This window comes from Falco punctatus (assembly GCF_963210335.1).
Source record: "Falco punctatus genome assembly, chromosome: 12".
NCBI classification, from domain to species: domain Eukaryota; kingdom Metazoa; phylum Chordata; class Aves; order Falconiformes; family Falconidae; genus Falco; species Falco punctatus.
In genome coordinates, this window is record NC_137592.1 from 13,346,926 (window position 1) to 13,418,127 (window position 71,202).

The following is a 71,202-nucleotide window of genomic DNA, read 5'->3' on the forward strand; positions in this document are numbered from 1 at the left end:
AGCAAGCAGCTCTCTGGCTCCCTGAGCTGATGCTGGACCAGAGACACTTGGTGCTTTGTGGTTATGAGCTGCTGTTTACAGAGGGCAGGATACAGGAATGGATCTCCAGCAGCTGTGATGACAGTGGCAAATTGATGGGCTCACAGGAGCCACCAGCTGCGTGCCCGCTGCCCACCTGCAACACAACAAGTAGCTGCAACCACTTCAGCCCGTGGAAAAACAAGCTTTTTCATTCCCCAGCAACTTCCAGATGGGATTTTTTCAAGAGGATATTCAGGACAATCTCCATTAAAAATAGATAGGATAGCACAAAACAGATTTTTGTTCCAAGTCTTTAGTTCTCTGGTTTTCCTGTTCTAAAACATTGTCCTTAGTATTTAGATGGTTATTGCACCTCCTGTAAGTTGTTAGATTTAGGCAAGTCACAGGTGCAAGTGAGTATAAACACAGAGATAATCTGATTGAGTCCTTCTTATGGGTCCATGGAATTGAGTAGCCAGTCATTAGCAGCATCAGTTCTTACAGAAATCCTAAAGTTTAGTTCTTACACCTTATTAAAACTAACTTGCATCCTAAAATGGGAGATCTATGCCCCTTTCAGACAATTGCCTGGTAGCTAAGTGACCACATTCCCTACACGAGTAGAGTAGAGTTCTTATGCAAAAGAGATGGGATTGCAAGCGAGGGCTCATGATGGATTGGGTTCACTTCCTGGCCCACCCTCTCTATGACTTTGGGCAGGTTATTTGATCTCTTAATGCTCTAGTTCCTATCCATGAAAAGGAGGTGATAATGCTTTCCAGCTCTTTCTTTCATCTACTTAGACTAAAAGGGACTTTGCTTTTCCTGTGCTTCAGTGTTTTCTGTTTGTATTATTCCTAGAACAATTAGATTCTGATCCTCTGCAGAAGTTCCCTGGTACTGCAGTAAATGCAAGTAATTATCTGTTCTCATTTAGAGCCTGTGGGCACCATCAACAGCCAATAAACAAGAGGATGACTCAGATCCTTAACTGACACTGTGTGGGTCTTAGATAGAGAACTAAGGAGTGGGACAGTAATTTCAGCAGTAGATCCCACGAGTCACCATGCCATTAGTCCCTAGTCCCTTTCACCTCCTTTTCTGAATGTCCAAGCTGTTTCTTTACATTTGTTTTCCACTCTCTGGTTTGTTTCTACTACCTGCCTCTCACTTGCAGAGTGAAGACAACAGTTAATATCCATTTCCTTTCCCCTGCATCAAATAAACACTAAGTAATGTGTGTGCTTTGGAGACAGGGCAGATCCCTGCCATGAAGGACATCTCTCTTCTTCCTTGCTTTCCATTGCCATTTTTCATTTCTAAATCAGACTGACAGTTTCTTAGAGCAGGGACATTGTCTGTGTCAGGGCGTAAGCACTGCAGTATGCTTGACAGGCCGTTGGTGTAGACCGTGCTAGGAAGGGTTTCTTATGTATTAATTTCCTAGAGTAAATCAGTCACTGGAAGTTTTCTGTCAGACAGCTCCTTTGCTGAACCAGGTGTTGGGTGATGACAGGTACCAGAAGCGTGAAAGAGGATGGTGGGAACTGCAGCCTAGGGACAGTGGAAGAGCGACCAAGGATTTGGTTGGTGCAAGACCAAATGTCTCTGCTACAACTACAGCCCAAGCGCCATGCAGGGCCAGAAAGCACCTAGGCACTGCTTCAACAGCACTTGTCATCTGATCCAAACCTCAACTTGTACAAAGCAACTGTTTGATAGTAAATCATTTCAGCTATTCCTCCCCTTCGGCCATCCCTGCTCTGTGGGGCCTCTGCAAAGCCCCATAAGGAAACCCACAGCTCCGGGATGGGGTCAGTTCTTTTGTCAAGATCACTGGAGATCATGCCAAAGCCGGTGCCAAAACTGCTGTGGGCCTCCAGCACTGGCACGTCTACCAGTACAAATGAATTACAGGGAATGAACATAACAAGACACATTGATGGAGATCCAGGGGAGGGACAGAGAGAGGGGAGGGAAACACAGCAAAGGATGAAAAGAAAAAGAAGGGACATAGCAGACACAAAATGGACCTAAGGGTAAATGAGAAGGGCAAACTGGTGATACCTTTTGTTAAATATTCATTGAATAATGGTTTGCACAATTACAGCCAGAAGCAACATTAACAGCAGGCAGCGAAACTTCACTGTGCTGGCAAGCTGCATTCCTCTTCCAAAAGTCACTCATTCCAACCACTGCAACAGTATCAGTGTAGAGCTGTCAGTACATGCGATGCCAAAAATTATCCCAGGCAAGTTTTTCCTACAAACTCCTTCCAGTATAAGAACATAGAGGTGGAGAAACTACACTGTATGTCACCTATGCATGGAAGACAAAATGAAGAATCCTGTTATTTGTGGCTGGTCTCCCCACTCAATGCTGGGAAAAGCTGGATTGGATTGCACCTCTGCCTTCCATGCTTAGAAGAGTATGAGCAGTAAATAATTTATCTGGAAGCTTTTTCTGGCACAGACAGATGTGTATAGACACAGAAAGGAAACACTGCTTGTTAGAAGGTCAGCATATATTGGTTATGAGCACGGGAATGTTCTCACAGGAAACACTGAAGGCTGTGCAGAAGTAAACATACCTCCAGTGTGGAGTGGCATGGTGATCCAGCTGAGACCCTCTCTGGAGACTAGATTCCCAGGGATGATGCACAAGGCCCTTGGGGTATTTACACAGCCTGTTCTCTAAAGACCAGCTGCCACTCAGAACAGTTTATCTTCTTTTCCTGATTATTCAGTCTGTGTTTTCTTTGCTCCTCCTGGCTGCTTTTTCCTCCAGTTCCTGGAACTGTGAGGAGCTCAGCCTCTATAGCACCTGTGTGTGCACGCCAGGCACACCAGCTGCCGCATCCCCTGATGCTTAGTGCAGCCTGTCCACCACACACATTTCCACACCACTGAGAAATAGGCTACTTCCAGATCCTTCCCATGCAGGTTTGTTTCTACAACCAGAAACTTTGTATTTTCCTTGAGCATGAAAACTCTGATCTTAGCCCTAGGCACCTCCGCATTTTCTGTTTCATTAGATCAAGAGGGCACCCGAAAAGATCCACCTTCTTGCCGCCAAAATTAGGAGAGACAGTTCCAGCTTGTCACAAGCCTGGACGAACTCCAGTAGAGGCAGAGGGAATAAAAAGAGCGAGGGCCTCACTGGATTCCTGCATTTAGGTCCTGCAAAGGCTCCAAATTCCAAGAGCCTTTCAACAGAAATAGCATTTAAAGCGGACACAGCTCTAGTGCTTCTACAGAGGATCAAAGCGCTTCTTTGTCTCTGCTGGCAAAGGCTTGTGCGTCCATATCTGCTAGATCTCCCTGCAGGGACACAAAAGATGCTCAGATACTTGTTGTGGTCTCCACTTGGGCTGGAGGAGCCCTGGCTTCCACAGGATTTCCAAACACACAAAGATTAAGAAGGCCAGGCTAAACGGCTGGCATCTCTTCACATTTTGCTTACTTCTTGCAACAGCAAGGCTCAGAGGGGTGCATTATTCGTTGTGGAACAAAGAGGGCACTGTCTACCAAGCCTTTGCTGTATAAAATAGTTCAGTTCAGCGAAATTCACGTTTGCTGCTTGCGTGCTCCCTACTTCCACAGGCTTGCTGTCTCAACTGCCTTCATTAGTCCCATTATTTTTTGACCCAACTGCTGTAACAATAAAAAAATCAACATGAATTGGCCACAGAACACAATTCACATCTGTTTCTGGAACCCAGCACCTAAAAGGGAGATAGATTTCTTTATCCACCCAGGTCTTCTCTAGAGTCATAAGAAAAATGCACAGAAAGAATCCTTATAAAATATGATCTTCAAAAAGAGAAGTACTTACTAAATGTGCAAACAAAAGCTTCCCTTGCTACCTTCAAGTTCTATTAGCATCGAATATCTCCATTTAAAAACAGTGGAGGAGAGGAGAAATGATAATGTTACTATTCACGAGTTGTTCATAGCACCCAAGGATGTGCTGTTTAAACAGAAAAGAGATTTCTTGCATGCTGCCTTCTCCCGAACCAGTTCTTACAGGGTAGGAATGTGTGCCTTGATGTTCTTATTACTGAGGGACCAGGGGGGCTGCCTTGGTGGGTACGAAGTCTACGAATGTTTACAAGGTAGGATTTCTACAGCATACAAGGGAGCTAGTCATCAGCCAAGGTTACTTCTGGCTTAAGCAATCAGTTCAATGGACTTTAGCATTGTTATATAATTGTAACCAGAAGTCCTCTGGGAGTTTGAACCATGCTGTTGTGCTCTCACAACAAGTAATTTGTGAGGCATCTCTCCCCTTAGGAGTCCGTGTTAGTCAGTAATGTGAAGCAGCTGTGAGCTCTCTTTGGGAGAGAGGTACTCCCAATGACCAGAACCTAGGTCATACTCTCATCAACTCCCATGATGTTATCTCACAGCTTTTCAACAAAGCATGTAGCCACCTCTTGACCACTTTAACTTTCTCATCAAGTTCATATTGTAGATTTATAATTTTGTTTCTCCACACAAAACATCCAGCATCATACCCAACTTTACCACAACTCTTTTACTGCCATTTCTGCTACTGCCGTTCCATTGGCTCCTCATTTGCGCTCTACAGATGAAATCCTGATCCAGCAAAATCAATGAAAGCTTTGCTACTGACTTCTGCCAGACCCAGCTTTCAACCAGTAGCCTCTGGCTGTCACAAAACCTGTATCTTAACCCAGATACTGTTTCTGATTTCAGATATTTTCACAGCACAATTCTTCTAACCACTCAGCAATACACACATCTAACAGCCCACCTGAGCTCCTATTTCTGCTTACATCAAGTAGATAATGTTTTGAAATAGGCTGCAGCTTTCACCTACCCTCAGCCAAGTTCATACAGCTGTGGCCCATCAGTTCAAAGATAAATGAACTCAAGCTGCCAAGATGTGATTCTGGGTTAACAGGGGCAAAAATAAAGCTATGGCCAAATGAAAAGGAAACGTTAAGTTGTTTTGTATTTTGAAACTGATTAGGCATTTGTACAGACAGACCCACTTAAGTCCTAGAACTAGGCATCCAGATCAGTCAGTACTGACCCAAACAGCTCTGTTTCTCTCCCAAAATAATTACATCTTAACTCATCCCTGCTGGTAGTGTAAAAATAGCTGTAAAACAAAAGGTGCTTGAGGTTGCCTCGTGGTGGTTCTCTGGGGAAGGAAATTTGGTTCACAAGCACCACCATAGTCCAAGTCTGCATGTCTCAGGTGCTCAGAAGTTGGCAACTGCCCATCCCACAGCGATCCTATTGTGCCAGGTCAAGCTTTGCGATGTGTTATTAGTCTGAGGTGAACTGTAAGACACACTATGGCTGTCTAAACCAGCAGTCCGCCACAACACCCACTCCCCTGCCCTCAGTCCCAGTTTTCTTTCGAATGGAAAGCTGGAAGCATGGCAGGGGAGAGAAGGCAGACCATTACACATCCAGGCTGCATCCTGTCAAGCAACCAGGATGTGACTGCAGTGCGCATCTGGGCCTCTGAGCTGGAAAACGGACCCAGGACTCACAGTTCCGGTGTGCCTCTATGCCTCAAAGGTTGCTGTGAGCATGAAATTGCCCTGTGGCTGGCTATAAAGCCCAAACAACTGACTGTGTGAGACCCACCCCATTTTCCATTGGCATAGTGCTGTGCTGCTGCACTGACAAACTCACAGCGGGGGCTTGGGCATGTGATTTCTCCTATTGTTGTTGACGAAACTTCCCTAGTTCAGATCTACAATGACCTCCCGCCCTTGCTGGACAAGCTCAAGGTTACTGTGTTGCAGGAAATTCAGAGATAGAGGCCAGCAGAACTAAAGGCACATCTAACAGCAGGAAAGCAAACTGGTAGTCATTATTATGTGTGACACCACTTGTATTCTCATACAGACTAAAGGCCACAAGTGAGACTGGGGGGAGGATTAATTCTCCTAGGTGCTGAACAAACCCAGAGTGACCCTCCACCCTTGCAGTTTACAGGTGTAAACCAGGCTTATGTAAAGGAAAATTTCTAAAGTTGCAGCATTTACTTGCTCGCTTTTTTTGCTCTAAATACTTTCACTTACTTAAAGACCAGAAAACTTGAAAAGAGATCAAACCAAGAAAGGCTGGAGTCTGCAAGGAACTGTGTGGCTCAAGCCTACAAATTATGATTTTATAGAGATAATCTGGTTTTGGGAGTGATGCAGACAATTATAAACAAATCAAGGCAAGAAGGAGAGAGGTAGGAAATAAATGTCAAAAGATCGTAACTTGGGTTATTAAGAGAAGTCTTCATGCATGCCCATGAAACCACAGACTGCATTCTCTCTCTTTAGATCAAGTAGGAGTTTCTAAGCAGACAAGAAAGAAAAATTTCTCCTACCGGAGCTCTGTCAATAAAGAAATGTCAATAAAGGTTCAGCTGATTAAAACAATTGCCCAACACAGAGGATAAAATAAATTCGACAGGGTGGTCTATTACTTCTTTCAGTGACAACCCTTCTCCTCTCAGTTACAAATAATTACTTAGCTTTTCATTAGCTATGTTGGAGGCACGCATCCATTTAGTATTTGGAATTTTTCACATATAATTCCCTTCTGAATGAGCAGTGTGTTTAAGATTTTAATAAAGGAATAGGGACAAATTCTGCTCTTTGAAAATTTGATGTAAATCTGAAGTATCTGCCCTAATATAGACTTACGCTTGTCGTTAAATCAGAGTAAATGAAAGCACACTTTGGCCTCATGATACCTAGCACAGGGCCAGGAATATAATACAAGAAAGGGTTACTTTCTAACTGCGTGTAAGATTTAAGTCAGATAAATAAATAATAATAGTAAGTCTTTGTTTCTGAAAGGAGATATTCAGTCTACCCAAAGCACCATCCAAGTCATTAAAGGATTCCCAGGTGCCAGTATTTGGAAAGGGTATTAGCTATTCAAACAGTTTAGGCAGAGGTCTCTGCTGTTCTCTCTCCTGGGTCATCTCAGATTTCCTCAATCTCTGCCCAGAACTGAGTACAGGCAGCAAAGAAAGGCTGGAAATTTCAGAGGAGTAACATTTTCTCCAGAACTAGACAGAACATATTTTTCAGTCTTGCAGTAAAAAGGAGGAAACCCCTCCTTTTATTAGCGCTAAGCAACTGCAAGGCTGGCAGGGTGAGGACCATACAGTGCATGTGGAGGGACAGACTCTGCAGCAGATGCTGTGCAGGGAGCCCTCTTTTCCTCCCCTTTTCAGATATAATTTACCTGGTTCCACTCTATTACTGGGAAAAGAAACCACATGAAAGTATCAGCATGATGCAGCTGGGTTGTTCAAACCAAGCAATTCAGCAGCAGATTGGAAGAGTGAATCCACACAAAGGCAAAAGGCTTGCTGAGGAGATGACTGAGCTCTGCTGACAAAAGTCAGTGCCTCAGAGACAGGGATGCAAACACAGCAGAGAGGTTTCTGCGTGTTTGATGCTTGAGGGTGCAGACAGTCATCTGAAGCCACCCACCCCACCTGAGTTGGTGTCTGGCTCCTGCACATTTTTAAAGATTAATAGTTCTAAGCAGGTGCCTGAGACTGAGCAGAAATTTCAGACTGGGAACTATTTTCCTGAGGAGAGAAAAAAAAAAGGTGTTGGAAATGGCAATCACTATAGAAAGTGACATGAGAAAAGGCCAGTGGTCTCTGACTATCTGGCAAAGGGAGAGATGCAGATATCTCCAACGGGAATAACCTCTGCCTAGATAAAAGCAAAGCTAACTAGAAGGAGCATGTTTTCTGAAAACATCATCTTTAATTAATGAGATCTGCCTTGTTGATTACTCTGATCCCAGAGCTCCCCTGGATTCGCTTCCTTACTTCTGCTCTGGGCTCTCAGGCAGTAGGCCAGAAACACTTATCCCATCATCAGCTTGCTGCATGCTTTTCTCACGCATCACCCAGGTCTTTGTTGCCCCTGTGCTTAAATGGTTTACAGAGGTTCTGCCTGGAGCCATCTGCAAGCTGCAAACTTGTTGGGCTTTCTTCCAAGGACAAGTTGACTAAATGTTGTTATACCAAGACTGTGCTTACTGATGGCTGCCGATTCATTCCTCTCTGTCATATGTAATCTTGGTCATGGCTCTGAAAAACCTAAATCATTCAGGTCCCCGCCACTATAAGACATGCTCTTCCACCATTTTGCTGTAGCAACTGCAGCTTGTAGGGACAAGATGAGTGTCAGTCATAAAAACTGAACTTGCAAAGACCAGGGATCATTGTCAGCAAGCTGCTTCCAGGGAATCACTAAAACAATTTGGCAGTATTTCATGCAGTGCCTGTCCTTGCTTAGGATGTCTAAAACCCCCTTTATTATATTTGTGTATATATTTGTGTATATATTAACTGCTAGTGCCAAGACACTAGGATGATGGGCAGCCTGAAATGCGGCTAATACCTATACCAATGCATTAAATCCTCTTGAAGCCTAATCACAGTCAGGACTACACTTACGTAGCAGTTTCTCACCGTCCTGTTTTGTCTTTCCCAGGGTTCCTCAACAGCATCCTCCTACTCAGACTGTTGGTAGTTTGACTGGCAGTATGGTGGCTGCAAGGTCAGAGGGCTGCACCTCACCCCTCTGGGTACCTGAAAAACACAGACGTGTGTGTACAGCTGCCAGCTAGAAGAATCACAGCTGCTCATGTGATGCCTGGGCAAGATGATATAATCAGCACATTAGTACTTCTTACCCCAGTAAACTCTTTACCTGTCCCCTGTGCCAAGAGCAGTCAGGAAGACAGAGGCTATTAGGGGAATGATGAAAAATACGAAATGAACCTTAAAGACATAGAAAACTTCATGTCACAAAATGACAAAGCTCTTTGGCTTTTGTGCCTTCTTCCTGAGTAGGGCAGTATAACCACTTTTTTGGACATAATGTCTGCCCAGGATTACGCCAAAGAGAATCTCCAGGGAAGACTTGTCACAGTCATCCCACAGGTTTCCTCTTTATCTCAGCACAGCTGTTCCCATCCTGACCTACTAGCCTGATTTCTTGCTGCCTTCTTACTGAGAATGCTACTGCAGGGATTCCAGATGTGGAGGAACCCAGCCCACAGCACACATTGTACCTTCACCCCTTCCTTTCTGAGCCTCCCAGTGAGACAGCTAGCTCCGGTCTCAGTAATGGAGACAATGGCACTGGTCCCAGACAAGCCAAGTTTTTCTGTATTCAGTACGATCTCCAAGCCAGAGGAAAGCGTCTGTATTATACCAGGTAGGGACATCCCTGGTCCCTTCCATTCCTGTTAAACTGTTACTTGGCTCCAGTTCCTTACTTCATGCTTAGCACAGCTCAAGGCTTCATTTTGCAGCTCTTAAAGTTTGTTCAACTGTCACCCACAATCTCCTCTCCTTCTGTCAAGCAGCCACCTATCATGCCTGCCTTATTGAGAAAAACTGTACTTTTCTTTCTTGTTTCCTATCTTTTACTATCCTTACACAGTAATGACTTACACGCAGGAAAATGATTCAAAACCACACTGTTTTTGAAGCCAGACAGTCTGAACTTTTGAGATAACTGGAAGGAAAACCAGACCTTATATTCAACACACCTGGGAGGAATAACCCCAATCTATTTCTTGGTGCATCAGAACCAACTGCAGCCTGTCCCCACCACACTGAAGTGACCTGGATGATGGATAGCAGTGTAACTCGTGAGCAGTGTCAGTCTAATGGATGCCCAGGACAGTGAAACAGTTTGTCCTGCAAGAGTATTTTGAGGGTAGCCTTCTTAATCTGTACCAGCAGAAATGGTGACATGGATTAATAACTATTTTTCTTTCTCTTGAGATGAGGTATACTAAAGAATGCAAAGGAAGGTGAGCTAGCTTCCTCCTAAATCACTGAAAGTTTTTTCAAATGTTTTATAAAGTTGTGCATGCATACAGGAGTCACTGTGCACTCAGTAGTAACTTACAGGTACTTCAGGATTTTTAACTCTAATGCTGTAAACAGTTCTGTGAGCTTCAGTACCTTGCTCAAGATGAGCGGAAGGGAACCCGAGTTTGATTTCTCACCCAAAAGGATGCCAGCTCTAAAGGAGTGGAGCTGGGAGGAGCTAAAGCTGTTTGGCACACAGGTACACACATGTTCTGTGCAAAGGCAGGAGAGCTGTCCTCTGACTGGAGCTGCTGGGCACTGCTGGAGCGTGGCACCTTCCCTCCCTGAAGCAGGTGTCCATGCAAAGCCGCCTAGCCAGCAGCCGGCTGAATGATGCCTGGTGCCTCTCTCCCCTCCTGGCTGCCCGAGTGCTGCTCCAGCCTGGGATGGCAACCGATGGGAGAAACTGCTTTCAAACTGTTTAATAACAGTGATGGTAACCTTTGACCTTAGTGAATAGCAGCGCTTTTGACCTTTCATTTGTTAAATAATGCAACCACTTACTTCCCGATCCTTATCAGTGTTTAGTAATTGGGGTCAAGACAAAGCAAAGCAGAGTACAGTTACCCACCAGACTTCACTGAACCAGGAAGAATTTCCTTAAGCTATAGATTTCCTTTTTGATAATCTTCAGTCAGGACTGGCAAAAACTAGAGACTGGGTGGCTTAGAAGATCCATAACAGGCTAAAGAGCCTCTCAGCTGTTAGCATCTGGTTTGACTCCAGCTGTGGTTGACAGTGGCAGAAATTCACTAAGATCTCAGGTTGACTCTGACTGGTTTGCAGTTCTGTTTACTAGCCAGATAGCCATAGCATATTAACATGTGATTCTAGAGACATCAGTGATTAAATGAGCTCACAAAGCCTGAAAATGCCTATTCCCATAGAGAAAATCAGACTATGGCACAGTGGTAGGTGACAGCATGGACAAAAAGTTTGCAGTCACTGCTGCAAGTTCTGCCTGATTCATGTCTAAGAGAGGTGGTTAATCTTCAGGAATCTGAGTTGCTTTTTGTGTGGCATACATAAAACTAATGGGTCAGATTGTGTGCTGCACAGCTCATTAAAGATTTCACGTGACAGATCAGCAGGTGACAATTGTTACAGGCAGCAGTTCCAGGATCACTGTTTTCCTTAGAAATGAACAGGAAACATATGAAAAAGAAACCCAAGAATTTATGATGTGACAATGGATTTAAATGTAAGTGCATACACATATATTTATTTATATACTGCACACATATAAAAGCTTAAACTTCCTGAAGATGTCAAACAAATTCTGTTTAAACAGCCACACAATATCATTATTTATTGCATTTGGTATTGAGTCAGATTGCAAGGGCAGGGACTGTTTCATGGCTGTCTGTATGGGATTCAGCAAAATGAGCTCCCAAAGAGTGACTTTCACAAAGAGTGAAAGCACAGAGTGCTGTCGTTTATAAACAAGCCAATTGATTATAGATGTACACGAGCTAGATAAGAACTGTAAAAAAGACACTGCAAGTAGTGAGATTCCTCTAGAGGTTTGGATTTTTATTTTTTTTTTTGCTGCCGTTCATGTAACAAATGAGGAAGGTGGAGCCCTTTGTGGTTGTATGCCCTCCTACTTTTTGGACGTACATTTGGATTTGGGCCTCTTGCAATGGAGGCCATTGACCTAGGCAGGGCAGCCACCCCAACTGCATTCCGAGCGGGCTGCTGCCCCTCAGGGCCGGGGCTGGCTCCCCACAGGCCCGGCACAGCCTGCCCTGCCTGCCCAGGCTCGCCAGGGCCCTGCTTTCTCCGCCGTTGCCCCGAAGCCCGCGGTGCCCCAGGCCTGCGCACGGCCTCCGGGCCGCGGCCGCCCCGCTCCCCTCAGCCCCGCACCGCGCGGGAACGGCCGCCGCCTCGCGCCAGGCGCTGAGGTATACCGGCCCTCAGCCCCGCCGCACCGGCCGCCTGCGCCCACCGGCGCCACCGGGGAGGTTGGGACCCGCCGTTGACCGTGGCGGCGCCGTCCCCCCTCTCGTTACCAGGGCGCCGACATTGATTGACGCCTCGGGCCGTTCCCTCCGGCGGAAGCACGCTGTCACCTTTGACTCCAGCACCGCGGCAAGGCGCGGCGCCCGCACGCCCGACGGTTGCTTGGCAACGGCGACGCGGAGCCGCCATGGAGGCGGCGGCGCTGCCCGCCGCGCTGGAGCTGGTGGCCGGCGGCGGCGCGGGGCTGAGCCCGGAGAAGCGGGCGGTGCTGGGGGCCTCGCTGCTGCTCCTCCAGCGCGACTACCGCTTCGAGCGGGTCTGGTTCTGGGGCTGCATCCAGGGCGTGCGCGGCGCCTACTACATCGCCGAGGGGCTGGGCCCCGACCGCGCCGCGCCCCGCCGCCGCCTCTACAGGTGCGCAGGCCGGGCCTGGACGCCGCTCCCTGCGGGGGGGGGGGGGCACCGCCCCGGGGAGGTGGGACAGGGCAGGCCTGCACGGCCTCGGGGGGCCGGTGTGAGGGCTGGGGAGAGAGGACTGGGGACCCGGAGGGGGCTGCCCGGCTCTCCTGAAGGGAGCCTTGCTGCGCCCTGAGGGGCCAGGCTGGGCTGCACCGAGCCCTGTTCTTCAGCGCGCTCAGGCCTGTGTCGTGCTTGTCGCTGGCAGCTTGAACTGCGTGGAATGGAGCCTCCTGCCACCAGCGACCCAGGAGGTGGTTGCCCAGGCTGAGCAGCTGAAGGGCCGCTTCCAGGGGGATCCTTCTTTTGAGTACGAGTATACCGAGATAAATCCAGAAGATGCCGAAAGATTGTTTGGAGATAGTAAGGAGGTAAATACAGCAAAGTGCTTTTGAACTTTTTGCTACAGTTGTACACCTCAGGCTGGACAGCTGGTAGCTCCTCCTCCTTTGTAGTAAGCAGCCTGAGCCTGTGCTCGGGCAGAGTATATACAATATCCTCGTTGCTGTCATTGCATAGAGACACCTTCTTGATTGAACTCATACTTCCATTGCTCCTGAAGTGAGACATGGCTCAGAAATACTGTATCTCCCTTACGGTTTACTTTGCCCCATTGGTACAGATCCTCATTGCAGTTTCTGAGGCTTTAATGGGAACCACAGGCACGATTCTCTATAAATGAATAGACAAGTTGTAAGTAACTTAATTGAGAGGGAGGAAAGGATGGATGATGGGAGAGATTGTTAGCTCTCTGGTGAGTCTAGATTGTTTGCTCCTAGCCACTTTTTCTGTCATATCTTAGGAGAAGAATGCCCGATTTGTGGTCTTCTTAGTGCCGTTGGGCTCCAAGCTGATGAGTCCATTGTGGTTTCTACTGTCACCTCGAGTTTATTCCCAGAAATGACAAGGAAAGCCCTGCCTTTAACATTTGCTTATTTTTCTTTAAAGCCCATGATCAAGGAGGAGGCCCGCCTCGTAGCTACGATAGAACTGATAGACAGAGCAGTTGGTATCATCCCCCGGGGGGCATTTGTGAAGACTCCTCTTGGGTCTGTGCATGAAAACAGAAACTTTGAAGGTAAATTCTCATTGTCTTTATCAGGATCAACTGTACTTTGATCATAAAGGCTGTAAATTAAGATTACTTTCTCTAGCTGATGTTTTGATTTCAGGTTTATTTTTTCCTTGGCTAAGATGAACAGGGAGGAGAGAATCCAATGCCACTAATGTTCAGGTGCATGATTCAACTCCGGAAGGTGGGAGGAGAGTCAGTAATGGCTCTGAGTCATTAAACCTGTAGTTTCATTTGTCTGTGCATAGTTTATATCAGTGGTTAGCACTTACAGCTGCAGTGAGTTCTCTAGATATAGGATGTAACCAAATGGGCACAGAGGGTTGGTCTCAACTCAGTGCCCATTGCTTATCTAGGACTGCAGTTAGTATGGCCTGCAATGCACGTCATTGATGACTGATGCCACCCATTTCCGGCAAGTCTTTGGTCTTCTGTGGAGTCCACTGAAGAAAGATTGTGATTCTTTCCTATGTTGTGGGCATTAGAGAAACTATATGATACTCTGTGGTGTGACGAATGTTAGCCTAGCTCACTCTATTAATGGTCACCAATGGCTGTTTGCAGGTCTTTCTTTGATGGAGGCAAAAAAGTTAAGTTCCTATTTCCATTTCACTGAGCCTGTTAACCTGAAGAATAAAACCCTGCTGGAAAAGGCTGACCTGGACCCATCCACTGACTTTCTAGACTCTCTGGAGCATGATATCCCACAAGGTAATGGTAGAAGAATCAACAGATGCAATGAAAGGGAAGGCAGTCTTGAGTAGTCTGGGAAATGCTGAGGTGACAGGATGCAGGTTACTATGGAGTTTGGTATGCTTGTGAGGAGCTCCTGCAAATCTGTAAAGGAATTGTATCCTTTACTAAATATTGTACTTAATTCCCTTCTTAAGCAAATCTAAATGCTTACAGTGGTGAGACGTAAGTATACCAGAGCTGACACACATCAGCAGTTAACCCCTCTGCCTGAGTGGCATATTGTCTCTTGACTTCTGTAAAGCCTGTGACAGCTGGTGTCCCTATGGGGAGAGATAACTCCACCAGTGATAGAGGGAATTTATGTGGTTTGAAGTATTGAAGAGACCTCTTGTCTCACCCAGTATTGCTGCTCTTTATCTAAATGGGCTCTCATTAACACTAAGCTGGTATCTCTGAGAGGCTGAATTCAAATGTTCCTTTGATAAACTGTGTTAGAAATGCTGTAGTGTGGAATAATCTGTATTTTAGTAGGATTACACTGGAAGCAGAAAGGAAGATGTGCCTACTGGAATGTATTTTCAGTTCACATCTCTATTGTTCTGCTGGACAACTGTTAAGTATATTTAAAGCTTCTTCCTGTGGCAGGATATTTCTCTAAAGAGATGGGCATGATTTTTATTTGCTTCTAACTACCTTTTGCTGATTTGTTGCATTTTTTGGATTGGGACAAGTGTTTTCATGTCCTGCTGTCTAGAAAGAACAGAAAGAAAGATTCTTGGGTCATAGTCAGAACTTAAGTTTGCTATTCCTATCCTGGAGTAGCAGGATAGGATAGTAGGTGACCTGTGCCTGATGGATTTGGCTGGAAGGACAGTGAATTACCAGTGCTCTGACTTTCAGACTTTATGTGTATGTGATTGGACAATATCTATCTATCTATCTATCTATCTATCTATCTTGTCCAATCTTTCCTTTGACTGAGAAGGAACCTAGTGAGCTCCTTCCTGAATTCTGAACATTTCTGACTGTTCAGAGCATAAACAGTGCTAAAATGTAAACCATTGTTCAATTTACTGGGAGCGTCCTTGCTGCAGTCCTTTTACAAAGGTGTAGTCTGGAGGGACTGCACATTTTTATGTATGCTGGCCCATTGAGCTGGCCCTTTTGACTCAAAAAGGAGTATTGCAAGGGAGATTAGCTCCTAGATACCTCCTAAGAAAATTTTAGCTGCAGTTTTGTATGGTAGTTTAGGCATTGCTACTGTTTGCATTCCCTGCCCACCCTTTTTTTCCTAGGGTTTGTGGTAGGAGACTTTTTAATTTTGTGTGGCCTGAAACCATAGAGCCACTGCAACAGGCGATAAATCTGGGGTGCTTTCTATGTTTCCACTAGAAAACAGGCACCAAGGGCTAAGAGCCTGGAGGCTAATTTGCATCATAGAGCTGGTTTTAGCCACCTTCAGCTGTGATGAAGAATGGCACCTTTGAAAGATTACAGATATAATTCTGCAGTGTTTCACATCTAGTTCAAGGGACCAGGCAACTGGCAGGTCATGCTGTGTGTTAGACATGAAGATGGCGGTTTTATTGAAGTCTTTAAATCAAATTTGACTCGTAGTCAAATTTTACACAGTGGCAGACAGAAAGTGAGGCTCAGCTGTGCCACTGTCGTGTTTGTCTTCCTGTCGCAACCTGAGGTCTGAGTAAGTGTGAACCTTTGCCCCGTTCCTGGGAGGTTGTTGCTGTTAGTGCAGATCTCTGTCTCCTCAAAAAAGTTATTTCTCAAAGACTACCTGAGCTCAAGTGCAGCTGAGTGCTTCTTAATGGAAGAAAAGAAGATTCATCATGGTGCCTGTGCAGCTCTGGCTGCTCTGTTCTGCTCCTTTTTGGACTGAACCTGAGGATTGATGGAATGAGCTTGTCAGGCGAAGGAAGTAAGACAGGAACTGGTTACAGGATCAGCAAGGCATGTAGCCTCTCTAATTGCACTCTATCACATGCAGATAGGAGCTCTGACATTAAAGAAAGATCAATCCACCCCCCTTTAACAAGCATTCAGGTTGCCTGAAGTACTGGTTGCTTGTGAAAATGTAGGGGAAAAAAAAGAACAGGAGGTAGACACAGGCTTTCTGCTGATTTTATCTGCACGGCTCTGCCGAAGTCCCTCACTCCAGGTTGCAAGGTACTCAAACTCTGGTTCTTGAATTACCCTCCTTCAATTCTGCTAGTTCATGTTGGTCCTGACCCAGCGCAGACAGTGCCTTTTCTGTTTCCTGACATGTTGTTCGTAGCTCTGGCAAATCCCCTCATTTTGACCTGAAGCTTTTCTTGTCTTTCTTGGCTAGATCCACTTTTGAACAATTATTGTCAGAGCAGAGGTAGGAATTCCCAAATCTATTGACTCTAGAATTGTGACCGAAGCCAAAATCATCTCTGCCGTCAATAAATACACAAAAAATTGACCGGGTTGAGTAACATGTGAGTGATGCTCCCAGCATGCATTAGAATTCTCCCTTAAAAGACCTAAAGAACAGGATTGAGAGATTAAGGGCTGATTTTAACCTGTCTAAAAGTAACAACTCTTTTGGAATAGTTTTCTTTATTAATTGGAAACTGAACATCTGTGATGGCTGTCAAGGGTGTAACTGTCATAAAATGTATGGGGTGTCATAATAGGAAAGCAGAGGTGTCTTACAGAATGGAAAATTGGAGGCAGAGAGAACATTTTATATGACAGCTGAGAGGTGGGAAGAAAGGAAGTTAAACCAGATTGAATAAAGGAAACAATGGTAAAAGCAGAGTTTAGTGCAAGATTGGAGAACCTGGAGTTTTGTAACAAAACTGTCTGCCACCCTTATCTTTATCAGTGATATCTGTGGTGATTGCAGGTTCCAGATTCTGTCTGTGTGTCTGTCTATTGGGTTATCTGTGCACTTTAAGAGTTCAGACTATGTTGCTGCTCCTCCCCTAATCATACTGTGAGTCTGTCTGGTTTTTCTTGGTGTCTCAGCTCCCAGAGACAAGTGACTGTGTAACTTAGATTTTACTTTAAAAATACATTTTTTAAATGATTGTAGAGAAAAGTGGGAGAATGCAAACCCTGTCTCAAAAGCAAATTCAATTGGCTTATCCCCTCTAAAGTCGCCAGCTCTCTGAGCCAAACTCATGAATTTGAGTGGCCCGACTCATGATTTTTGAACATGGAGGGGCTGTGATACTGATCTTCTGTCACCACAGTATCAGATCATGTAATGCTTCATTCTGATCCAAATGGCCAGCTGGCCATAATGTTGCATGCTGGGATCTGTAGGTTTTGCTGGCCATATGTCTGCATTAAAGATAAGCTTGTTTGCTCTAGTCTAAGCAGACAATCTGCTCAACTTTATGCACAATTAGATATAGCCTTTCAGCTGCTGGCAGATTGCCAGTGTGGTCCTTTCTGTTGCATGGAGTTTGGCACCCTGGGTGATAGCATCTTGGGAACTAGAGTTGTGGCAGTTTTACATGTGCTTGTAGGTAATGGAATGGTGAAATAAATAGCAGTAATTCCTAGCATGCCTACAGCATTTTCACTTGGTGACCTAATGTTGCATAGGTATGAAATAATAGTCACTTGTCAAGCATTGACATGATGGGAAAAGTGAAAATGGAGGGGGAAGGATGATTTTACTGTCACCATAGTATCAGATCAGGCTATGCTACATTCTGCAAGGACAAATGAAAGGGGATGGGAGAAAGCCTAAGGTACTAGCATAGACTGGAAAGCTTGGGAGGAAGTAAAACAGGGGATGCAGAATTCAGGTCTTTGGTGCTTTCAAAGTACAGTTCAGAAAAGCAATAAATCAACTCTGAGTTTTGTTACAGATTACTGACTCAGATCACTTTGATATGGAGATAACGGACAGCAACAGGTTAAAAAACTGATGCAGTTAAAAACTGATGCGGGAGGGGAGGTATGTTGGAGGCAAAGGAAAAGAAAAATGTGGATAGGAAAAGATATGAGTGGAAATAGGATTTATAAAAGAAGACTTTATTCACAAGTCATGACTCCCAGTCAATAAAGAGCTGCTTCTGGCTGAAAGCCTACCACAGTTCACTGGTGGAATAAGGGTAGGAATTAGAATTAAAAAAGCAATATAAAAGGAAATACAGAAAGTTGGGAACAATTAATGATTGATATAAATTGGAATTTATATTGAGTAGAAAATGACAAGGAAGCCAGGATAACTTGCAGTAGTCCCTGACAACTATAAGGAGGACTTTTTCAACTATATTGATAAGAAAAGAAAGATAGTAATGGTACTGGAAACTGTCATGGTGAAGGTAAAAAGGCTGATAAGAAATGTGGAAGAGCAGAAATGCTCAATATTTTTTTTTCTGGTTTGTTTTGGGGAAGAATATGGACTCACATGAAATGAAGACAATAAAATACTCTTTCAGACAGTTTTCAGACTGTTTGCTATGGGAGGGTAGTTAGACAACCTTTACTGTGTGTCAAAAAATGAAAATGGCTGAGCCAGATAAGTTACTGCTGAAATCATTATCTCAGGAGACTTGTGGCATACTTACGATGCTAACCTTTAATAAATCCCAGCATTGCAGAAATATTCCCTAAACTTATCTTAATTAGTAGCTGTGATCGCTATGTGATCTGAATCACTGAATGGGCGTATTTCTGGAGAGGGTCAGAAGGGGATTCAGCTGGGACTAGTGCCAGTACTGATATTCTTCAACTTATTTATAAATTATCTAGAAGTAAAGAATTGGTGGAGAGGCAAATAATGACAAGGGCAGGACAGCTACAGAGATCTGGTAAACTGGGCTTGCTTAAAGAAAGTACATTTTGTTGTAGCTACTTGCAAAGTCACAGACCTAAGAGCAGGGACTGGAAGCCAGACTTTGAGAGTTGTGTTCTGGAAGCTGTGGCTCTGAAAGGAAGTCCAGGCACAACCCACTGAACATCAGCTCCCAGTCTGATCCTGAGACTCAAAAGGCTAATTTGATCTGTAGATGTATAAACAAGGGTGTAGCAAATAGGAACAGGGAGGTGATTTTTTTTCTGCGTATACTGTTAGTGGAATCAGGACTGGATTACTGCACATTGCAAAACTGGAGTTACAGAAAAGAGCCACAAAAGGATTCAAGGGCTGGTGAGAGACATAAACAGTTCAATCTGTTTATCTTGCAGGAAAGAACATGAGAATAACTGTATTACACTGTGTAAATACTCCATGGAGTTTAAGTATTGATTATTGAAGATCTGTTTAGTATAGCAGAGAAAGGCATAACAGGAATCAGCAGCTGAATATTATAGCCAGAAAAATTAAAATGAGAAACTAGGTACAAATTTTAACAGTAAAATTATTACCGGCTAACAAGGATAATGGAGGAATTTGTGTCTCTTGGTATCTTAGCATCATGCTGGATGTCTTCCTGGGAATTGTGTTTTAGCCAAAGGCAAATATAAGTTGCTAGTCCCAGACATGAGTAACTGAGTTAAGTTTAATGTAGGAGTACAGAACAGGTGATTTCCTGATATGCCTGGCTGTAAACTTGATGGCAGCCATGGAGGGTGATTTTTAGTTTGGGCTTCTTCATTGTCAGTGACATTAACGCAAAGGTGGCAATGTGTCCCAGAGACAGCGACTCTAAGCACAGGACTCTCAGTACAGCTGGCTTTACACTCTGAACTATGATGCATGAGGGCTCAAAAGAGGACTGAGGAGATTCCTGACTTATTGCCATGCATTGTGTAGGGTAGACTGGGGAGCTGAGACCTCTCAGATGTAATTGCTGACTCCGTAATGCTGGGATTTCATAGCGTCATTCTAAATGGGTATACAGTGGCAGGGTGGATCATAGTTGCTGTTTCATGATTCAGCCAGAGAAGTGCCTAGAGAGAAGATCGTTTCAGCTCCTTTACCATTTTGACTGTGGGAGAAGTGACAGCCACTCAGTCTGTAGCTCCGTTTCTTCACCTGAAAGTGCAGTGATTTTGAGGCATTCCTTACACAGCATTACGGACAATAGGATTTGTGGCTGTTTCCTTGGCTGAATACTTTGGGCACTAGCCTTTCTGTAAACTTGCTGAACAGTAGCCTGGGTTAGAACACTCATAACCTCCTGTTCTCTGAGCTTCATTAGCACGCTTTTTACCGGTTTAGCAAAAGCTGGTGCTTAATGTGCCCTTGAAGATAGAGAGGCCGCATTTCTAAGTGGGAGATAATTTCCTTTGGCCACTCTCAAGGCCCATTTTGGTAGCTCCATCTTGGTTGCCCCAAAAGTCCAGGTGCTGGAAGTAAGGTGTCCAGGAGGCATGAACCTGCTTTATCTCCATGCATTAACACAGCTAACACTCCCTTTCGACCCACCCTCCAGGCGATTAATCCTCTATCAGCCTAGTCTCCAGCCATTTGAAGAGTCTGTGTCTGCAGAGGTATTTACAACCCCCAGCTAGCTAGCAGAGAGCAAGCCTGCCCGTTATCAGGGCTCTAAGACAAATGGCTATCTCCCCAGTGGCCTTGCAAAATCCAGCAGTGCTATGCTGTGCTGGCCACCTACTTTCACCCAGCCTCCCTTCTCCCCTAACATTTCACAGATGTGACCTGAGCCCTCCCCTTTCATTGCTTAACAATAAGCAGCACCTCCCCAGCTCTGTGAAAACTGAGAGCAAAAGCACTTTACTTCTTAGCCTGCCAAGAGCCACACGGGGACAAGGCTTTTCAAGCTGTCTTGCTGAAATTCAAACTAAAAGACCCATAATGAATGAGAGGGCAGTGCTTCATATTAGCGAGGATAAAAAGAGGTAGCCAAAACATAGACCAAAATAGCTAGTGTAGCTCACAGCTATCCTCATTCCTGGTTAGGAGAGGTGATCTGTAGGTTTGGCAAATGTGTGAAACTGAGCTACAGCATCCCATGGAGTTACCTGACATTTGTAGAAGTGTTTTTGACAAACTTCATAACACAGTAGTACAGAAGGAGTAAACAGATTAGCGTGCATCAGAACAGTCGGCTGTTGGATGTAAGAATCAAACCAAACAGTTAGCTCAGTGGGTTAATACTTAAAGCATTGGTACCTGAAGTTCTCTGTTAAAACTGAAGTCGTCCATCCCTAGAAATAGTTCCAGGCTGGCCGTAGCTGCGGCTTTCCAGCAGGGCGCACTGTGGTCCAGGCGTTGTCAGTGCTGAGCACAGAAAAGGAGACTATAGAAAAGTAAAATGAGAAAGAAAAGCACCGAGAGCAGCATCAAATTGAGGAGAAGGTATGGCCTGAGTTTCCAGGCTGTGTGTGGTATATTGACCTTGTGAACTGTAGGTATGGAGAAGCTACTCTGTCCCTTCCAAGCTTAGGCAATTTCTGGAATGGTCCTGGGGCTTTTCAATAGCTTTCTTCGCATCCTTAGTGATTACAGGCATGCAATGGATGTACACAAATACATAAGCATGTCTCCTACATCCTTCAAAAGTAGAGACGCTCTTCATTTTTTTGGACTGAGGAGCCTTTAAAGGCTGTTAAGGCTACGCCTGCAGCGACCCAAGAGCATTGCCTGGGAGCAATACAAGATGTCCCTCTTACAAGCTGGGGTGCTGCCAGCTCAGGAGTTCAAGATCGGACTGGAACCTCTCCTGCTATGTTGCCACGTGAGGACTCCAGAGCCAGCTAGTATTATAGCTTTTGACTGGCTGGCTGTGGTCTGCTTTGATTTCTGGAAAGGAGTCTGTTTTCCTTGGGCTTTGTGTCTATGGGTAATAAAGCAGTGCATTCACTGCTTTTGGGTCCTAGGTCTATATCACCTCAGGGGTCTTGTTTAGTCAGAGGCATTGGATGAGTCTATACTGGAGCAGGGCTGCCCATCAACCGAGAGCTGTGGTGGAGTCCTCCACTCTCCTGACTGCTGCAGTGAAAGGAGGAGGACAGAAGCAGCGTCTTCGTAGCAACTTTCCAGGGATTGTATTTGAAGTTTTTTCGTTCTCAGTAAAAGAAATCATGGCCCACCCTGTCTCCATTTCAGCTCCTGGTTCATTGGACATGAAAAGGAGATGAACTTCTTGCTGAACTGATGGGAAATGCGGGTGAAGCCTCTTAGAACAGGAAGTTGTAGTTTTATCACCACATCAGTCAGCCTTGGCCTAGCCCTTTCTCTAGGGAATGATGAAAAATTACTTGCAGGGGAAAGCCCAGGGCAGTCTGTATGTCACTGAAGTCACAACAAGGTCAGCTTTTGCTAGGAGTGATCTATTTCTGAGTGGCAGCTCCTGCCTGCACAGCAGCTGGCATTGGTGCCAGCCCTGTTTATAGCTTTGCTTTGCTGTTTGCTGCCCCTTTGGCCATACAACTTTTGCAGGGGGGAAGTAATGGGCATTGTCTTGCTTTACTGTACACAAATGTCATATAGATTGAAATTCTGCATGCTGAATGGGTGTGTGGCTGTGTGTAGAGGGAAAAGAATGAGACAGTTCATCTATGGATATATTTGTATGGCAGTTGTGCTGTGCAGGTTGTGCTGTGCAGAGACAGTTAAGATATCCCAGGCATTAGAAGATGCTTAGCCATCTTTAGTGTTCAGAATTAGCTTGAATATCAACACAACTGTACTGTGCTGTGTGGATATGCTCAGTGTGACAGTCTTCTCAGAAACTGGTAAGCTCTTCAGGTAATTCGGGCCAGAATTTAGTATCTAGTTTAGTATGAAAACATCAACAGTTAATAATCCATGCCATCTGTTCCTCACCCTAAGCCCTTTTAACTAGTCCTGCTAATTTGATGATGAGGTAAGAAGTACAACCTGGGGACTGACAGGGCTTGTAGCCTTGCCCCTCCTGCAGGAGAGCGAATTGGATGTCCTCTAAACATTCGATGGGTTTTGAATCCCAGCATCTGGGTTTTGAATCCCAGCATCGACTGCTTTGTGTTCTCTCAGAATTCAGAGATCAATGTGAGGTTCTTTGCCCCTAATCCAGCCCCTGTTCATCATTATCACCTCCTCAAAGTGGCCAGTGCTTTGTTATCAGGAGAGGCAAAATCTTACAAGGTGGCCATAATCTCCTCTGAGAGTCAGACAGATATTCTCCCGTGGGTAAGAAAGTGACAGTGACCGAAAGCTCTAGGGGGAAGCAGGCTAGAACAAAGCTGTCCATTGCATCCTTTCATCAAACTGTTAATCTTTCTTTCAAAGACATCACATTTGTTTGGTGACAAAAGCCCCAAAGAAGCTGAATTGAGCCTGAAATCCTGTAGCAAGATTTAGAGGAAGCGTCTTTCATTCAGAGCAGGGAGGGGCGAGAGACTCCTTCTTTTTCTTCCTTCCAACCAATGGGCTCACAGAAGCCCACGAAGGTGACGGATTAATGCAGGGGCTCCCCAGGTAGATGCTACGTGACTCCTGGCACGCTCCAAAAACGTTTCCACAGCGACCAGCTGAACAAGAAATATGGAGTGTGACAAGATCCAGCGTAAACTTGTGCTTTGGAAGGAGGGTGCTTTGCCTCTCTGAGAGATTTGTAAATTTACTACAGAAGACCCAAGATACAATGATCAGTATTAGAGTTGTCAGAATCCAAATAGCACAGATTTTAACCAGTTTTTCTACTCCTAAGTTTTGATTGTATATTGTCTTGCTGTTTCCTCTAGTGCACAGCCCCGTTCCAAATCTTTGTTCTGGATGCTTTCTGTGCAAAGTCTGCATCTTTTTCTCAAGAACAACAACAAATGTTAAAAGGATTCTAGCTCTATTCTAATTATCAGGTGGATTTAGGACTAAAGGGCAAACTAACTGGGCTATAAGGGAGGCTGTAATTTGATGTGTATTACTTCTGTGCTAGCTTTTTCAGTCTTTCCCATCCTTTGCTGCTCATTTATGTCTGTGTATTGTCCCTTCTTTTGTGTTGGCATTGCTGGCTGTGCAGCCAGATTCCAGCTGGAAAAATAACTTTATTTTTGGCTAAACTATTTTTCAGCCAGATCGTTTCCCTGCCCTGGTTCACCGAGCAGTAAATAAACACTTTTGTGGTTTCTGTGATGGAAGAGTGATGAGGAGGGGAATAAGGGTTTGGGGGCAGAGGCTGCTTCAACTGGATTAAGCAGCACTGTTGTCAGATGTCTAAGTACGGCCTCATTTCAGCCAGTACTCGGAGGCACCTGAATACCGTGCTTCTGGGACAACACTGCAATCCCTGGGTCTTCCTTGTCAGCAGGAAACAGGTACTTTGTGCGTAAATGGAAGGCCCAGGGCTGTCTTAATCATTTGTGCTGCAGCGGCATCCCCTGTGGGAGAGGATAATGGAGAGAAAAACCCTCTGAAGCAAGATCATTTTACTTTGAGGTTTGGGCATGGTTATATTTGTGTGTCAAAGATGTGGCAGGCATTAGGACCACGCAAGAGCCACTTGGAAGCATCTGACTGTAAGCTGTGCCTTCCTGGCTCTGGAGGCTTTTAAAAATAGTACCGAACCTGCAACCAGTCTGTGTTTTTATTTAATTATTATTAAATAGTTATATGGGGAATTGGAAATATTGACAGCAGTGTTAACATATGGGGTGCAGGTGGTGTGTCAAGCAAATGAAAAAGATTTAGTTTGTAGCCAGTAAGTCGCATGAAGGAGTCTGAGCCCCACATATAAGAGCGTTTGGATGTGTGTCCTTATGGCTGGTAGGCTGTGTGTCAAATGTCCGTGCAGCAAAATTTCCTTACAGCTGCTCTGCTTTGCAGTTTGTCTTTGTTTCCTATCGACAGCAAATTAGAAGTAGGAAGCTCTTTGCAGTGCTGGATTTTCTGTTGGAGGGAAATGGAAGCTAAATCCCATGGGTGTAGTGTAGCTTTGTCAGAGCTAAGTGCCTGGGGTCACGCAGCCAAGCAGTGGCTGCTTTTGCAAAGGGAAATGGTTATGTTACCCCTCTCTGGGTGTTAATATTTGTGCTATAGCTCCATACTTCACTCTCACTCAGAACTGCACTGCAGCAAGGTAGGTTATAACCTGCTCATGTGGCAGCATATTGCGTTAATGGTAAGTGCAACCATGCTGTAGCTGCTTTTCCCTTGAGACATTTCCTCCTTTGAAGAGGAATTGATAATGTCACTTTTATGACCCTCTGTGAGCTTTTGTGACATGGAGCCTCTCTATCAGGCTGTCTAGCTCTTAAAGCTGTTTCTTCTCAAGCTTGTACTGAAACGAGGCATTGCTGAATCACCTCCAAAGCAGCAATGTTATGAGAGGTCATACTGAAAGTGGACCAGTTACCACAGGAAAGTTCTGCAAACAGCCTTCTTAAAAGGCTTTTGTTTAAAAGCTAATGTCTCACGCACCCTATTGCCTCTGTGAATTAGAAGATCCAGCCCATAGCTGAGACAGACATGGGGGATGAGACAGGGATTTCTATTGGCGACTGGAAAGGAAGAAGAAGCTGAGAAGTAGGTTGACTTTTGAAATTCAGCTCTGGTGTCCTGGCAGCTGTTGAAGGGCCATAAAAAAGGCAGTGGTTTAACACTGGGTGAGCATCAGAATCTTCAAAGCACTTTCTTGTTTGGGAAAGATGTAAGGAACTCCTCAGAATTCCTGTCTGTGTTTGGAGGGGTGGAGGCTGCAGCCTGCTCTAAAGAGGGAATAGGAAGCTCCAGATCTTCATCCAGCGGATATTTTTCCCATGCTCTTTCCTCCCACACAGCAGCTCCCTCCCTTCCCTTCTGGAGCAGCAACAGGCAATAGTTTCAACACAGACAGTGCTTGGCTTCCTTAGGTTTGCTGGGTGCAGCTTCAGAATTAATTTGCTCTTTTAAAAAATGTATTTTGAAGAATGGAAATCTTACCAGAGCGGTGTTACTGTTAGAAATCTCTGGCATGAGAGCAATGACCTCTGGTTCCCTGTACCTCAGCAAGCATGATGAGTGAAGTTAACTCTGCTGCCTGATTTAGGGATAACATAGGCTACAGCTCACACGTAGATGCAAGTAAAAATCAGTATTTAACTCTAGGAAAGCCAGCTTTTACTTGCTGTCTCTTAGTTCTATTTGTATTCCCTCCAATGCAAATAATAATTCGTAAATTTTTTTCCTGACAACTTTTATCTAGGAGTCTTGGTGTACCTTACAGACCAATGCTCTGAGTTTCTCAGCCTCCCAGCAAGAGACATGTTGTCTGACACAGGGGCAATGAACAGTACAGGGACTGCCATGGGATATTCTGAGCCAATATTAGAAAGGATTTGAACCCAGCATCCCACTTATGCATTTTTATAGTAATAGAGACCTACAGCTACCTATGCAATGATTTTACTCCAAGAACCATTTGTAATAGCAGGGAGGTTTAAAAGAAAAGAAAAAGGATAAAAGCAAAAAAAAGAAGGATAAAAGCAGCATTTCATTTTCGCAGTCCTTAGCCCTTTTTATATTTTATTATGAAATGCATTTCTAAGACATTTTCTTGAAGGAGGAAAGAAGGCATATTCATTTTAAGCTATTATTTCATGCTGTTCATTAGCTTCTGATTAAAGTACTTTTAGAGTGATTTATGACATCATTATTTCAAACTCCTACAAGAAAGGTGGGCCTGAAAAAGCATTTTTTATTAATATAGTGAGATTTGAGCTGTGATGGAAAACACAATTGTCTTGGAGTTTTCAAGGAGAATAACTTGCTCCATGTCTTATGAGTTCAAATAATTTTGTCTTCTGGACCATCTCCTCAAATGCTGCTAACATGGTGAGGTATGGGAAAAAACAGACTGAGATAATGGGCTCTAAAAGGACTAAAATAAGTGGTTAGGTTTCACAACTTTAATGCACTGCCTTCTTAGAAGGCAAACACCAGCACTGTGTATCAGTGCAGTTTCTGAATTGATTTTGTGTGTTGCAAAGGTCCAGCCTGGAAAAGTATACCCAATAAATCACCTTTGATTGCTGTGTTAGAAATATGTCCCCAGTGATCTGGTTAGTAAAAGGTAGAAGGTGGCACGGCTGCTGCTGTTTTGGCTCTGCAGAATAAAGAGCAGCTCTATGACTAATTCTTGCTGAAAACAGGATCTGAGTGAAAATGACATTACAGTTTCAGACAGTTTCATGTAATTTTTTTCCTGTCTTCAACCAGTGCTATGTCAGTCCTGGTGGGATTGCCCTGAAGTAACCTGCTTGTTTTATTCAGGTCCTTATTTCACAGGAAGACTTATGCAGCATCAGCAAAACTTTATTGTCCCTATTTGCATAGAATTAGATGCAGAATCAAGTATCAGAGAAGAGCTAGAAAGCTGTAACAATTTAATATTCCCCAAAGGTCTCACATTTGTGAAATGACAAATCTGAGCCTTTTGGGAGTTTGCAGCTTGGACAGACAGTAGGGAAATGAAACAGCTGCACATCACAGCCTTCAGAGATCAAGCATAAAAGTGAATGGAGCTGTCTTCAATTACATCTGTCCATTTCTGCCGGGTGTGAAGGTACATGGGAAGTTCCTTTGATCAGCAGAGTTAACTGCTGATGAATACTCTGCAGAGATAGATAAGCCTGTGTGACACTGGGGAAATGTTGTGAGGAGATCATGGATTCATGTACTGTATTGCCCCAGAGCATAGATAAGGGGATTAAATCAAGTTGAACTCTATTTACTCTACCTTCTCTGTGAATTTGTCCAGCAAAAAGAAGTCTGAATCCAGATACAGTTCATGAGAGCATTAATATACCTGTTTTCCTTCTTACCTTTCCCACTTGTCATGCTCCAGGCATTTCTTTTTGTTCTTTGTAAATAGTTTTGGGCAGAGGATTCATCTGTGTACATGAACATATATACACACACACACACACACACAAGCTATCACATGTACCCAGGCTGCTGGATGCTTCCAGTATGTTGGGAGACATTTACCAAACCAGATAATCCCTAGAGGCTCTCACCACCCAGCAAGGCAAGGCACAGTCCTATTCTTGACAGACTTGCTTCTCAGAGGACTGGTCCTAAATCAAAGACAATGAGAGTTCCTCATTCCATTAGCTTTTTGTCAGAGAAACTCTCTCAAAAGTTTACAGTCCCCCCCTGCAAACCCATGTGTAAAGCTGCAGCAAGAACCACCAGTACGTGATAAAGGGCTTGCAGATCATTTCTGCAAGCGCAAGCTGCAAGAACTCTGCACTGAAAGCAGAGTCGGTGTTCAAAGGAGAAATGGAAAAAGTTATTTGTCACATATTCAGACCTATTTGCTTGCCACTTGTTGCTCAACTCCCCTATGCATAGTCTAGCTACCGCCACGAGCAAATGGTGAAAATTTTTAGAGGCAAAGTTCAATAAACTGTTTGAAAGCTTGTCCTTTGACAGCAGATGGCTGTAGTGCTTCAGCCACTGGATGGTCTGCCTCGTCATGAAATGTTCTTCACCTGGGTTTCCATGCTGTTCAAGTAGTGAAGTTTCTTAAGAACATGCAGATTTTGTCAGAGACCCAGTCAGTCAGAATTTGTAATCCCAGTGGTTGAACCATTAATATGTGGTTTTACTCCAGCTATGACCAAGGTCCAGTCCAGTTTGTGTCCATATGAGTAGCACTGGAGAGACTGCATGGGAGACTGGGGTTGCCTTGTCTGTGAAACCACTGTGTGTGAAGACACTAGCTCATGCTTTAACTAGGACGTGTGCAAGGAATGTTACAGTGCAAGGAAGATGGCACACACCTGTACTGATCCTGCTCTGTATTAAGTAGCGCTTTGCTTTACTGAGATTCCAGCTGTTTCTCTTTAGTGGCAACATGGAGCTGAGTGAGTCAGAAGTAAGATCTCCAGTATGGAAATCTCCCGAGTCCTTAAAAACTGTAAATGTCTCTTTTGTACTTCTATCCTGCAGCCAGAGTCACTTTGTTAGAAAGTTCAGTGACTGTCATGGAAGGCAGGTGTTGCTGTCCATTTAGTTCCATGTTTGCACGTAACTGAAGAGGGTACTTTGAAAGGTAACAGATCAAAGATGACACGGTGCATATTATGATAAAACCAACCTGTGGAACTTGCTGCTGAAGGAGACAGGGGAAACAGTGGTGTCCAAGAAACTTTTGAAAAGTACAGAAATACAAAGAGAAAAGAGAGGAGGTAACAGGTGAGCAGCAGAACTCATGACACCTGGTTTTACAGGGCTTTGAATTGTGGTGTTCCTTTCTGATTCTGCAGCCACCATATATATTGTTTCCTCTCAACTTCCCCCCTCCATCAAGCCCTCAACTACTGCAGTTTGCCATGAACTGCTTAAGAGACTACATGTACTGCAAGTGAGTGTGCAAGAGCCCAAAGCTACAAGCACTGATTGCCCAGATAGCTGCTGCCAGGCAAGCCAAACAGCCTGTGCTTCCTCACAGCTGCTGGCAGATAAACAAATAGCTTCAGGAGCTGCAGTCAACCCTTGGGCCGTGTCCTGTGGAGACCTGTTGTAGGAACTTGTGGTGTTAAAACACTTCAACCCTTTGTTGGATGTCACTAAAATTGGCCAAGAGTCAGAAGTGAGTGGGAAGGGGAGGACTGGCAGCTGACAGCAATCACAGAAGCCCTTCCCCAGGCTAACCATGACATGAGTAAGCATGAGTCACAGCATAAATTGATGAGCCTAAAATTATCTACAAGGATGAATACCATCTAACTGGCCCAACACATTATGGGCTTTCTGCTTACTCTGGAATTGGCGGATTTTGACTTTGGGTGCAGACAGCCTGACCACTTGACTCCAGGCCCGTAGTAGTATGACAGCTCCAACTGCACTTTTTTATTTGGGCCTGCTGCTTTTGCTTTTAGATGAAGATTTGGCAGGAACCTTCTTCCTTACATTGTAGCCTCTAGGTGTTACTGATTTGGTGCTGAAGCTGGTATTTTCTTCTTTTGGCAGCTCCTTGCCCTCTGGCATTGAATCCAGGCTGATGCTCCAGCCCCCTCCCCTCCTGTGTTGTTCCCAGGCTGTCGTGTCAGATGCAAAACAAACACTCAGTGGCTCAGAGCTGCTTGCATCCAGGAGAAATTGCATTTTCACACTGGCTCTGAACCTCCTCTGCAGAGCCAAAGCAAAATTAATGCGGAAACTAATCCCTTTGCCCCTACCACGCACATCCTCTTCAATGATGGAGCCAGGAAAGACTGAAGAGAATTAACCTTTTCTGCAAAATTCTCTGAGCTAAGAAATACCGTGCTTTTCATGCTGTCTTCTTCTTTCCCAGTTGCTGCATCAGGGAAACCAGTCTTCTCTGGAGCTGAAGTGTCTTCTTCTTCTCACTACTAATGCTACAAGTTTATTTTAAAAAGAAATTTCATACCTATGCAGGATTGCTATAGCTAGTCTTGGCTCTCTATAGCTAGCAGCTAGACCAAGTAGGTGGCAGCTTGGTAGAGTAACTGCTGCCCACTCAGAAGCATCCAAGAATAGCTCTAGCCTCTCCTAGGGATCAAGTATACAAGTCTGGAGCTCCAGGGGTCCCTTCCTGTGATGCATATGACGTTACTATCATAGCCATGGAATATGCTACTGTGTGAAGCTAGACACAGACATCTGGAATTGAGGGCAGCCTGTAATGCTGAACTGACAAAAGAAAAAAAGTTATCAAGGTTTCTGGTCTCCCTCACTTCCCTTTTCTCAGGTGTCACAAACTCCAGTGCAGCCTTGTGCACTGTTAACTGGTCAGGCAGAACGCACTGCAGTCCCCCTCTCAGCTTAGGGACAGCTTGCTCCGGGAATGCTGCCTTTTGCTCCTTTACAGTGACTGTACTTGTGACATACTGACAAATGGCATTTTCTTGCACAGGCTCCTGGACTGTCCAGCTAGAGAAGGGAGGCACTGTGGTGGTGCTGCGGAGCCTGCTGTGGCTGGGACTGACATTCTACCATGTCCCAATGACCAAGCAATATGGCTATGTCTACTTCGGCACTGGAGAGAAGAACTTGGATCTGCCCTTCATGCTGTGACTCTCCTGTGTGGGATGAGGACTCCAGAACATTTAGATTTTATATTTAGGAGACACTTGTTTACTGCTTGTTCTAATAAATGTGTGAAACCTCTGCACTCTGAGCAGGATTCTTTTGTGCCTGGATTCTGGCCCCAGTTCTTTTCTTAGGACTTTGCTGTGTGTGATCCTCCTTCAGCTCCAGGTTGAATTCCCTGTTATGTGTCACTGAAGATCCTTTAGATACTGACAAATGGCATTTTCTTCCACGATGGGTGAAGCCCCAGGTTAGAAATCAAACCTAGGCCATCTGGTTACACATGCTTATACAACCATGACACTTACTTGACACCATGCTTACACAAAAACTAATTTGGAGACAGCATGAATGAATGCCTACTATCACCCATGAATGACAAAGAGAACAGGGCTGCACTCAAGAGTAGAAAGCTCATGCATACTATAAGGGATCTGTACTAAACCCTGAACTCCAGAAAGGCATATTGAAGAAAGTATTTTGTTTTTCAAATGTTAGGTTTCATGAAAATTAGAGAGGTCTTTCCAGCTCGTGGCACTAAACTGTAGAAAACATTAACTGTGGGCATCACCTGGTCTTTTGCAAAATGTGCTCATTCAGGTTCATCTCAAGGCAGTGGTTTAATCCAGTGACTTTTCCATTAGTAAAGCTCACTGAGCAGAGCTACCTAGGCTAGAAGACATAGTAACTTGTGTACGCAGGAGAAGAAAGAAAAATCTTTTCCTTTCTGAAGGGCTGTAAGTTTCAAAGCTTCATAAAGTAGATGGTCAGCCAAAGATTTTATCTCAGTATAGTTAATGAAGTCTTAGCTCTGCCTCCCAAAGCAAAAAAATCTTGGCCAGCTCAAGGGGCCGAATGTAGGGCTTCCATTTCACAAAGTAAGGCTAAGAAGAACCATTATAACTTGGTTTCCTGTGTAAAACGTGTTTATCCTTACTCTCTGTTCCTGTCCATGCTGACAGGTATTAGCAGATGATTCTGATGAAAGCAGTACAAGGTTAAGTGACATAGTAGTATATAAATAAGCTGTGTTGATCTGTAGCCCCCAGACAAATATCAAAGAAACGTAGCCAAAGCCATAATGACCCTGATAAATGTAATGACCTTTTCATACCAGGCCCGTAAGTAGCACATCTCGAGTAGCAGTGGTCAGCAGGTGGAAGGTACATGCATGTACTACTATACAAGGAGAGAAATGGTGCCACCTTTTAGTTAGAGCATGGAAAATTATGCGCATCTATCAGGCCCAAACTATCCCAGGAAGCAGCCATACCACCAATATGGAAGACTTAAGGCAAATGTATTTCCATGGGGAAAAAATCACAGGCCAAGTCATCAAGGATGTCAACATTCTGTATTTTCTAGATCCAGGAGTGAAGCACAAGCCAGAAATCCTTAAGGGGACGTGTAAGATACACATGTCTGTTTACCACTGCCATAGGTGTTCTGCTGCAAATTATGGATAGTACAGATAATTAAAAAAATTAATTTCAGTAGTCATAACAATTTCTGTTACTGTCAAGGAAATATAGTTCTGCAGGAGACTTTTACTTCCATTAGTGTCACGGGTATAAAAGCCCAAATGAGGCAGATCTGAGCTGAAACACAGGTTAATGGGGAATCACCATTCATTGTTGGAAAAAGTGGGAAACATGCTTTTCCAAACCCAGTCGTGAACCACGATGAAACAAAAGCCTTCACATCCTTTCCAGCTTTGAGGTAAAAGTCTTTGCCCCTCCTTTCTCCAAATCATTCTGCACACTGAACTTCGCTTTGCTAAATCTTGTATTCTGCTAGAGGAGCAGGTTGCAGCTCATTCACTGGAGACAGTATAGAGTTTTGGCATAAGAAAACTGGGGATACTGACAACCTTGCAAAAAAAGCAGAACAGTGGGAAACAGCTGTGCTTACTGACTATGCCAGTTCTGTCCACTAGTGGTTTAAACAGAGAGGCTTGTGTGTATATTTGACATTATCGTTCAGCAAAGGGTGTCCCACTGGCAGAGGTTTTTTGCACCACTTAGGGCCCCTTTTCCAGATAGGCTTTGCAGATCTGACGGACCAGCGGGTCAGATACCTGTCAAAAAAACACAAATGCATTTCAGCTTGAGAGTGATCACAGAGAAGAGGTTCCAACTGAAGCAGGAGCAGGCACTGTAGCCTTTGCCTCCACACATGCCTCTTTATAAAAGGAATAACGATGAGCAGAGCCCCCTCAATTCAGAAAGGGCCACTGGAAAGGAATCTGTCTTTGTTTTGGAACTTCTAAGCTGCACCTCTGCACTGAACCCCCTGGCACCTGCTTGACTTCCAGTCTTACAAATCAGGTGTAGTCTCCAGGCTGCTGGCAAGTTGTCCACCTGTAGCGAAACTGGAGTGCCAAACCCCTTCATTGCAACTAAGTCCAAGACTGAATGCATCCAGCCTCTATGGGAGGTGTTATTTCAACAGCTGGCCTCAATAAGGTAAACGAATTACAAAGGCTAAACTCTGAGAAATAAAGTCTCTAAAAAGGGATTAGTTTACTTCTGGTGGATAATCGGTTATTTCTTCTGCATGTGATGGGTTTCTGTCCTAGTCTTGTATTTTCATACATCCAACTCCGTACAATACTACTGCAGCTTGCTGGTGCAGGAAGTCAGAACCTACAGTGTAAGCGGTACTAGAATGGAATTATCATCACAAAACTACAAATCTCTGTGAAGAGCAACGTCTGGCAAATATGCTCTGTTTTTTACCATTTGAAGTTTTAGACTTGGCTTTGCAAACAGGCAGGGGATTTCAGATCCAGAATCAGTTACTGGAAATCTTACCCTGTGGCTGGGTGGCCTAGAGTTTTGTTAGGCTTTAAATCTTTTGCTACCAGTAGAGAGGGGAATAGAGGTCCTTAGAGAAAGAGGAGTCTTTTCAGACAATAAAGATCCAAAGTAAAACCCTAGCATAATCTGCACAAACAATGCTCTAACAAATTAGAATTTGGAACAGACTGATAAACTTTGTCCAGCGATGTTTGCATGCCTCTGGTTGAGTAATCCCATGGTCTTAATGTAACCTCAATCAGTCATCCTCTCCCCAAACAGCTTTGTTACCTTTTATTTTGCATTGTGCAAATTTGAGATATTAGGAACTTTGGACAGAGACCATGTAGTGCATTTGTTTGAAGGCATTTGGCACATTCCTGAGAACTACAAAGCAAGCTTGCTATGCCAGGCAGCCACAGACTATGTAACAGCAAGCCCATTTTCCTAGCACTTTTCTTCCTCAGCAATCCTGAACAGCACAAATTGAAAAAAGAATCATATTTGGAAGTACCTGCTACTGAAACGAAGCCACTTCCAAAAGGCTTTTCTTTTGCTTTGAAAAGTTTATGTTAGTTAACTAAACACCTAGAAGCAACAGCAGGAGGGAATCTGGGAAAAGGTATCAAGCAAGATACAGCCACTTCTTCTCCTATGCATGCATTATATTAGTCTCTTTTGACCTTCAATGTTATGCTAGTGCATTAGTGGAATCCCTTACATAACAACATCAGGACAGGACTCTAATTTCTCTTGCCTTTCATTTCACATGCAAGGGGAGTTCAGTGAGACCAAACAGGTCCCCAGTTTGGAATGTGGCAAAGAACCATGGCAAGGCAGCTCCTTTGGGAGAAGCTGCAGGGGTATTAGATGGGCACATAGGGCTCGGCCCTTCTTTTCATATTCCCCTTGCTGCAGGGGGAGGTCTATAGCACAAGTTTTGGTATCGCAAGACTGCACTTACAGTGAAAGAGGAAAAAAAAATCCCAAATTGTTTTAATGCATCAGCGTGCCAAGTGCAGTTCTGGTCACGTGTCCACATGCTTATGGGAAAGTGCTCCCGTGATAATAAATGATCTCACTGGGAGAGAAGTGAATGTGTGAATGTGAGACAGATACACATCAATGCTGTGTGCAGGTTTAGACAGACAGTAGCTTTTTAAGAAATCTCTCTGTTTCTGTGTGGGGGCTGGAAGTGCACACCCCAATTCTGTATAGGAAGGAGGATTTAGTAATGGCCTGATTTTAAAGCTTTTGTTATTTCTCTTTTGAGCAGGTCTAATCCAGCCCTCTGGTCCAGGCTTTTGGCTTCCTTTGGGGACTGCAGGCTGGGGCTTTTCATTGTTAGCTGAAACAGACATTTGGACGCTTTCCCTTCCTGGAGCACATTTGCTTTTAGCGCTTTTAATACTTGCTTTGTCCCAAACTCAAACTTGTCCTATTTTGTTTGCTGCCTTTTTTTTTTTTTTTTTTTTTTTTTTTTTACCACCTTGATTCAGCAGTGGCAAAAGCCTGATGCCTGGGAGCAGTCAGTCTACAAAATTCCTTTTTCTCTTTGACTAACCCCAGTTCCTACTGTTTCACAGATATTTTTTTTTTTCTGAGACTAAAAACAATCCACAAAACTCACATATGAGAGCTTCAAAGCCCAGCACACAGGATGTTTCTGCAAACTCTGCTGTCCATTTAAGGTAGTGTACCCTCTTTTCCAGCCAAGTCACCCAACCTTCCATTGTATCCAACCACACGGTTTGCCTTGAGGAGTTTTTATAATAACCTACAAACACACACTGGCAGATGGTCTGAATTTTCTCAACCAGCCAAGGGTTGTCAGGACACAGCCTCCATGTGGATGCCAAATGCAGCTGGTCGGCAGCCTCCTAACCCGTTATCTCAGAGTGCAGAGCTCTCAGTATGGACAAAGGGGGGCAGAACTGCCAATCTTGGGGACTGGCTACTCACCTCAGGGCTCTGCTTGCCCCCTTCAGTATGGCAGGATCCTGGACAAAAAACAGAATCCCTAGACTCCAGCTGCATAAATGAGTAGTTTGGATAAAGCATGATGGGAATCTTGGTGGGATTTCCCTGATGGGAAAAGGCAAGATATATAAAGAGGACGGAAACAACTGCGGTTAGTCACCTGCAGCCACTGCAATCGCCTAAAATCTCTGTGGCATAAGGAGGCCTGTTTCCATGGGTTTTACTCAGTGGGCAGGCGAGGCCCCAAAGCCTTCCCACTCAGAGGCTGCCACTTAACACCCAGGAGCAGGCAAAGGGCTTCCAGGTGCTGGGTAAGGGAAATGATCTACCCATGGGGCAAATGCAGTCCTGCACACAGCCCAAGCAAAGGCCACGTTGGTGCAGTTCAAGGCTGAACTTCTGAACCCTCACTGAACTTTTTCAATCTGGCTTTTGTTTGGATTAAGAGCAGAAGGCAGAGGGCTACAGACTGCAGGAAGCACTCGATCAAAGTGCTGGCAAGACTGCCTCCTCCCTGCCACATCCCTTCCCGTGACACCTCTTGGCTTTGCTCACCTGCAGCCACTCTGGCTCTTTGCTTTTGAATTCTCATGCTATGCACAGAAGAGTTTCCACGCAGATGAGAGAAACCACATGCTGCTGGAGTGAAATGCTGATAGCAGTGAAACCAGATTCTGCTCCCAGGGACGAGAGGTGTCCACAGAGCCCGAGAACTTTGTAATTCATGAGGAGTTCATATGGAACCTGCCTCTTTCCTACCACATAGCAACTTCTTCAGTTCAGGTGATGGAGGAAGGATTGACTTGGGTATTATCTGTGCCAACTTCTGTTCTGCCAGTAGGAAGCTGAAAATGGAGTGGCAGCTGAGCACTCAAAATCAAGTACTCCATCATCTACAGCATCTCTTGCTGACAAAGCCCAGCCTCAGGGAACCTGTGACATCCTTTAGTCCTTTTGGAATGGGAACAACTTCACAGTGTTGTACTTCAACCAGTATTTTGGACCTGCCAGAGGAAAATGAGTGCTATATTCTCATTAAGAGTGCATCTACACGCTGGCTTGAACTCAGTGACTGTTCTGGATAGTGTTAGTGCACACTATCCATGTAACAACCTCCATGCTGGAAAGAAAACTGCTGAGCTATTCAAGTTTCCATTCCTGAAACCAAGGACAGAAGTCTGACCTGCAGCTGTGTTTGACCATTTCCCAAACAGTTCTGGTGTGTGGTGGCCTGCGCTGACAAGACTCTGGAATACCAGAACAGTCAGTCACTCCATGCAGTGCTGGTGAAACTCCTGAGAACTTCCTTGGCTTCATGGGCTAGTGAAAATATTTTGTTTCTGCAGCATGCCAGGCTGGAGCCCAAATGGATGCAGAAATCACAGCAGGAAGTTACGAAAGTGAGAATTCAGGCAAAGGATGGGGGGACAATCCTTCGCTGCAAGACAAATTTGCTTGTGGAATCATCCCTTGGAAACAGTGAAAGCCCCAGACTAGGCCAAACATGAGAAAATGAACTACAGGGAGTAATTCTACATCGACAGGGGTAAACTTCCTTGGTTTTACATGTCCAGGTTCTGCAGACAAATAATATGGAAGAGAAGGGGAAGGACAGTAGACTCAAGAGTTGATGATGTAGGTACTCCCATGGCTGTATTTCTTCAAAAGCACCCACTGCTAGTAAAGCGGTCAGGTGGTAACGTTCATGAGCTTCTGCTGTCAAAAATAAATTAGGCAGAAAGCAGAAAGGCAAAGAACTGAAGTCCAAGAAATATGAAATATCATGGTAAGTCTCACCTGGACAGTGTCCCAACTGCAGCGGGTAGAAGAGAGCGATGTGGAGCACTCCCCAGTTGAATTCTAACCACAAGGTGTTCTCCTACATCTCCTACCACACCCAGGACCACACAGCTTGGCTCAAACTGGCATTTCACTTTCACGTTATACCTTCTGCAGTTCCCAGTCTCCTCCTCTACATTATATTACATCCTGGATGGCTGATCGCATACTGTGTCAGAAAGTTGGCTAACCAAGAACAAGGCGGGATCTGCAAGCCGCTACTTCCCAAAGCATTCTGCTCTTCCTCTTGCATTCCAGTAGTAGAAACAAGGTTGGGAGATGGGGTGGGTAGGCAGAGGCCAGCTGCCAAGTGACCCAGTGCAAAGCAGGGAAATTCTTACCTCTCTGCAGAGAAAGCTGAGGCATGTAGGAGGGAATGTCCAAAGTTCATACAACGGAGACAATAAAAACACTTCAGAAAATAGAGCAGGAATTCTGCTTTTTGGAGAACCTCGCTGAATAAGCACCAGAACACCTTCTGGAGAGGCAGAGCACGTAGAGGGGTTCTGGATGATAAATCCATACTTCACATGATTAGATCTACAGCAGGGAAGCACCCCTGACCCTTGTTAAAAGAAGACAGTTTGCTGATAGTTCCATACAGTGGCATGTTACATTTTAATCTCAGCTAGGTGCTAGCCAGTGCATGCCAGACACTTTGTATTTTAAGGGCGCTCATTTTATACAGGGTGACTGTGATATGGGCCAAACATTCTGGCCAAGATGGCCACAAGTGCAGCCAAGGAAAAGCTGATGAGCAGCTTTTCTGGCACTCTCAAAAGTATACATTAACACAGCTCCTCAACCCTTTTTTATGTGCTTCCTTAGCACCTTTGCCCAGGTGCCACAGGGTTTGTCCCATGCAGCTGGCCTGTATGTTGTCTCAGGGGCAAAGAGCAAGGCAAAGCAGTTTTTCATCAGGCTGGTCTGTCCCTCTTTCGGCAGCAGATGAAGCTGCTCTCAAAAATACTGACACAACCTTGGAAAATGCCTGGCCAAAGGGCGCATCAACAAGAGCTTTGCAAGACTGGAGAGAAATGAAAGGGATGGCTCATCCAAATGAAGTAATCTGCCAGACTTCAGCCAGGCAGGGCTTGCTGCTCTGAGTCTACATGCAGTAAGTGAATACCCAGGTCTGTATTATGGTAGAGGTGTTGGGTTCTGACTCCTGCTTCAAGTTACACTCCCCATCATGCATCTCCTTCAGTCTCAGGTGGTGTGAGTGACATCAGTCCCCAAGGTTATCTTAGGCTTTCATCTTGGTCCTGTCATTCTAGCAGCTGATGGTGCAAGTCTAATGTCAAGAGCCCTACCATCAGCAAAACATTCTTCAGCTCAGCGTAAGATTCTTCTGTCCCCAGACGGTAGAAATTCTCACAGAAGTATGTGGGGTAACATCTGGAGTAGCCAGTGACTTCTTGTAAGTCCCCTCTTCAAAAAAGTAAAAGATGTCTAAATTCAGAGTGAAGAGTTGGGTTGATTACAGGGGGGTTATGAGAGGGAATTCAGAGCAGAAGGGATGAGCACACAAAAGTACAGATAAGACTCTGAGAGAAATGCTGTCCTTCATCAGGGCAAAGCTTATTGTCACAGTCTTGAGACAGACTATATGCCTTTACAGTGCTCTGTCTGTTCTTTTCACCTTGCACCTTCCTATTTTAAGACAGCAGGAACTGTCTTCTGTATACAAAGCTTTCTTCTATGTGCAATGCAAACTCCTGATGGCAAGAGAGTAAGTGCAGGTGAGCAAGCAGGAGTCAGCAGGAATGGAGGCCATGTGACTGGGAATGGACTAAAATCTCAGTATACTGGATACTATTAGCCACCTGTGTGAACTATCCATCTCAATTTGCAGCCTTGATACAAGTTTGTCTCTGTTCGCTGGCTTGTTGCTGCATGACTACTTTCTTTTGATCAAGGAGGACCAGATTCCTGCAGAGCCAAGAAAGTGATGCCTCTTTCACCTCTGCCAGCATCAGTGCACAGCAATGGGCAAGCTGCTGTGCCAGGATCCCTGGTTCCTTCACAGAACAGGTTAAAAGTCCCTCAAGGAGCTGATAGCAATTCAATAGTTCCAGCACCTGCAATATTGGCACTTCAGTCTGCTCCTGAAGTGTGGCTGGTCAGGGTTATTTTGGAGGGGATGGGGTACAGAAAAGCGTATTTCAACACCACACTCAGAGTTGACCCACTGGCAGAGCAAGGAAAAAGCCATCACTGCAGGAGGAGCTAGAGACCACAAGGACTGGTTAAACTGACATTAAGGAATGTACATTACCTGTGTTTCTGTCTTGGAAGAGCTTTTACAAGGGGCCCAAGCATATTATGAGGCACCTCAGTTTCTTCCTGTTGGCATTCCTAGGGCTACAGCAGCAGTGCAAAAAGGCACTATTACCTCTCAGTTAAGCAGGGAGGTAAAAACAACTAGAGCAGTCAATACAGTGATCTCAAGAAGAGTTTAAGCTCAAGGATTTGAAAAATACATTACTTAACTGTGTAATGTACTGCCTGCTATAATAGGCTCTACCTAGATCCTGTTGATCCCTTCTTGAACTAGCACTTAAAAACACAGCAGACACAAACACAGTGAAGGAACAGATTAAGTTAGGTGTGCGGCCCTGACATTATACCAGACAGGATTAGAGGATGACCTGGTCATGTTCACATGGCACTGAACAAGGCAGCTTGTTCCACTCAAAAGTCCCAGCCCAGTTCTGCCCCTGTCCTTCCCTGTCAGCTCACTTGCATCTGGCAGCACCACAGGCTGAGTGCTTCCCAAATTACTACAGACTTACAGAAAGCCTTAGAAACAAGTACAGACACAAAGACAAGGTAAGATTAGACAATTCATTTATGTGGGAAACTTCTGATGAGGTGCTAGAGGAAGGAATGAATTTGTATCCCCTGCCTTATGTGGTTCCAGAGAGCCATGCAGGAGGTGCAGGCAGGGGTACACACAGTCAAAACTCTCACATAACCGCAATGGCAAAGATTTTGCAAGGGTCCAACATGAAGAGCTTTCCCCTTCCAGCATGCTGAGAAGACAGTATCATGAGAGACCAGGAGAGCACTTCTGAAGTACCCCTGCACTCTATCCTGGCTCTGGGACTCCTTTGTTTAGTTCCAGCCCCACCATCAAAATGCTCAATCCAATTTCTTGATCCCATTCTCCTGTCTCCACCCAGACCCCAAAGCCTGCCTGTTTCAATGCTGTTCCACCTCCTCAGCAACAGCTCTGCTCTCTTTTTCTAAACTCTGCTTCCACCCTGCTTGCTACGTTCCCTTGCTGGGAGAAAAAAACACAAGGGTGGTGTAGGGAAGGACTAGCAATGCAATAGGGAGGGCTTTGATACTAATCTCCAATTTAAATCTCTTAATTTTAGAGGTGCAGCACATCTACTTGCATGTAGAATGTATCCAGAGGTATCCATTCTTTGTTCTCACTATACCAGTCTATGGAACAATTCTAAGAGTCAGGGCATTAATCTGGAGTCCTGGTGTGATTCTAGCAAGATAAAGGATTTACCATTTCCTGTCTCAACCTGCTATGCAGGGTTGCTATGTGAATGTGAACTAGATAATGTGCTCCACCCCACAGCTGCTAAATAGACACAGCCTCTAAAGAATCCCAAAGATTTGTAAGACACAGGAAAGAGGTTTTCAGAGTTGAAATATCTGATGGCTACAAGGCTACATCAAATGTGGAGTCCTCTTATTTGATCCTCACTGATACCCAGTACACAGCCTGCCAGCATCCAAGGGACATTTCCAAGAGCTTAAGACCTGAAATGTAGGAGTCTCCAACCATCCCTAGCCCTGCAGCCTAAGCTCTCCCAGCAACAGCCCCATGGCCTCTGGTAACCCCACAGCTTGCTAATGCGAGGTTCATAAACCGCTCTGGCATTCCCATGGAAACAGAGTGTGAGGTCATAAACAGGGGATTAGCACCTCTGAGCGCCCAGCACCGAGCAGGAGGCAGCCACAGGCTTTCCCTTCGCCCACCAAAGGCCAGGGGCCATTCAGGCCAGGAAGGGGGACGAGACCCTGTTGCATAGCAAGGGCAGGCAAAGAGCAAATCACTGACTGGGGGAAACAGGGATGGGGCAGAGGGGAACAGGCTTGTCATGGGCCCCTGCTGGCTGCTCAGCCCCCTGCTCACTGCTGATACCGCTCCTGGGCACCCTCCTGCTGTCAGGGGCCAGACATCAAAAACCTAAGAGAGAACAACTGTTCAGCCTGGAGAAAAGATGACTCAGAGGGGTCTTACCAATGTTCATAAATACTTCAAGGGAGGGTGTAAAGAAGCAGAGCCAGGCTCTTCCCAGTGGAGCCCAGTAACAGAATAAGAGGCAATGGGCACAAACTGAAACACAAGAAATTCTGTCTGAACATAAGGAAACTGTTTCACTATGAGGGTGGTTCTTTAGAACAAGCTGCCCAAAGAAACTGCAGAAGGTCCATCCTTGGAGATATTAAAAACCTGACTGGACGTAGACTTAGGTAACCTGTTCTAGGTGATCCTGCTTGAGCAGGGGGCTTGGCCTAGACTATGTCCAGAGGCTCCTTCCAACCTCAACTACTCTGTGAGGCTGGGACTCCATCTCAGTGGCATCCTCCTGCAACTGCCTACTGAGTATGAGTTATAAGGAGGGTGAGCACAGCTGAAGAAGGGAGGGCAGACTCTTAACACGTGTGGCAGTTTTAATCCTGTGGGGATAAATGCTTTGAATGAGATGTGGTTTGTCCTTAAAAGACTGACAAGAGAATATCATGACAGACTCTCCTTCTCCGAAATACTGCGAGTACTCTTTATAAGCCCGGCTGCCTGAGGCATGTTTTACCTAGTTATAAGGAACTGCTTTTCCTCTTCCAATCTACTCCTGAAAAAAGAGATGTGGAAAGACAAGACTATTCACCTGTTCAACTTGTGTTTCTTCGGAATATGCCCTTCAGGAAGTGGAGGCCTGTGGTTTGGCAACAAACCTGGAACAAAAAAAAGAAAGGCGTGAGAATATTTTGCAGTGTCTCCTTGCCTCTACAGCATCTAGAAATTACATTACACTTCATAAGCCAGGCAACCCAGGTCCCTATTAGAAGAGCACAGCAAAAACTCAAAAAACTACAGTAGAAAGGGTATTTTATGTCATTGCTTGAACCTGCACTCCAGCCAAAGCGATGCTAGAAGGTTCTGCTGGGTACAGAGAGGAAATACACACCAAAGACACAGCCACTTGGGCTCAATGAAGAGGCTTTTTGAGATGGCACAGGCCACTGGTGTCCAATCAGATTCTATCTCCAGGATGAAAATCTGACCATTAAAATCCTCAGTCTATTTAACCTGGATACAACTCAGGTACCACACACAAAGATCAGCTCAACACTCCAACTATGTCAACCTTGGTCCCACTCCTAGGGTATAGCAAAAAATTCTTCACATGGCAGATGGTAGACTGTGCATGTTATTAATGGGGTTGGTCAAGCTTACGCTAAATTGAGTGATTTCAGAAGCTGGTATTAATCATTAGTTACTAGAGACTGAGCCACTTCCCAGATCTTTCTGCAATGGCAGTGTCATCTAAAGGGATAAATGTCCGCTGCCAAGGCAGGAGCCAAGACACACAGAAAGCGGAAGGAGTAGCCTCTAGTCCATCATCCTGTCCCAGCACTTGGACTATAACAAGTTTGCTGGGTGACTGGACAATGACATTTCACTGAGCTATACCGGTTGGGTGGGAGACCCCTCTCAAGGGGTTCTATAGGTACCCCACAGTAAGGGGTTGTCTCAGGAGGAGGCTAGGTACCTGCACGGTGAGCCATCTGCACACAGACAGCAATCTTCTTGTGCTCCTCCAAACAGAGGCCTGTGATCCTTCGTGGCAGCATCCCTCCATCAGAACGGATAAACTGACTCAGCAGCAAGACGTCCTGAAGGAGCAAGAGAAGGGCAAATCCATTAGTGCTATAGCTACTTTAGCTGCTGTGATTCTTAGGTGTTGGGCTGACCCTCGTGCTGTCTATGGAACTGAAAACAAAGCAAAACAAAACAATGACTCCTTCCTACGCATTTTGGCTGCAGCTTCACAACAAGGGGCTTTTGCTTGCTGTCATTATGCCTGCCAGCTTAGCGCAGTAAGGTCACTCAGATGGTCTGAGTCTTCCCTTGACTTCACTAGTGTAAACACATGATGTCAGCTGCAATCCCTGCTACTTTACTGTTGCTTGCTCCAAGATTCTAGCTAAGATAATGTGTCCTAGGTAGTCAGGCACAGTTACACAAGACCTACAGATGGATAGTGTTTACACAACTTGAAATGCCGTCACAGCTGCTATCCTAAAGGTCACAGATCTGTTAGATCACCTCTGGCCCCCTCCTTGTTCCCTCAGAGCAAAACTGTTCTCTGCTATCTACTCCTCAAACTTTTATCCAGTTTCCCATGGTGGAACTTCTCTCATGTCTCTCTGGAGGGGTGGAGAGCAGGGAAATGATCCAAGATCTTGCATGAAGAAGCTTTTTGTAAGAAAAGAACGTGTGCTGATGAGAAAGACCTAACAGGATAAATTGCTGCCTTCAGTTCTTCGACTGCATGCATTAGGTGGGGCTGTTACAGCCATGCTGGATGGAAGGAGCATTCAGAGCATGCCGAGGGTTTGTCTGTGGTTCAAGAATCATTGAAATTACACTGCTGTTGACCTTTCCAATGGTCACAGCTCTGGAAATGTAAAGCACTCTTAATAAAAACAATTAAAGGGACCTCTAGGATCAGATAGTATCACAGGCCTGGGATGAAAAATTTTTAAACACAGCAGCAACAGCTGTTGCACAAGTGTCCCATTAACTGTTAACAGTATAGCAGCCCAGTATTTTGATACATGCTCTCCATTTCCACATACAGAACCAGTGCAAAGCTACCCCTCAGGCCGATATAGACAGCTCCCCCTGACATGCTGACATCAGCATAAGTTGGCCCAAAAGGCCCCTGGAGACTCTGTGCTCGTTTCTTCCCCTACCTGTTGACAGACTTGTTGCTGGTTGAGTTTACTTCTCCGCTGCTGTTGTAAGCATGTTCAGCAAGCTGCCAGCAAGCACCCTGACAGAATGAGAATTCATACGAGGTATGACAGCACTTTACACACTCTCTGTCAACAGCAACAGGCAAGAACAAAGAGTACTTGTTGCTTTTCATGTTGGGTGACCCTGACTCTGCCTGTTACAGATTCACAGACCTACTCCCACCCCCATATGTTTGTTCTTTTACGAAGAGCTCCATGGACCACTCCTAGCTTCATCCTAGCCTTGCAAAATCAAACAATCACAAGTGGATATAAAATGAATCTAGCTATCTAGGAATTATACATCCACTTCCACTGCACAAGACCAGCTCAGCTCTGAAGGGGGCTGCTGGAATTCAACATGGCTTTCTGGTAATGACCGATTCTGACAGATGCTGTCATACAAGTGCTGCAGTCAAAATTTAGAGTTTTTTTTGTTGGTTTGGGTTTTTCAGTTTTTTTTGTCCCCCCACCCCCACCCCCTTCAATCCCACCCTCACTAATACCACAACACAATCAATAAGACAATTTCCGTCTTCCCTTATCTGGCTTCCTTTCTACAACGGATGTGTTCAGACTGACTTTCAGATCCAGCTCCTTTGAAAACATGGCAGGTTAGGCAACTTCTCACTGATACAGAATGACTTATCAACCACCATACAGAGTGATGCTGTACCCAAAGAACAAGAAAAGCATAGCTGAGCAACTAGCAGCAAGTTCCTGAGAGGCCTTCTATGGTTAAAACGGAAGCAAAGTGTCCTCAGCCCAGCTAATACATGGCCTTGCCAATGAGAACAGTAACCAGGGGAACAGTTGGTGCCAGCTGCATTGGAAACTGGACGGGGGCCAGCCAAACAGTCCAAGGGCACTGACTTTCAGCCCCTCCTGAAATGCACTGGACTGGATTCAGGAAGCCAGAGCAAGACTCCATCCCCCTTTTGCTGCTTCTTTAGCCATCCAGTTCTCCAAATCACCCACAGCTCAATTTGCCATTTAGCGCAAACATACCACTTCCTTAAGTGAAGAAGGGCTGTTTAGCTCCAAGTGCCTAGAAAGAGAAAAACTTACACGAGACTTTTCTACTAGTCTGCTGCATTACTCTGTAGGGAAGAGGAAAAAGGGATCTGATGGCAAATTTGAGGCTGTTCCAGTCTTTGAATCTGTGAAAGTCTAAGCAGGCCACAGACTCTTGTGAAGGGTGTGTGTGGTCCAACTGATTTTTCATATTACCACCACGCCTCATGGAGTCACAGGCTTGTTATCAAGTGTTTCCATGCAAAGGGGGGTGGTGGGAAGCAAAGGGAGGTAGCCTTTCTTTTTCCCTCTGTGGAAAAACATCAGGAAAATCTGCTCTCTGTTATCATCTCTGATCAACAGTGTCACCAACTGACCAACACCCTTGTGTGGCAGTCATTTCTTAACTGAAATCATCTATGTCCCAGCCGCTGCAGCTCCAGGTTATGCTCACACTGTTTGCCTTAAAATGCTGCATGCTTGACAGACGATTTGTCCATTTCTGAAGATTCCCACAGTTAACAGGCCAGGTGCCTCTCCCAGAGTACTTGCACAGATGCATCTTACCACAGGGAGAAAGCAAACAGGTACAGCCAACTTTATGGGGCAGCTGTGGAGGGAAGCAAGTATGTGGAGCGGCCAAAGAAAAAAATATGCCTGGCAAGTTCTCATGGTGCCGTCATGTTCCATGAAATTCACATTTTGTGCTAGTGGACAGCCAAGCCTGTAACCACGGATTTGCTTTAATCACTGGACAGCTCCCATGAGGCTGGACCCAGAATCCCACCCCTGTAATCTGCAGCATTTGATGAAAACAACTTGGATTGAATTAATCTAGGGCTAATAGGCAAAGCTTGCAGTTTGGTTTCCTCTCATTGCTGCCAAAGCAAGATGACATATTTACTGCCTACTCAGACTAATGATGTTAGAAGTGGATAAGGGGGAAAACGAAAAACAAGTTTAGCCTTCACCTCTAAAAGGGCTGGATAAACTTGCTAAACGAAACACTATGTACAGCACGTTCCTGTGAATGGATGGCAACCAAAATGCAGATGCATCTCTGCATTTTAATATCTGCAGACACTCTGAAAAGCAGGATCCTTGACTGCTTACATGCGATTCATTAAAACCTTCATTTACCACAAGAAGAGTTCTGTCTGTGTAGCCAAATTACTACTGAGCTGTATCACACAAGTCTGCCAGTCATTATTTCCAGTTATACAAGAGTCTAGTTTTTCTTTTCTCCCTTACTCCTGGGAGCTGTACACCATTCTCCAGGCATTTCATAACAGGACTGCAGGTTTCAATCCAGTTGCATCCTAACAATGACCAAAATAATTTTTTATCTCCAGTGGATGTGAAAAAAATCAACTGAGGTCTCAGTTTCAATGGACAGACACACGCAGACCACAAACTGTGGGAATTTATACCTTAGGCTCTGTTATCCTGAGCCTCGGCAGAGACTAAGGACAGAACTGGCAAAGACAACTACAGCCCTCCACACCACAGCGGAGGCAGGTTGGAATCATGAACTGCTAGTGCTCACAATGCCTGTTCAGTTGATTAATAACTTTGGAGACATTGGTCCCCCAGTTCTCTGACAGCCAAAGTAACTCATTATGCCACTACTTTAGACTGTGCTAGCTGCACATGACAAAAGGAAAGTCCTGTGAGGTCATATTACTCAGCTCCCTCAGGGGCTAATTCAACACTTCCCTTTTCACAGGGCCTCATTCAGTCCAATTACAAGCGTCCCAAGCAAAAAAGCTCACACTTTCCCTTCTGTGCAACTGACTGATCTCAGCTTATCAATCTCAAAGGAATCACTGTGATCCATCCATTCTGATCTCTTACCAAGACAGATTATAGGTTATATGCTGTATGAACTGGGCTATATCTTTAACAAAAATAGCTGTTCTCAATTTACAGACTTTTAGGACAATTAACCACCAGTAAGTAAATGGTGCCACTGTTTAATTACCCACAGAGTTAAATACTTGCACTTTATTATTTAAGCATTTAAAGATTCTGCTGCTCATCACTGCTGCAGCAAAGAAAAATAGCAGACTGCTTTTGTGCAGAAAAGGGAGATTTTATTCACCTTGACATTTAGAAGCATGAAAATCCATGACTGGTACAAAGCATCCAAACATATAAGGGAGTTATTCAAGAAGAAGAGGTGGTCTGCTCCAGAACTGAAATTTCTCCTAGTTCTCATTAGCCCCACAGAGGAATGCTTCTACATACTGAGGTAAGAAACGTCTACAGTTCTGAAATGCCAGTTCACACTGCTCTCTCTAGCTTTTTGTCCAGGTTTTCCTCTGCTCTACAGCGGGAGTACTGGATATATATACATCAGAAGCATATGCACTCAAAAACCTACATGACAGCCAGGATGGACATGTTCCTAGTTTGTCTCTCAGGACCACAATTTCTTAGTAATGATCTCAGGCAATGATTTTCAAGACTGTGGCTGAAGGATTTCCCCTCACATTTGGTTTCTCTCTTGCCTCAATACTGACCAGTAGAAATCAAGATCTAAGAATCAAACTGAAGTGTGGAATAAATCTCATAACCTTAGTTCAGTCTACAAACACACCTAAGACTCGTGCTTTACGTTGCCTGTTGAGATCAACAACCTACTTATAATCCTGGAAATCAGGCTCTACAGCATCACACTGTCTAAAAACCTGATTCTTTAGTTCTTGATGGCACTGTTATCTCTACATGCCAACAGAGCCTTCTACCAGACAGCAGCAGAAAGTGAGCCTATACATGAATTGCCAAGATTTAATCTGCTCCCATGGCTCCTTTCATGCCTGAGCATCAGTTTATAGTTTCTCTGGAGTTGCTGATGTGTGACTCATGGAATGCTTGCTGGAAATCTGTAGAACTACCCAATTTAATGATGCTCTTGACTCCTCGCATTTAAAAGTCAAATAAAACATATATTAACCTTAAAGTATTTTCCAGTTTAAGCAATTGGTCTGTTTTTAATCACAACACAATTCAGCAACCATGAAGAAGAGTTGCAAGAAATCACTGCATTCAAAGAAGGCAACACAAACCAAATGTGATCTGTTTTTGTAGTACTTTCCATACCTTAATGGTATTTGCCATTTCTCCTAATTTACTATCACCTGCAAATTCACTGTATATTATATCTTTCCAGATTGTCGAGACTAGAGAACACTAAATACTCCCCTGCCCCAAACATATTTCACTGTTTAATACTGCATCCAGACCGAATCACACTGACAACACTCAGATCCAAAACGATTTCTGCAACACAGGCTTTGAAAGATACTAAATTGATATTTCATTTACATCTCACATCTGTTGTTTCACCTGCCTGTAGTCTGGCACTATAGCTGTACTCCTAATTCGTAATTCATGAGTCATAATTCATCCTATCCAATAGGTTATTGTTTTTACTCCTAGTTGGTACCATTTTACTTGGTTATTTGCAGTGTTTGATTTACCAAGTAATAATCATCAGCAACATTCTCCTTCCTCTCTCAACTACTTAGTATTTCAGCTGCTATTTTCAAACCATTTGGTGATTCCTTAGGATTTTTTTCATGCTTTCAAAAAATCCTGCAAGTGAAATGATACATTTGCTAACTACTTCCCTTAAGATCCTGGGGCTACATGCAATCCAGGCCTGCTGATCTGTACCTAATTCAATGCTTAAGTTATTTCTGTACCTGTTTTTTCCTGTTGTTTCACATTTGCAAGATTGCCATTACTATCTAGATATTAAAACATAATTTTCCTTTTGTGTGTGTGCACTAGGACTGCATGCGAGCAGCTTAGTCATTCTGCAGCCAACATGGCTTTCAGTCCACTTGTCTCATTAATGCACTTTCTCAGAAAGATTTCTTTTCCTCCAGATGCATTTCTATCTCCCTCACTCTAATCCTATTGACATTAACTTATTCTGAGTTTTCTGTTGCTTTATCTTAGTATCAGCATGTTCCTGTCTGGTTTTCTTCTTTTCTAATTCTAGCACTGGGTTTTTAGCTTGCAAGGGGAGCACTTAGTCCTTTTGTAAACTCTCATGTTTGAATGACCTCTTGTAAAGTTACATTCTCCATCTTCTATCTCACACTTCTTAATCTAAAGTGTTCTTGACTGCTGTGCTTTTGTTTAAAAGCATTACAGGATTTCCCTGCCATCTTCTACTTTTCGTGTTAGTAATCGTCTCATTAACTAATAAACTTCTCATCAGCATTTCCTGCAAAAAGCTTTAATCAAACCTATTTTTTCCTGTTGCAAGAGATGTAAACACATATACTCTCCTTCATGCCCATCGAGAGTTTTTAAAGTTATATATAACAGTCATTACCTTAGTGAAAATGACCCAATGAGAAATTGTAGTGCTTCAAGACATGCAATTGATCTAGCCAAGTCTTTTGGCCTCTCTGGAGGTAGAACAGGCCTGAATCAATTGATTAATGTTGCGTTCTAGTTTGAGTCTCCTGGAAATACAATGCTGAAAGGCACCTGGCCACAAAAGAGATATATATATGGCCGCCTCAGATCAGATGGCCATGTGTACAATTCCAAACCTCCTATTTTATATGAGCTCATCCTTTTTGCCAGGAACACTATCAGCCAAGGGAAACAATTACTATGTGGGAAGCCATTGCTACACTCAAGAGAAGCAGAGATGGAGTTGTATCTTTACTACACCCAGCAAAAGACAAGAAGGGCAGGTTGTGTAGTATGTAGATCTGACAGCACTATTTACCTAGCTTTGAGGATGAGGGAATGCTCCTTCATGGAACTTACCACGTAATCGTACTTATGCTTCAGGTTCCAGCGACAGATGGGACACTGGCCAGAGGGGTTTGGAGGAGCTGGTGCTTGAGCATCCTCTATAATTCTCCCTTCAATCTAGAAAACAATGCAAAGGATATAAAGATCAGGCGTAGTTTAGTCTTCTGCCTGCACCTGTGACTTGAGGAATACTTATCATCAAGTCCACATCACGTTGGTCAGTACTGAGCAGATTTAAGGGGAACAGCATCTGCATCATGCCAACTCACTTACATACAAATTTAACAACCACTTTGTATGTACACAGAATATGGGGGAAGAACAGATCCAAAGGGCGGAGAGAACCATTTGGTATATTCTTGTATGTTTTACTAAATGTAAACTAGTTCACAGTCAGTGTGAAGTTCTCATATTTGCCTGAATTCCATTTATTGTAGTAGTCTTTTGAAAGACCATGCCTTGAAATTGTAAAGGCCCTTTAGCCAAAAGCTTTAGAACACATTTTTTTTATGAGCATAAAAGAGTGTCACAGAATAGCAGATGCATGTCGTGAATGAAAACATGCAGCGGCTTGCTATAAATCACCAACAGGGAAAATTCTGAGCAAAAGTTAAATTTACAAAAGAACTGTTAGGAGATGTCTGTGGGTTTGTGGTTTTCTTTTTTTTTTTTGGTTTTTTTTTTTTTTTGTTTGTTTGTTTTGTTTATTTGGGGTTTTTTTTGATTTTTAAAATACACCAATGTTTTATCCAGTTTAATTCCCTGAACAATTCCTTCAGGAGATCATTTTATAATCTTTTCTATATTACTACAAAGTGGTGACATCTAACACTTTTCCTCAAAAGTAACATACAAAGAGATGCAGAAGGGGTGTGTGTGAAGAACTTGAGAAATTTGTTTTCTAAATGTAGATATGTTACGAACATGAAGTCTATCTACATGCACGCTTGTCATTTTTGAGGACTTACGAATAGAAGCAAGAGCTATCTCAAATTGCAGCTGAAGAGACAAAAGAGACAATAAAACTAAGCCATTTTTTCCTCCAAAGTATTTTGGAAGTTTCCTTTGGTCAAATTAGGATTAAAACCAGATTTTGAACACCAACTGACAGCCTCAAATAGTGCAAACATCAGAGTTTAAAAAGAAACCATGCGTGGAATGCAATGTTATTCTGAAGAAAAAAGTGGACTGATTTAGACTGCACCATCAGGTTCTGTGCCGGAAAACCTGGGAAAAGAAAAGCATGATATTTTTCTGTTAAGTGTACATGGGAAACTGACATCCAGCTGAACTGTCAGAACTATTTTACACCATGGATTTGTGTCTTCCTTGTCTAGTGATGGCAAAATTGAAGTTATTTGTAGTTCAAGCATCTCAGTACCTCAAAGAGAGAGAATATTGTCAATTTTTAAGTAAGATTCCTCCCCCCACAAGTAGAACAGCCAGTTTGAATACAAAACATAGGCCAGTATCTAATTTTCTATTCATTGGTAAAGTTATATTTTGGGAAGCTAGTGTATCTGGTCTTGATTCTTGCCAGTCTGGCTTCAGACTGTAATTCCATCTTGGAAACTAATACAGATTCAGAATGCTATGTCAGTATCAGTTTTTCTTCAGATAAATTTCAGTATACAGATTTTGGCAATTATTCCCCCAACTACTGAGTGCTTTCATATTATTAACCCACTTAGTTATTACTCTTCTCTTAAAGAACTAAGAGGGAATACAGGGGCTGTACACTCTCAGTGTGCTGATGAAATCCAGATTTCTCTGGGATTCATTCCTCTGGTTCATATCAAACACCTCCTTCAATACTGATAAATGCAAGCATGCACAGAACAATGAGAATAGAAAGATCGATTCAGAAAAGACTAATGCAGAGCAGGATAAATGGAGTGACCAGAGGATATGCCAAGAAACGTATCACCTCTTTGGTTGGTCAATTTACACCATTTGTTACAAGATTTTCATCTAGGGGCACTGACGGATCGTAGATTGATACTAGGATATCATACAGTAGAAATATCTGTATGATATGATAAGATATAAGGAATATATATAATATTCCTTATGCTCCTACAATGGGCCTGGAAAATTTATTTTTCTGAAATGCTCTGCTACTGTAATTGCATACTTTTTTTACTTCAAGCCTCAGTTAATGCACTTTGCAATTATAATTTACATCCCGCTGGAAACTGACAGCAAAGTGCAGCACTCCACTGTATGTGTTGTGTTGGTGTGCACACTCCCCCCTTGTTTTGGTTACAACTTCAGGACATTCTTACAAGCTCTTCTTTCCAGGTCTCTGGGCAAAGATTAGTCTGTCACTTGAAGAAAAAGAGACTTTCCATCACACCTACTATCACACTTTAAACTTACTTTTGTTGACAGTCCTAGAGGTCTTGTTAACTGCCATATTCTATTTGATATTATATACCTAAAATGTAAGTAACCTGCTCCATCCAGGTTTCAAACCTGACAACATCCACTAACACAAATACAACAAGAATGAATCTCAGAACTTTAAAGGCATGAAAAACCAGGTTTTGTCTGTTTCATTAGCAAGCAAAAAGGTCTGTCCCCTCTTTATTACTTATGTTCATAGACATTAGTATTTAGGCGCACTGTCTTCTAGCTATTACCAAATAATTCCTGCTCCACTCTCACTGTATTTACACATTCCAAGATACCTGTGCCACCTATCTCCAGCTAATGCATAGATTGCTACTGAAATATGTGAGCAGAATAATGCAATCTCCTTTCCTCCCCAGTAATTTCAGTGCTTCTTCTAAAAAATGACAATTCTCTTCATGAAGTACAATAGATCACATGGTGTTAATTAAGTAAAAGCCTAATTCTGCTCCTTTGGTCTTTTCCATCCTGTCTTGAACTGTAGCTGAGAATATGGTTGTTTTTATCAGTTCCTTCAGAACTTCTGTTTTATTTTCAGGAGCAGTTTTCATTTAGTATTTAAGATCTTCCTTTCACTGAAGATGTTTTCTTACAAAGAGTGTTACAAGATGCAAACTTTGTATTACCTGTAGTCACTACGGCAGACAGTGATTAGCAAACATAGCACAGATCAAAGGCGAGTGACGTGCGTGGCATGCAGCTAGCACAGAGCCATCCTGTGATGCCACATTGTGTCGCTGGCCTAGGCTGAAGTGACAAAGCCACTAGGCAAACCTCCTTCTTGTCCGCCCGCATTCAAGATGATGCCAAATACTTTAAGAAACAAACCCACCTGAAGAATCACCTCTTGCGCGTTGGGTCCTAACCAGTCGGGGCTGCCAGCTCTACCAGCGGTGCAGCGAGGGGTTTCGCACCCATGGGTGGCTCTGACTGGAGGCACTCAACAGCAACAGGTGATGATCACGACCTTCGGCAGCCAAACCCTCCACCATTTACCTGCACTCACAAGGCACACTCACCCTGGTTTTGCCTTCACACCCTGAGACGTCTTTCGGGAAGAAAAGCGACCCTTTTGCCCGTTTTTTTTTTCCCCTTGGGGCAGGGGGGTCGGACATGGACACACAGGCACAACGGGAGGCTGAAGGGTGGAGAAGCAACGGCAAAGCAGCTACCAAGTACAAGGGGTGCAGGGACTTACTGTGGTTGTGTTGCCTTCAGTCACCTCCACGACTGCAAAAAAAGAGATGTGAGGACAAAATGAGACCCATTAGCCTAAAACCCCCAGTATTTTCGGTGGGGGAAGATGGTGAAATACACTGAACGCAACCGTGTCTACCGACAGCGGTAAGGCAGTGGGGCAGCACTGGGCGGCCCGAGGCCAGCCCCGGACTCACCCTCCCGGAGAGCTCGGGTCGGCGGTGAGGCCCAACCGGTTCCAAAGAGTCCGGTGAACAACCGCCTCAAGCCCCCTCGCAGCAGGCTGGGCGCCGCCATCTTGCCGTCGCCAGCCGTGCCGTCACTCCCGCTTCCGCCGGCGGGGGGGCGGGCTCTGCTGGCGCCATTTTGATGCGCGCCTCTTCCCCGCCCCTGTCGCCTGAGAGAAGGGCGGAGGCGGGAGGCTGTTGTTCCCCCGCCCAGCATATTCCCCTGCCCAGCATATTCCCCCGCTGGGGTGGTTTTCCTTATTTTTTTCATTTGTTTGTCGGTTTGTTTTCAGGGTTTTTTTGTTGTTACTGTTTTGGGGTTTGAGTTTTTTAGGGTTTTTCTTTGAGCTTGTGTCAGCTTGGGGTGGAGGTGAATCTAGAGGTAGTGCTGGCTTCCTGTTACAGAGGCCTAGGCTACAGTCCTGGAACAGCTCCTGAGTCCTGACTCTCTAGTGAGAGGAAGAGCACGGGGTGATTTAGCTTAAACTATGTGGTGGAGAGGCCTCTTTGTTTGGATAGGCTCCAGGATGACTCCTGTATCTGGGGTGTTTCAGGCCAGCTGTGGGGTGCAGGGGCTTGTTTCAAATCTGCTAGTTTCACATCTCTCTCTGCCAGGGATGCTAAGGTCAGTGCATGTTCCTGCACTGGCTTGTGTAATTTGGCAGGTGAAGATTGGAAACGGCATGTTGCCAGGCTGTAAACTTGTAACCAGTCAGGCCAGTTTAGATGCTTTCAATTTTTGTTTTAATGTCACTTGCCTTTGGCATGCCTTGGGCAGCTTGTAGGCTGCTGAGTGATAACTTTTCCCATCACCTTTCTTAGCATGCCTCATCTCTTAGCTGCTTCCACCTGCCTTTGGTGGAAGGTAGTCTAGAGGTGCCTGTTGAGGGGGTGTGTCAGATAGTTGGGACTTTAGATACCAATAAACCATTCATTCTAGATGGTAATGCTGCGTCTTCGTGAAGAGTGTACTTAAGGTTGTACTCAACAGCAAAGGTCATTCATGAGATTTCTCCAAGTGCTTATTTGCATTCTCTTTGTCATCTCTAAAAAATCCAGGAAGCAAACCTAACAGAGTGAGATAAAATCCCTTGCAAGTTCATGTGCATTGATGGATATTCATGCTATTTTATTCCATCAGTGGTCAACAGTACTTGTTGGAGATGTTCCGTATGTTTTTCTGAGTTTCTAGCTAAAATGTGATGTAAAATATAAAATGTAACATAAAATAAAATTTGATCTTCCTGTCTCAGGAGTTCTTCCACCTCCTTGTGTGTTACAGTTACTTCTGCTTCTTATAACAGTTTAGTTTGCAAATCTCTTTCTGTGGCAGACCTAAGGAGTCAACTTTGGGACTTTCCGAAGAAGCCGGAATGAAGGCAGGGCTTCTGTCCAGACTCTTGTGCTCTATGCCAAGCAATGAAAACAGGGCCATCCCAGTTATTCAGAGTACAAATTGACTAAGAATGTTTGCCGGAAGAGATCTTTTCCTCTCTCGCCGCATTATGCTATATAATGATTTCTAGAATCAGGGTGATCTTTAGCTTGTCCAAAAGCTTAAAAGTAAGAGCCAAACAAAATATTTACTGCCATCCAGTCTAGGGATAACTTCCTTATGAGGAGAAGTAACATTGCTAGGCACAGTGGTATAACGATGTCACATTTTTTATGAGATTATTTGTTTTCTTTTTTTCTTTATATAGAGGCTTTTATCCTAGTGGAAGGAGTTTGGCTGCAATAATCTAATAGGAGAGTTTATTCAATGGGTTAAATTAAATGCAGTCTCTTCTGCTGGCTTCCTTGGCTCTTGTGATGTGGAAAACTGAAGGGGTGACTCTCTTCATGGGATAGAAACCAACAGTTGGTAAGAACAGCACTAGCTCACCATAGTGAGCTACACAGAGATATGTAGACAGAGGGTTATGTGCTCTTCAAGAGTTTCCAAATGTCATAGGATTTTTGATGCAGATACTTCAGCAGCACTGTGGCTGTTGGTTGGACAGAAAGGCCAACATGGTGATAGTTCAGATGATACAGTTGGTACTCTTGCTCGCCTCACCTTAAAACAAATCCTCTCTAAAGGAATTTAAGTGGCACATAATTTAATGCAAAGAAGGAAAACAATCGCTTTCTTAAAAACCTGCAGCCTCTGCATTGAGCGAACGGTTTCTTCTCCCAAGATGTTTTCTTTGTGTTCTGACTGTTTCCTACAACTGTTAGCAATGCAGCCCATCGAGTCCCAAGGAGACAAACAAAGCATGTGCCAATTTGAGTTGAAGCCCATCACCTCTTTCCAAGTTTGGAAATTTGACATATTTCTGATTTCTTGGAGATAATTTTTGAATGTGTTTATTTCATCAAGCCCTTGTATTCAGGGGAAAAGAAAAATAGCCCTGAGTGCTGTGTCCATGTACACACAGAGAGAAGACAGTTATTTTCTTTCTGTAAATTGCTTCAGCCATGCTCTGTGATCTGTTAGCACTGTGGAGGGTCGTCCAGTTTAGATAGAACTGGACGTTTCCAAGGAACGGAATGGGATGTTACCGGCCATTAAAGAATGACTCCTTTTCCTTTTGAATTAAAATTAAACCTGTGCTCCCAAGTGTGGGTCTGGTCAGGAGCAGGGAAGTATCATCTTTTAGATAAGAAACTTATGTCCTAATTGCTTATGTCCTCTAGAGGTTTTGCGGGACTGTTCTCAAAGAAATGATATTCCCTTGTTTGAACTGCTTTGTGATTAGACATTGTAGATGTTCTGTAAGGCTTCATTTTTCTTTTCATACTAATTTGTGTTCGGTTCTTGTCTGAAAAATGGAATATGTTTTGTCTTTTTTATTATTTCCTATAATGTATTACTGGTTTCTGCTTCCAACTGCAAGGAAACTTTTCAGGTCCTTTGGGCCTTTTCTGGTCCATTGGATGCTAATGGATGACATCTCTATCTGCTCCAGAGCCTTACCCGTGCAAATAGCTTATGAAGACTGAGGCTGTTCCAACCAAACATGATTAAAAGTCATAGAAATCGAGATGGAAAAAGCTATTAGGTCACGTAGTTCCCACACGCACCCCCTGGACCAGTACAGGTTTGTTTCCAATGGTACATTTTTGGTGCTTTCCAGAAGGGGTCAGTGCAGGTCAGCGTTCACTTTGCATCCAACAGCATGCCTCCCTTCCCCCTTCTTGAAAAATCAGGAAACCTGAATCTGGTGTCGAGTAGGTTGCGAAATGTCTAGAATTTATATTATAGCTTGTAATTTGATGTTGGGTGATGAAAAGCAGAAGAAATGTGTTTAAGTCTAACAATTGATCATCCAAGATTTTAAATGAGGAAATGCAGTGAGCTCTTCAGAATGACTTGTTAGCTATGTACGTATATCAAATGCTACAGATCCTGAGAACTGTTCAGTTGTAGTAAGAAAGACACAGAGTCACTCACAAGTTTATCCTGTTGGGTAGTCCATACTGAGAAAAATAATATTACAATAATATTTTATAGTTACATGAAAAATATCTGGATAATTCAAATTATATTTCTGATTGTAAAAACCAAAAGTGACAGAAACCCTCTTGAGACTGAATAAGGGAAGAGAATAACAATCATGTGCACCAAAAATGCAGTTCATCCTACTCAACCACTGTGATACAGAAACCTTTCTGAAGATTGTCCAGCATCATGAGTCTGTTGGGGCTTGGAGGCTCCGACAGCGTTCATCTCGTGTATGTGAAGCAGGTGTCCTGGTCAAGAGTGGCCACATCCTCGTCAGCAGGAAAGCCCTGCCTGTTCCGCACAACAGCAGCTTACCCCAAATGTCTGTGACTGTGAAGAAGTGACAACCAGCTTCTGAAACAGACTTTAGAGGCTGGAAGAGAATGATATTGGGACAGAAATTAATAATTTGAAGTGCAAAGGGGGATGAAAAGGTAGCTGGAGATGGTAAGAAGGAAATGCCGCAAAGAGAGCAGGGAGAGATGGCACTCTGGTAGAAGAATGAGCGACTCACTTGAAAATAACTTGTTTATATTTTTAAGGTTTTCTTATTTTCCCAGTGGATATGGTTATTTTTCAAAGTAAAATAACCAAGTAATAATTTCATTACATTTCCTTCCAAGATTTCAAGTTAAGTGTAAACAAGAAAAATCCAGTGGGAAAATTAATCTAACTTCCTTTCTTGAGAGCACTTCAGTTCTGTTTCTCCCCCCACCCCTCTCCTTGTATATTTTCACTGCTACTGTTCTTATACCCTGTATCTGCGGCATTGCTGACACCAGCTGAAATACCTCATTGATGGCATTTGTTAGAGGGAGAAACCTTTAGGATCACTGAAAATCACTTCTGATACAGAAATGATAAGTTCTGAGATTTTCAGTGTTTAAAAAATATTAATGACTTTTGACATTTTGGAAATGTTCCATATGGGCAAGTCAAAATGATGGAAAACAACTGAACCACTTGTACTGAGATTTGATCTCTGGTAATTAATATTTGGGCTGCATGGGAGAATCATAAGGAAAAAAACCTCTGTAACAACACCATGGCAATCAGACCGGCAAACTTCCAAAGCTTTAATTTTTCCAGATGTTAAGTGCCTTTTTTTTTCCAACCCAGGTGAAGGAGAAACTTCAGAAAAACAGTGAAAAACATTGAATTTATAAGGGATGGTTGGTGTAAAGATCATCACATCCTTAAATGTCCAGATACCAGTGCACTGAAATACAAGCAGTATTAATTTGCATGAAATGAAGTTAGAGGTTTTTTTCTGGGATATAAAAATGATATGGTTTATAAGTTTTAAAATATGTTTATATGTTTTTACAATAAAAATGATGTGTCTTCAGACCTTTCCACACTGCTTTGTAACTAATGCAGTTTGCCTTCAATGACAGGTGTGCTTGTAAATGGCGAGGATGAGCAGGAGACATGAAGTCCTCTGGTTCATTCACATAAGGCAAGCCTTGGGGTGCTCTTTCACTGGGGAGTCATGAGAACCTGAAGTCATCTGTCTGTGTCAGTGTTTTTTGCCGTTGGCTGAAGCGTGTATAGCCTTGACTCAGTTTCTTTCTTGTTGCCATCAGAGCCTGAGGTTTACCAGAGAGGCGTTGGAACTGCGTAGACAAAACCAGTGATGCCCAGTCCTTCCTTCTAGCAAACTGCTTTGTTGCTGTAGAAACTGCTTCATTATTTGGTGTGGACAGCTGCAAGCTTCACATCCCTGTCTCTGGGTGCAGGAGGATCCACAAGCTCAGCTTCAGATCATTCCAGTCAAGATTTGCACAAGGCTGGCTGAACACAGAGCAGGCTCTGCAGCATGTTCCAGTCAGGAATCAAACACCTAGATTTTAAGTGAAGTGGGATTTTTGTAACAAGGCATAGAGTCAAGACAGAAATAGTTTGCAGAAGAGAGTGCCAGCTGGGTTTATAGTTTGTGAGAAGAGTAGAGGCTCTGTCATAACGAGGAACTTTGCAGTCCTCTTCTTGCTCTTCTTCCCATATTTAGCTCCATGAGATTGGAGTGGGGGAAACCCATGCTGTGCTCTGATGTTGGACCATGATGGGACATGATGGGGAGATCTCCAGCAGGGTTTTACTCTTATGGCTCCTTCAGCCAGATGGCTTCAATCTACTGACCAATTCTCTGTGCTTTGTGTGAGGTCTGTATGCAATTTAAATGGAGCCTGTTCTCAGCTAGTTTTGCCTTTTCTTTGCCCCCCTCCCCCACATGCACTTATATTCCCAGCTGACCCTTTTCATGCTTCCCCTTTTCTCTAGCCGTTCGGGGAAATTGTGCTGGCACCATATAACAAATATATCAGCTGGATTCACCTCAAATCCCTTCACTTCTGGAGGCTGTCAGTCATGTAACTCCTCTCAGTATTTCTGAGAAGAATGCTCACTTAGACAACTGTGCTGTTGGTGTAGCTCTCAGAGTGGTGTTTCTTTGTGATGCTGCTGTTTTCCAGCTGGTTAGGAGTCCAGAATGTGACACTTTTTGTACACACCGATGTTTGGTGCCACCCTGAGTCCTAGCAGATTTGTCTGATCAACAGAGCACAGTTATCTGAACCTTGATTTGTGTTTGCATTTTGCAAATCTGGAAAGAACATAATTTCTCTCTAGGTTATTTTTTTGTGTTTTCTGATATTGTTCAGCATGAAAAACATCAAATATAATGAAAAACAAAAGCAGGGACTGCCCTTCTCACTGCATATTTATCACTTAGCACCAAAATTACATGAAGTAGACAATAGGGGACAGTCTTATTAGATGGTCTTCTGAATAGAAGACAGTAGAAGACAATAGAAGAGTGATAACAGTGCAAGACAGTAGGACATGTCTGTTTGTTTAGTGTCTGTCATCATCAAGCTTGCTTTCTGGACTGACATGTTGAAAAAAAGATCAGATGGGCTGCAGTGATGGTTGTTGGTCTGTTAAAATCAGTTTTACTTATCCCTAACTGTACGTGCTTTCTGCTTTGCAATCTGTTGCATTGCATTTTTTAGTGAATTCTTTACTTTCATGAATCAGTGGCCTGGAAGAGCCTTAGAAGCTGCTGGAAAATAATATTGTTGGCTTCCTTGCCAGTCAGGTGAAAATGCTCTTTTCCTCTTGCATTTCTTATGGCTTCCTAATGTGAGTCACAGCTGGCTGGATACCTTATCTATTTAGAGATAGGTAAGGGAAAAGATAATTTCCCTTGGGGAAAGAAGGGGATGGGAGTACTTTTATGACACTTTCCAGTTCTCCTGGTACGCTGTAGGGTCTGCATGGGCTTCTGCTGTGTTGTGCAGCTCAGAGGGCTATTCCACTGTTGAGGATTTCCAAAGTTTATCGCAGTGCAGTGCTGCTTCTCTTTTAATTTAATTTCTGTCAGTTTTTTCTGGGAAAGGCATTCAGTGTCTGTTTCTGTGAGTGATAATGACACGCAATTCCCATTTTGATATTTGAGACATGGAAATAAACTCCTCTCCTGACCCCAAAGATACTTGTTCTTGGTACCCTGCGGATCTAGTATACAAACAAGAAGGACTCTGCTTTCATACCCCCCAAACAACAGAACAAAACTGTTAACTGTAATCTCACTGAGTGAATCACAGATGAATATGAGCTTGGCATGCAACAAGAAAGCTGAGACAGTGCTCAGCGGAGATGAAAGTGAGATACTGATGGCCAGAGTTTAATTGGGTTTTCATAAAACATGCTGTTCTTCACAATTTGGCTAGCGCTTGATAGTTTCTTTTTATGAGTCTGGCAAGACAATGAAACTTCAAACCGTTTGCTTTGCAACTGGAAAAATGAACCAGAGAGATATTCAGAGGAGCACTAGAACTCTTTGTCTCTTGTATTGAGAAGAAGCAATCCAGCAGCAAGGGAATGAGAGCCTCCTGCAGCCCTACATGCACAGTTTAGCAGTAAATCAGCTCAGCTGCAGTCCTCACCACATGATATTCTTTAGTTTCCACTGGGGAGAATTCTGCTCATCTCCAGACAAGATTTTGACTTGAGTTAATATTTATTTCCATTTTTACAGTTGTGCTGTTCAGTGATGGATGGGGTGTGTTAACCTTCTACTTTTTCACACCTGGTCCACACCTGTTTGGGATCTCATTCCCTGCCCTACTGGGCAGCAGCTCTTGAACTTTGTTGGATCCTGGATCTCAAGCCAACTGAGGGTGGTTGAAACTCTTGGCCAGAGGGCTTTTTGTTTTTAAAATCGGAGAGGCTGATAGGTTTTGTTTTGTTCTTCAGTGAATATTCATTCTCATGACAAAAACATTTCACAATAAGCTGTTTCCATCTGACAGCCCTTTGGCAGCACATGTGTGAAATAAGTTGGTTTTTTGTAGTCCAATTCCTAGTGGGGAAGAATATCCCTGTCTCAAATAAGGCACTGGGCTTTCATTGCACTCATTGATAGCTTAATCAAAGAAGTTGTGGACTAATATTCCTCAGAGTCTAAACTCGTTAGGGAACATACAAGTTGATCCTCCTGCACACTGTGAAGAAACTTGTTCTTGTCTTGCCTGTGCAGCTCCTTTTGGGTAGGAAGGGAGCTTTGGTCTCCAGGGCTGTGGATTCAAGAGCATGAAATTCAATACAAAAATTTTAAAACAAAAAACAAATGGCATTGTTTAGAATCCTGTTATAGCATGTTTTTTTCATTTGCACTGTGGGAGCTTTAAATATTACTATGTGAGCACTAGCCAAATTTATGTTGGTCAAGACAAGAGAGGAACTGGGAGGGAGTTCAGAGAGACCCAGCTAAACTTACTGAAAAGGCAGCTCAATGGCAAATTAAGTTCCTTGTATAATGCCAGAAGATAATGCATGATTGGGAGAAAACTCATTTACTCAGACATCTTGAAGTGCTCTAATTTAATTCTTTTAGTTTAGGAAAAGACCTGAGCACCGCTACTCAGCGTGCTCATCAATATTACTGAGAATATACTTGACTGGACAGTGTGTGGATGGCAAGTATGTGGAGAGTCACTGTAATTATTAATAACAAAATTGAAAACGAGAATAAACACGATGCTGCAGACTTTTAAACTAATATCAGTTCAAATTTGGATGGTGGACAGGTTAGTAAGTGGATTTTACATCCTCTCCTGACTTGTCTGATAGCTTTTTCTGGAGGGGAAATACTGAACTGTAGAGGCCTTGGGACTGGTCTAGCAGAGTGACTGACATGATCCGTATCTGCTGGTTTCTGTCTTTATGGGGTAAACGAGGTGGAAAGTCAGGACTGAGGTGCATGGAAGGAGCTGTGCTGTGAATCTGGGGCAAGAACAGTTGGGGTGTCATAAGCGAAGGCTAAGGTGTGCCAGCAGAGATGGGTTATGGTATCACAGAGCTGAGTTGTGATGAACTTGTGAGTAGACCAGCAGGTAACTGACACTGGGGCTATTGATGAAGGCTCAGAGACAACTACCGGGCAATATGTTGTGGTCCCAGAGCTGGAATAGTAGGAGACCTATATGACAGTATGAGGAGCATCTGCAGAGTCTGCTGTGATGACACCGGGGAACAACAGAGAAAGGAGGGCAATTGCCAGTCAGGAATGAGGGATGTTGGCAAAGCTCAGTATTTGGAGTAACTCTGGTTAGTGCTGGGTACTTTCTTCTTCCTTGGTTGCCACTATGTGTCAATCTTTCCTGGTGTTTTTTTTTTTTGTTTTTTTTTTTTTTTTTCATTTTCCTTTAAGAATCTGGATCCCCTTGAGCAGCAGGTCATCTTGACTATAACATAGAGGAATAAGCTTGGGAAAGTTTTGTTAAAAGAAAGCGGGTTATAAAAATAACCCTCTCTGCATGGCTTGAACCTGTCAGCATGACGCTGCCAATGATGCAGCTGGAGGGGAACACGGCAGGCTCCTCAGCCCTGAAGCAGAGCAGCCCACACAGCCTGCAAATGTTATGGGCCTGGCGTGGGTTTGGGGGAGGTGTGCCTGCCTTGCCAGGTGGGCCATGCATGGAAGTCAGATGCTTAAGTGGCCGTAAGCCTCTAATCAAAGCAATCATTTTGAATCCCAGTTCTGCCAAGGGCTTGAGAGGGGTAAAGGAAGTGCCTGAAAGTCCTGCTGGGCTCACCTCCAAAGTACGGGGTGCTTCTGTATGTCCTTTTTGGGGTGAAATTATTGGCCCCTTGCAAGATGAAACAACTCTTCGTAAGGATAATTCTCTCTGCAAGTGGCTGCAGCATGAAGTTGTGCTGGTGTCCAGGCCTGGAAGAGTCAAAACAAGCTAGAAAGAAAGTGGCTGAGGGGCTGGGGAAGCTTTTGTCGCTGAGGCCTGAGATGCTGGCTTGCCCAGGGTGTGTTGGTGTCCTGCTTAGGGTCAGTAGTCCTAGCTGCAAACATTTTCGTCCAGACAAATTGACTCTGTTTGTTCCTGTTGGCTTTGCTCCTGTCTCCTTTGTGTTCCAGCAAGGGAGAATTTACCCTCTGCAAATGCAGGGCTTACATGCAATTTTCCTGGAGTGCTCTGATAGTCAGCCAAATCAGCAGGAGCTTTTTGGAAACGACAGGAGCCAGCTGAGGTCAGTTTTGATCTGGGTAGGAACTTTGCTAAACCAGTCTTGTGAGGGGCCACTTTCATTAGACCAAGTCAGTAGGAACTGCAGAGAGCTGGCTGAAAAGGTATAATTCCTGGTGAGGAGCTCTTGGATGGAAGTCACCTCCTAGATGAAGAAGTCAAGGCCATGCTGAGTTATTTGCTGCTAGAAGGGACTTTGGTTTTGATCAGATGAACTAGATGAGGCTCTTTAAGTTTTTTCTCATTGTATACTAAGAGTCTTTCCAAACAGGCAGCAATGGACCTATAGCTTTTGTGTGTGGAGCAGCAGAATTTACTATGTCCTTCGTTGGTGCCCTGAGGCCAGGCTGGAATCTTCTCTGCCTACAGCTGCTGTCTAATTCCACTGTGTGTAGTCCTCACCCCAGCTGTATGGAGGCTTCTCTTGATCTTCAGACATACTGCAGGAAACTATTTAATCTCATTGTCCTCAGAGCCATCTATTTAGAGAAGAGGTGTCATATCATAGCACGACATGTTAATTTATGTGGTGCCGTGTTGTGGGATATTCATCGTGCCATGTCTCTAGCCATGCAGTAGCATATGTGAGCATGTCCTTGTGTCTACCTATCAAGGTAGCTCACCCTTTCTCCCAGCATTATTTTGCTTCCTGTGTTCTGGGTTGCTGCATCTTGATGATAGCAGAAATTTTCTCAGGATGCTTCCAGGCTGTCCGGCTTCTAATGCAACATCTGATCCATTTTCTTAGGTGACTAGCTGAGGATGCAGGCCACATGGTTTAATTCTCAGCTTTACCACAGACTTTCTGCATGACCTTGGCAAGTCATGAAGTGATTTCTCCAACATGTAGAAGCAAAAGTCAAACTCCAAGAGAACAGCAAGAATAAACTTTTGCATGCTGGCCATTCATGAAGTACAGAGTACCTGCATGTGGTCTATGTGGTTGTGCTTGAGAAATAACTTACAGTAATTACTGAACGATCAAGAGCATAACTATTGGCAGAGCCACCTAGTGGGAATATGGTCTGCATGTCTAGAAGTCTTTCTGCTGGACTGGGCATCGTTTACTGCCTCCTCTCTTCCCAGCCTCTAGGGCCATTTCCTTGTTTACCCAGTGACAAAAATGGGGACAGTATAGGGTTGCATCAGGTTAAATGCATCTACATGAGATTTTTTACTGGCACAGTTACATTGGCAGCCCTCTTTGGCTGCATGAGCTTTACAGTATGGGACAAACCTTAGTCTTTGGGTTCCTCAGGGACTTAACTGTAACTGGGACATAACTGGGCCTTGCTTTCTTGTAGGTCTGTATGAAGATGAACACGTTAAAGTTAAGAGCTGCACAAGCTGTAGCTGAAGGGACCATTGAAAAACTTTCATAGATACAGTATCATTCAACCAAGTTTTCATAAGATGTTCAGTTCAGAAGATGACTTGAAATGTGTGCATTTGGTAAGTGGAAGTGAGAACATGCACGAGGTGGAGAGGCAGATCAGTTCAACATTTCCCTAATTCTAAATATCCTTTGCAATGCTACTAAACATACCCATGTTTATACACAAGGAAGGAAAATGTAAACCAGGAGACCATTAAGGTGATCTGTTTACTTTTACCTGCTCACCTGGCTTACACAGTGTTTTGGTCATTGGTTCTCAGTCTTGTCTCTCAAAAGGAGTGAAATCATTGAATCGGGGATTCTCAAGGGGCAAGTGTGGATAATGGCACTTTACTGCAAATTTGAGGCCTTTCAGCTGATCTTTGGTATTTTCTGCTATAGCAGTTCTGAGATTTAGTGCGCAGTAAAGTCTCTTTCAAAACAAAATTTTGAAATGGATCCACCTCTACCCTTGAATGTTTCTGCTGGTGAAAGCTCTGTGACCTGATCCATTCCTCCCCAGATCAGACTCTGTTACAGGAACTTTTTCCAGTGTGGCCTGTAAAAGCATCTCCTTCTCTTGGCCTGAAAACTGATGGCCCAGTTGACCTACCACTTTTGGCTTCAGGAAGAGGCCCTGATCCCACTGCTTTCAGAAACAAACATTCCTTGTGGCTGCTTCTCTAAAGTCAGCTTTTTACATCAGTGCATACTTGGCCTTTATACTTTTAAAGCAGCTTTGTGTTTTTTGGTGTTGGGTTTTTGGTTGGGTTTTTTTTTTCCCTCCCAGATACTGGGGAACAAGAGGTTCAGAATGTCTGGTAATGCAAGAGCAGTGTGATGCCAGGAGTTGTATTGCTGGCAGCATAGTGTAAACATGCTTGTCTTACAAGCTGGTGGCAAAGATAGTTCTTAGAAAGCTCTTGAAAGACTACCTGGAAAATCAACAAAGGTGTTACATGTGAATAACCACCTTCCTTTTGGCAGGTCTCAAAATGAATCCTTCTCCTGCAAGGTGGTTTGGGCATTTTAGGGAGTGGTAAGTGAACCACACCTCTTCTTCCAAATTCTTCTCACTGACCCACCACTGGGCCTTAATTCTGCCAAGGAAATTTTTTTTAAAGTTCAGTGTCAACAGGCAAGTGCTGTCTGTTCTCTGTAAGGACAACATGTATCTGAGGGATCTAAAAATACCATTCTATGTTGAGAACTAGAGAATCTGTGTTGTCTGTAGGGACTTAAGTTACAGAGAGTAACTAAAATACAAGATTTATTAACTTTGTCCAGTAATTAATTGATGGTAGCATGTGAGGACAGCTTTCATAAGAGACTAACTTTCATTCTTGGTTTCCTGAGTTGATCTGTCTCTCTGTCTGTTTACCTGCCTACCTCTACCAGGCATGCACAAGGTGATGGTGAAGAATACAGAACCTCAGCTAGATTTTGGGCAAGATTCTTTGCATATAAGCTGTGTCTGGTACAGATGGCTGGGGGCAGATCATCAGAAAGCCAAATGTAACTTCCTTGTCATATGGGGCAGTCATAGTGTGAGTTAGAGTACGCTAAGGGCAGTTTTCTCTTATGCTGCTGATGGATAAACTCCATGGAACCTTAATCTGATGAGCAATCAGATAATAAAACAGAATTCTGTTGAGAGCTCTGCCCCTGTTAAGACACCTTTCCCACTGGTAAACTCGCCACTGTCCCTTTGCACTCACAGGCCTGAAAATATGCATTGCATTTTGCAAAATGGCGGGTGTGGAAAAAAGGCTGGTGAGTGGTACCTAGTTTCCAGGCCATTTCTTCCAGCCCAGCAGTCTTTCCATCCCATCTCACTCCCTGTGTTTTTATATATGGCAGAGGAGAACTGGACTGTAGCATACAAGTGATGCTGCTTTTGGTTTTGGTTGTTTGTTTGCTATTTTTTTTTAAATAATGTGCATTATACATTGAATTGTGACATGAACTGCAAATGCTCTGTAAAGGGCTTTTTGCACTTCAATACAAAGATTTCAGTCTGTGCCCCGGTGCAGCTCTGCCTCTTTCTTCTAATGGGAGGCCTCAGCACGGGGAAACACGTCCTAGGAAGGCAGAACAACAGGGCGGGAATTAGTCAGATGCAGAGGAGAGCAGCTCGATACTAATGGCCAGATAGGCTCTGACAGCCTCACACCAACGGGCCACTCTCCTCTACAGGGAGTTTACGAGGCCTTGGCTTGTGTGGCCACCTCCACTTATGAAAGAAAATCAAAACCAGATTGATGTCCCCCTCCCAACAGCAGCTGCCTGTTTTTTTGCATAAATTGTGCTCCCCTGCCCCTCTCCAGGGGAGCTCCATAAAATAAATGGATTCATTACATGCGGATTTCCTTTTCCTTCTTCTCTGGAGAAACAAAGAGCCTATTAGACACAATATGGAAATGCATATACACATGCACACACGTGCAGACAACATGAAAATGTGCACGTGCACATGCAGTGCACAGGCTTCCTCCCATCTCTGTACCCAGACAGTGCCATAAAATAAGTGCAGAAACCCCTTCTTTACGTGCACAGCTCTGCTGAACACACAAGCCTGTATTCATTCGCACAGATCTGCAACTTAAATTCTAAACTAACAAGGACAGGAAAGCCCAGGGCAAGTTGCCTCCTCCCAGAAGGTGCAGCACTGAGAGTGCGCTGAGTGGGGGTTGCTTTCTTTCACCAAAGCCTCCCCTAGTACCCAGGAGCTGTGTTTTTACCAAGAGTGTAAGGGCCCCATCCTTCTCAGAGCAGGGCTTACAACAGGCTGCATGCATGGGACATCATAACCACAGGACCTGGGAGGCTGCCAGCTCTCCTTCCAGCCGAAATAGAGGAGGGTGCTTGGTGGCTGAGAAAAGGCAGCGGGGTGAAGGTAGGGAAACGGCTGGGAGCCCTTCATTCCTCTCATCTCCAGGTGGCGGCAATCCTGGCACAGGAAAGAGCTGGAAAACACACCTTCCCTGGAAAGCTCTGCCCTGTGCAGAAGCCACAGACGCAAATCTCACACACCTGCATACCAGGGTGAGGGACACTCTGGAAACCCCTCGCTGAGCAGGTTACACAAAGTTAGGAGATGCGTACATTCACTTTCAAGATGCTGCCATAAGACTTTGGCCCCAGGACAAGACTGTGGTATGTGGGTACGTTCACATTGTATCCTAAACCTGGGTCAGAGCCTGGGTTTGAGCACTAACTTGCTTCCCGTGCAAACCGTGAATGCCCTAACCCTCAGGTCCAACTCCTTCCATCTTCCGTCAGAAAGCCTTTGGGGCTCTGAAAGCCCAGCTTTGACTGGGTGTTGTGCTGCAGAAACAAGAGCCAAATTACAACAGCGCTGAGAAACTGGTTGTAATCTTTACCAGCTCCTAGTTAACTGCTCAACTGATTGGGGAGCCAGCAATGGAGCAGAGGTGGCAGAGCTGCTTTCTCTCTGTGGCACCAGGGGATGCTATGCCTTGGGATGAGGGAGAGGGACACAGCTCAGCTGGAGGGTGGGTGGCGGGCATGATGGTGACATTTACTGGGTCAAGGCTCAGGACCGTGCTAAGGACATGCCACTAGTGCCTGAGCTGGACTGAACTCTGCCAGAGCTCTGGCATTCAAAGGAAGAAACTGAACATCAATCTCCTTTTCATTCAGAATCCATACTACTGCGGAGCCCTTTTTAGCCTTTTTAGGAAGTGGTAGCGTAAGTTTAGGAGGGCATAAGCAGCAGGCTGGAGGCAAGAGAGACTCATTCAAAATCAAGGGGTGGGGAAAGCAATGTTGCCAGGAGAAGGAGTTCAGATGCACGATCCAAGACCCAAACCTCTCAAATCATAAATGTCTCAGTAGTGTAAGAAGATACGGGTGTTTTTCTCAGCCCTGCAATATTGGGCTTTTAGGTTACAGTCAGGCTCCATTGCTAGCTTTTCCTGGCAGCTATGGAGAGTAGGAACTTTCCCCTATAAGACGTATGTTTTCACATAATTGAGTGAGTCTGAGAGCTGGAGCTTTAAGAAAAACAGTGACTCAAATGGGATGTCTGGTGAAATCTAGAAAGTCAGCAGCACAGGGGAGACAGACCCTGCTGAGGAGGGCTTCTGAAGAGCTACTGAGCAGAAGCCCTGGAACTGAGAGAAGCTGGCAAGAACTGAGATATGAGGGAGCTTACAACAGTTCATATTGCCTTAAATTCGGTATTCTAAACCCCAAGGTTTTAGACATTTCAAGCTAGACCACAAAAATTTGTGATAACTTTAAAATAATGAGCTTTTGTAAGAGAATAAATGCTGCATTTTCTCTCTTTGCCTCTTGCTTTCTGAGCCTTAGAGTTGCCTTCAAATCACATTTTGTAGTTTTTCCCACAGTGAAGAGCGCTAGAAATGTCTCTCATGTAGAAAACATGCTGCATTGGGGTCATAATCAGTTTTCCTCACAAACAAGAGGACTAGAAACTTGTCTTATGTAAAAAATATGTTTCTCACCTATTCATCTGTCGTCAGGATCTGGAGCTTTAAGGAAAGACAGGAACAGTATAATGAGATCCACAACCTATCACAAGCACTAGCAATAGCAATACTACTTCAAATGGCTTCACTTCACTGGTGTCTGCAAGGACTTTATATACGCAAATATGGAGATTGCAATCATAACCCTGGAAGTGCTGGAGCCTTGAAATGGTCAATCTAGGTGAGCCCCCAAATCCATTTATTGCTGGATCCTGTCTCTAATGCTCTGATACTTTCTCTGATGCCTTTGCCAGATGCTTCAGGGGAAGATGCAAGATCTTTGCAGTAGGCAGATGTAACATAATCTATTCCACACTTAACATTGCTTTCTTACCCATTAGAGATGGGATTGGGACCAGGAATATGAATTTTAACATCTTTTCCAAAAGTGTTATTAGCTATCATTATCATGCTTTTTTTTTTTTTATTTTTCCTTTTCATCCACTTCGTTGTCCAATCTTTTTCTAACGTTTGCTAAGTTCTTGGCTTCCCCAGCCTCTTGTGTTAGGGATGGCTTAGTCCAGTTACAGATGATGTGAAGGAAATTATTCACTTTGATGAAGTTTGGACTGGTTGCTTTTTCATCTTACTGAATATATGTTCACCCTTGTGTGTCCAAGGACAACAGCAACACCCAGTTGTCTTTAGCTCTGTATTTTGTATGCTTTCATCAGGATGCCTTCTGGTTGCAAGAATGCATGGGGCTGGGGATTTGTGCCAGTGAATCACTTTGCTTGAGTCTCCCACGTACTTTACCTGCTTACTTTTACAGACCCTGCTTCCCTTCAGTGTTTTTCCCTCCCTACATGTGTTACGTGATAGCTGAGGCACTCAGCTTGGACTGAGACATCCTCTGGTCTGTCTCCTGTTGTGACCTTTTTCATCAGCATCTGCTCCTCTTTAGACTATAAGCTCTGTGGCAGGGATGAGCTTTTGTGTATATATGTTTGTGCCTGC

General features: G+C 44.1%; 2 protein-coding genes and 1 long non-coding RNA gene across 3 annotated transcripts; 2 read left to right on the forward strand and 1 right to left on the reverse strand.

Moving 5' to 3' along the window:
- Nucleotides 1–11,975: 11,975 nt before the first annotated feature.
- RSPH9 (radial spoke head component 9) lies at nt 11,976–31,106 on the forward strand. The gene is made up of 5 exons (XM_080408009.1): nt 11,976–12,294; nt 12,545–12,707; nt 13,285–13,414; nt 13,973–14,119; nt 30,853–31,106. Exons 1-5 carry the CDS (start codon nt 12,068–12,070, stop codon nt 31,011–31,013), a joined length of 828 nt encoding a protein of 275 aa, XP_080264135.1. The 5' UTR covers nt 11,976–12,067; the 3' UTR covers nt 31,014–31,106.
- LOC308071906 lies at nt 18,426–29,964 on the forward strand. The gene is made up of 2 exons (XR_013931362.1): nt 18,426–27,379; nt 27,662–29,964. It is a non-coding gene; the product is annotated as an uncharacterized lncRNA (long non-coding RNA).
- Nucleotides 31,107–32,363: 1,257 nt separating the features above from the next.
- Nucleotides 32,364–54,455, reverse strand: MRPS18A (mitochondrial ribosomal protein S18A). Its single transcript, XM_080408010.1, has 6 exons — nt 54,298–54,455; nt 54,102–54,133; nt 50,504–50,608; nt 43,447–43,570; nt 42,562–42,628; nt 32,364–33,105 (listed from the first exon to the last, which is right to left on the reverse strand). Exons 1-6 carry the CDS (start codon nt 54,395–54,397, stop codon nt 32,961–32,963), a joined length of 573 nt encoding a protein of 190 aa, XP_080264136.1. The 5' UTR covers nt 54,398–54,455; the 3' UTR covers nt 32,364–32,960.
- Nucleotides 54,456–71,202: the final 16,747 nt, after the last annotated feature.

Excerpts from the sequence above, each read along its gene's own strand:
- MRPS18A (XM_080408010.1), bottom strand. The coding sequence starts at position 54,397 with ATGGCGGCGCCCAGCCTGCTGCGAGGGGGCTTGAGGCGGTTGTTCACC. Across the intron at positions 50,609-54,101 it reads CTGAAGGCAACACAACCACA|ATTGAAGGGAGAATTATAGA; the intron begins GTAAGTCCCTGC and ends ATTGTTTTCTAG. Across the intron at positions 42,629-43,446 it reads GCAGATGGCTCACCGTGCAG|GTTTGTTGCCAAACCACAGG; the intron begins GTACCTAGCCTC and ends TTTTTGTTCCAG.
- RSPH9 (XM_080408009.1), top strand. The coding sequence starts at position 12,068 with ATGGAGGCGGCGGCGCTGCCCGCCGCGCTGGAGCTGGTGGCCGGCGGC. Across the intron at positions 12,295-12,544 it reads CCCCGCCGCCGCCTCTACAG|CTTGAACTGCGTGGAATGGA; the intron begins GTGCGCAGGCCG and ends TGTCGCTGGCAG. Across the intron at positions 12,708-13,284 it reads TGTTTGGAGATAGTAAGGAG|CCCATGATCAAGGAGGAGGC; the intron begins GTAAATACAGCA and ends TTTTCTTTAAAG.